The sequence below is a fragment of the Papaver somniferum genome, unplaced genomic scaffold (assembly GCF_003573695.1).
Source record: "Papaver somniferum cultivar HN1 unplaced genomic scaffold, ASM357369v1 unplaced-scaffold_16, whole genome shotgun sequence".
Lineage (NCBI taxonomy): Eukaryota > Viridiplantae > Streptophyta > Magnoliopsida > Ranunculales > Papaveraceae > Papaver > Papaver somniferum.
The window spans coordinates 748,949-821,037 of record NW_020625486.1 but is presented as its reverse complement, the minus strand read 5'-3'; the positions used below and the strand labels follow the sequence as shown (position 1 = coordinate 821,037).

Below are 72,089 nucleotides of genomic sequence, written 5' to 3'. Positions count from 1 at the left end.
ATATGAGACCCATTAATCTTACCTCAAATTGTTCTTGAATCAGAATTTTTTCACCCAAATCTGAAGTTTGCAATCTTCGATTAGAAAAAAAATTAATTGGGATCTCCTGAAATTTTTTTTTGATGATTCTTTGCAAAGTAATCATCGTGGAATTAATTCAATGAATTTACCCATTCTTCAATTAGAAAACAGAGGACGAACTTGGTGATGGTGGTTCGTTAAATTCACCCAACTTTGAATTTAGGGTTACATGTTAGAGAAGATTGAACATTCAATCAACCAAATCCAAACTCTGTACTCTAAGTCGAAATTGAGTGATGGAGATTTTAGGGTGTGAAATTGATGAAGATGAAACTAGATTTCGACGAAAATAAAGGATTCGAGAGATATTTCTGCTGCTGTTCGTTTGGGAGAAAGAATAGATTATGTCTCAGGCGTTGTTGACATAGTGTTGGTAGTTGCCCATGCTAGCTGCATTTCAAAATACGTCCCATATGTTAACTAATTAAAATTAAATAAATATACACAATTATTGTTTTTAAAATCGTGCGATTCATGATTCGAATCGCACATTACGATCCATTTTCTACAATTCCGTTGCAAATCGTATGTCCAAATCGTTTTTCAGTTTAAATCATTAATCAACTCTTTTTGACTACGATTCTTGAATTAATTCAAGCTTCCAAAATGTTTTTTCAAAAATGAGAGCGTGTAGTTTCGAACGCAGGACCTCTAGCGGCACACGCATAGCCTCCAACCAATGTTCCAGCTTGGTTGTTGATGATAAGACTCGGTATATTTTAAATTTATAAGAATTGAACATAAAAAATCAAACATTAGGATTTATTTTATATGGTTCAACGATATTTATAAACATACATTTACGATTTAAAAATCAACCATGAAATCTACGATTCACGATTTAACATACGATTCGATTCGCAAATTTCAAAAAACGATTCATGTTTCGGTTCACGATTTAAAAACCTACTACAGGGACCTATTATGTTTGACCATTTTTGATTTTAATTGTTGGTCAGGGACTTGAGATATGGCATGATACATGAGCAAAACCATGCTGCAGTTCAAGATATATCCCATCTGTTCTGATTAATCAAATCAACATATTGCAGTACACCAGCGTCACATAATGCCTGTCAACAGGTGCTAGATCTTCTGGAAATGCGTAAACCCTGGTAAACCGTGCATGATCAACAAGTGCTGGTGTCTATGAATTTTAAAATAAATAAATTATGTTTGTAGTAATAATGTAGTAGGAAAAATTACGTCTGAGATTCAATAAGGAAGGACTATTTTGTTAAGTAAGGAAGGAAAACTTTTAATTTTAACAAGTGTACTATCTCATTGACATGAATGCTTAACGTGTCAGGATATTTAGACATTTCTTTAGGGTTTCAGTAAGATTATAGGCGTCTAATTAGAACTGACAATCAGTAGTCTAATCCTAGAATCCTAATGCAATATTTTTTCTGCTGGGTCTGGAAAAATCCGCAAAATCGCACTTTCCATATATCACCTTGATTTTCGTTTGTTATATTCATGGTAAACATAACCCACCCACTATATTTAGATTTGCATACTAGATATTTATAGAAAAAAATAATATATTTAGCTAGATTTGGATCCTAGAAATAAGAAATTAGATACTAAAAAAATAATATATTTAGCTAGATTTGCATAAGTAAAAGAACGAAGGAATTGAGAAGACGAGCTGTAATGAGAAATGTGTTGTTCATGCTAATGGTTTTGTTAATAATGATCCTCCTCCTCCGAAGGGCTTTGCTTCATGGGATAACTTTGTGGAAAGCATTGATGATATACTAGAAGAGTATGTCGATGAAGAATGGGAATTAGTTCATATTAAAAAAATGATCCATGTTGAAGATGATCCTCCTCCTAAGGGTTTTGCTTCTTGGGATGCATTTGAGAAAAGCTATGGTGAACATTTGGATAGTGATTATAATGAATAAGACCATTGAGCACTCAGCATAGACTAAATTCAAGTTTTTTACATTATTTTTAGTATGCTAATTTTGTTAATTGTGTAACCAAAATTATGTAGCCGTCAAAGGCCTATTGTTCAATTGTGCTCTCAATTCTGATTTTTTTTTTTGGTTAAGTTTGTCAGATTTGGCATTGCAATTTATGAAAAATTTGTCTATATTTTTCAACTCTAATACAAGACTCAGTATATAGTCCCTTTCATATTCATGATCCTATCACTTTAACAGCAAAGCCACAACAAAATCATGGTTAACCCTAACTCTTCAGATCCAAATCTCTAAGCCAAGCCCCCTTAAACACATTATTAGTTCACTCTATTTTATCAGGAAATTGATACTCCAATAGATGAACAATGGAAATAAATTAAACAACATATGCACTTGGAATATAATAAAAATATTGCATCCGTAAATATTAAACATTCACATAAAGTAAACTTACAAGCATCTTTACAAACAGACTAATTAAACATAAGATACACTAATAACACACAAAAAAAAAAGAAAAAAAATAACTAAACAAAAGATGATGGATCAAGATGTGATTCAATACCATTCTTGCATAGCAGAACCATGAAAACAGAGGACTAGATCAGTTAGAATCCCCTTCTTCTTCACTGCTGCTGTCGACAATCGTAACCACATCTTTGTATGGACAATCATCATCATCATCATCATCAACATCATCGTCTTCATCTTCATCCTCAAGCGCTGGCCCAAACCAAAAGAAGTGTTCTGGATCATCTAAATCATCATCATCATCATCCTCAAATTCATACTCATCATCATCATCATCCTCACAATCATACTCATCATCCTCTTCATCGTCAACAACATCATAATCATCATCCTCTTCATCTCCAAAACAAAGAATAACCTTGCACCAAAATAACCAACAATCTCGTTGTCTTCATCATCAAGAAGAAGAAATCGGAAGAACGTTACTACTATAACAATCATTTCCTCTGGTTTGATACTACAACTTTCAGTTTTTGATACTGAAACCCTAGGTTCAGTTTAGAGAGAGACTTGGAAAAAGAAAAAGCTGAGTAGTAGTACTCTCCTAGTCTCTCTTGCTCGTGTTTTATACCGTGACACATGTTTTCACTTTACAATTCAACCTCTAGCTTAGCCACGTACAAGCATGATAACTTGGCTAGTAAACTTTGGAAAATAAATAAATACATTATAATATAAAATAAAAAAATTGAGTGGAAAATTAACATCAAGAATTTAACTTGGAAGAAATATAAATTGGTTTGCAAGCTCGTCCAAGAGTGACATTGGTAAAAATGGAAAATTAACATTAAGCAATTTGTCTCGATGGAAATAATCCCCGGAAACTTAGATTTGAACAAAAAATTCTTGCTAAGATCATGACATCAAAATAAATAAAAATTGGTTTAGAAGCTCGTCCAAGAGTGACATCGGTAAAAATTGAAAATTACCATAGATCATGACATCGAAATATAAATTGGTTTACAAGCTCGTCCATGAGTGACATCGGTAAAAATAGAAAATTAAATCAATTTATCTCGGTGATCACCGGAAATTTAGATTTGGATGAAATATAATTGCTAAGATATCTTGACATCGAAATTAAAATATGGGGTTTATAAGCTTGTCCAAGAGTGACATCAATAAAAATTGAAAATTATCATCAGTCAATTTATCTTGGTGGAGATATTCCCCGTAAACTTAGATTTGGACGATAAATTATACTTGCTAAGATTGTGACATCGAAATATAAATTGGTTTATAAGCTCATCCATGAGTGATACCGGTAAAAATAGAAAATTAAATCAATTTATCTCGGTGATCTCCGGAAACTTAGATTTTGGATGCAATATATTTGCTAAGATATCTTGACATCGAAATTAAAATCAGGGGTTTAGAAGCTCGTCCAAGAGTGAGATCAGTAAAAATGGAAAATTACCATCAATCAATTTATCTTGGTGGAGATATGCCAGAAACTTATAGATTTGGACAATAATCACTTGCTAAGATCGTGACATCGAAATAAAAAATGGTTTACAAGCTCGTTCAAGAGTGACATCGGAAAAAATGAAAAATTACCATCAGTCAATTTATCTTGGTGGAAATACTCTCGGAAACTTAATTTTGGATGAACTATACTCTCTATGATCGTGACATCAAAATAAAAATTGGTTTAGTTGAATAAGCCATGTCCAAGAGTGACATTGGTAAAAAACTTGGATATCGAGTCTTGTCGACGAAGCAAATCATAGTCGTTCGTGAATCATAATGCCGACCAATCAAATAAACTAGTTACTCCTGATAACCTAAGATCCCCAAACATCCTTGCCAATATTATCGCTGATCGGTTCGATACGACCTATAATGCGATATTATCGGATATTCATATTTATGTATCACTCATATTTCATGTTTCGTACAGAATAAAGGCATAAACATGATAAAATCCTATATTATCGGCCAGTATTTTAAAAAATAAATACTGATCGATTCTTTTAATATAAATTTAATTGTAAGAGCTAGATAGAATTGCTTCTAAGAATATGAATTAGGATTTTAATCAAAAAAAAAAATTGCACAAAAAAGCATTTATGATCTTCCAAGGCACTAGCTAGTACTATATTACTCTGTAATAATTTATTAGTTTGCTTTTAAGAATATGTGAACTGGGAGTAAAATAGTGCAATGTAGTTGACTAAAAGTAGTAAAAAAAGATACTACTATATATCCAAGGCACTGGTAACAAAGGAATTAGCTAGTACAATAATAAGTACTCAACTTTAGATGTTAAGCAGTAAACAACAACAACAACAAAAACAAAAATATAAAATATCTTGAAGGAAAATCAAATTTCAAAAACGTTAGTGAGGCACAGTGGTTCACTTTAGTTATTTTAAGTTTGAGGTCAGAGGTTCGAAACTATTTAGACCTTTTTTTTTTCTTTAAAATTTCGGAATTATGTGGCACAATGCTGATTTGATTTTGCTTGACCTATTTTGTTTTTGGTCAGGACTCAGGGACCAGGGTATTGAGATATGGCATGATTGCTGAACCAAACCATGCTGCAGTTCAAGATATGGCCCATTTGTTAACTAATTATCAAATAAAATAATTATGCCAAATATACACAAGTGTGCTGATTTTATTTGGTATTTGACCTTATGTTTGACCATTTTTTGTACACCTAACTATGTTTGACCATTTTATGTACACCTAACAAATCTCATCAATGTTAAACCATTTCAGGTGTGAACATTGCCATTATAGATGCAGTACACCAGCGACACATCATGTCTCTCAACAGGTGCTGGCGCTGCAGTATCTACCAAAAAATCAAATCTGATAATTAGTATTTGGTTGAACTGTCTATCAACCCCTTAATGGCATATTTATTAGATATTTACAATCGGAAGAGTCTGGAATTAGGTTAATGGGGGTGTACCAAATTAGTGTGTGTGTGTTGGGTGGGGGGTACCAGCCCCAAGGCAAAACCAGTTTTCTCTTATGATTTTGGAACCCACCACCCACTAATTTGGTACACTCCCATTAGCAATGTTGGTGTGCAGAAGTTATTATGATGGATTTAGGACTTGTTGCGCATGCCTTTGAATAGGCGTGAATTGCTAAGGGACTAGACGTTCCACCGAATGCCTTAAATAACTATTAATGCCATCTTCTCTATAAAAGGAAATTAAATAGAGAATTTCCAAAACACACAAAATCATCCTAAATTAGGCAAGGAAATTAAGAAAAGAAAACATAGATTAGAGATAATGGGTGATCTAGGAGGAAACAATGCTAACGGAGATAATCAGCCTTGTGCACCTTTTAAGTTCGCCAAGAAAGTTGTCAAGACTCTCTCTACTAGAGATTTGGAGAATTTGATGGATTTTCTGCAGCAAGAGATTGACGAGAGAAATCGTCTGATTGAGTTCGAAAGAGTTCGTCAGGAAAATTCTCCACTGTATGAACAATGGAAAAGGAAGAGAATTGTAAGAGATGTGAGGAAATCTATAGAAAAAGAGGAGAGAGATGATGGGAGAAGGAGAATATTTGTTTGGAGAAAGACCCGCAGTGCAACCTCAAGTGATTATAAATAAAAAGAGAATGATTTTGAGAGAAGTGATGATCATCATAGAAACAAAGGAGGAAGAGAGAAAACAAGATTGAGGATGCATGGTATAAAAGGTTCTTAACAGAAAAACCAATCCCTAGGCTTTTTGCAAGAACCATGAATGAGAGATTGAATGTTGATTCTGATGGAAAAAAAATGATGGCGTTGATAAGAATGGTGAACCAGTTGAGGTTGGAGATTTGGAGGAAGAGAATGAAGATGATGAAGGAGGTGAAGATACAGGTGATGAAGGTTATGGAAGTGCAACTGAAACTTGCAGTCAGTATAACAATGATTACATCGATCATGAGATGGGCATCGACAACGACGACGATAGAAGTCAGCAGAGCAATGAAAACAACGTGATGATTCTGAATAATCATCCCTGGAACATCAACAAGATTTTGATGGGAAATCTTCGATTTTGTGAAATCGGACTAAGAGCTTCTTCGTGAAAATTCAAAGAAATCTTGTAGGTGTTTGCTGATTTTTCTCATATTGCTGAATCTGCTGACAGATGTTTCCTTGTGGTTATGTTGCTATTCGGATGTTTTTCTTTTTTTGGAATAAGTGGGATTTTTTGATACTGTTGTGCAGATGGTAACTTCTAACAGTTTTAAGGTGTTAAAAGTTTTATGGTTTAATGGTTTTAAGGTGTTTGCAGGGGGTAACAGTTTTAGTTTGTTTGTAATTAGGGTGTGTGTTTGCAGGGGGGTAACAGTCTAGTTTTTCCTGGTATGAATAGTTAATCTATCAGATGTTTGAGGGAATTACAGATTAGGTTTTTGGGTCATGTTTTGATATGGATCTTGTGAATGGGTTCGATTGTAATGGAACTACTTAGGAATTAGGGTCTTTTTGTAAATATGGCGGGTTTGACTAGTATTTGAAATCTGGTTAATGGAATTGCAATTTCGGTTTCTTTTTGTGTTGATTTGAATATAATGGGTTACATTTGGTATGTTAGAGATGTCTTTGTGATTTCTAATGAAAGGAACAATGGTATGTTAAACTGTGGTATGTTGAAATGCATTATATGATCTATGAATTTACTAAAGCATTATCTGAATTCTATCCAGAACTAGAATCCTGGTACAAGGTAAGGTACGAATCCTAATTTTATCCGCTTTTCATCTAAAGTGAAGAAACTGCTTCTCAAAACATACTACAATATTGATTAACTAATAGTAACAATATCCTACACCGAAACACTATAACTGAGTCTAAGTTTATCAACAAAAGGTATAACAAGCAGTAGATCATCTGTCAAAGCCGTAATAACTTGACTCAAGATTGAGTCATGTGAAACCTACATGATTCCACTGACCCACAAAACTACTTGGTGCTAGTGGAGGCATATACACATATAATTCTAATCTACAGTGTATTCTGACCACTGAATTGTGTTGACTCAACGAGTTAATTACAAATGACTGACTAACAAACAAATCTCAAGCAAAGAATTTAAAGAACCAATATTTTTATAAAACTAAACCAAGAAAAATAATACCAACATCCTCAATATTAAAAAATAATAATAATCAAAATAAACAATTTAAAAAAACAAAAACCACATAATTATTCAAAAGTTTCTTTGATAATCTGTTCAACTAAAATCATCGCATCTGGATCTGGTACTCGTGTTTCAGCGTTAACAGGATGTGCTGGAACTTCAAGTACCTTTTTCTCTAGAGGTGTCTTCCTGGGTATTTCTGTTGTGGCAGACACAGTTTCACCAACAGGCTCATTCGAAGGAATGGGAGCATGGACACCATCCATTTCAACAGAAGCAGAAGCATGAAGAGTAAGATTTTCAACATGAGACTGAACTTCAGCTAACAGGCATACCAGGAACCTTACACACACCATCAATAGTTATGGAGATCCTTAGCTTTGTAGGTACAGCCACTACTATCCTTGGAGTTGTTTTAATCCTCTTATTGGAACTCATTTCTTCCTATAATATATCAATCTATCTTTTATGCTGGTGTGGTATATATATATATATATTAAAAAAACCCTAATTTTTTCTAGGTTAGGAGCATTATCTCCAATTACCTAATTTAGTTGTATAACGCATATCACTCAAATAAAAAAAATATAACAGTTTACATATCGATAAATATATGCTCATATACGCGTACAACACCACATTGATTTTAGTATATATATATATGATTTATCTAAATACGGAAAAATAGCACGAAAAAATTGCGTAAACACAACCATGTTGATTGAGTATATAGGGTATATGCTTTATATTACAATAGAGAATAATCATCTACTCTTCGCTAATTTGCATGCCTTGGATACACTCTTGCCAAATCTATAGGTATTTGAAGTATCTCTCTCCATAATTCGCCATGCCTAATCTTCTCTTAACAAATTTCTATTTTTGGTTTAATTCCCTCGGTAATTCACATCTACTCAAAGCCATACGCAACAATTCCGTCCATCCAAGCGCTATAACCATGCCAAAATTCTCTTCTGGATTTCGTATATTGGTCAACACCATAAATTACAACTATGATTGGCAATAGCAATATATATCGGGATCATTTTTTATTTCAAAAGATTTTTTTTTTCTTTTGAAGGAATTTTCAAAAGTCAAAATATCAAAATACTATGGTCATAACCCTAATTTTAAAATTTGCAATGGACACATAAATAGAATGTTGATAAACTGGAATAAATCTCACACAAACACGTGAAAATATTCGTTTCTTGTTTGGATCATGAATTTTTAAAGAAAGCATGCTGATTACGGATGCGACCATTGACCAAACGGTGTAATGGTTCGCACCCCTTTAACCTAATAAGATAACTGTTTATGTTAACCGAATAGAATTTGAAACACCAAAAGACGTGAAAATAGATAACTGTTTATGTTAACCGAATATAACTTGAAACACCAAAATACATGAAAATTCCAACAGGTGTGTCGTTTGATGACACATATTGCATCCATTGGATGCCTTTATAAGCTTTATTCCCAGTACCATTCAACAAAAACAAAATCCTAAATTCTTCTACATTTAAAAAAAAATAATCACCAATAATAGTAATGGAAATGTTGTCGGAATTAACCAGCGAGATACTACAACGCCTCAAAACTGCAGAAAGCGTTTTAGCAAGCAAATGTGTTTGTAAAGAGTGGAATTATGTCCTTGCAGACAAAAGAATTGGACTCCTTTTAAGTTTCACTCAAAAAGTGAGAGAAGAAAAAGTTACACAACTCTTCTATAGAGAACAAATTGAGGAGGAAGATTACTACATACACGATGATTAAAGATTTCTATCGGATGTTATTTGGAAACAATGGTGCCTGAAATATTATCCAACCCTATGATGAAAACATGTCACACCCAATCGTTGGATCTTGTAACGGCATGATATGTTTTTATGTTTCATACCACGGCATACAAGATCCTATCTATATTATGAATCCAACAACGGGTGAACACCTCCATCTTCCACAAATATGCGATCCAACACCAACGCCAAAAATTAGTTGGGATCCACGATACGTCGTATGGGGTTTCGGCTACTATGAACATACCGGTGAATACAAAGTAGTTCGAATTCAAGTGGGCGGTAAAGTGGACGTGCACACACTAAGAAACAATAGGGGATGGAGGAACATTGGGGAATTTCCTTTTACTTTTCATGAATCAGGTGTGTACGCACATGGTTGCATATTTTGGATAAATAATTACTCTTATGACAATGATCATATAGTATCTTTCAATATGGACGATGAGACATTCCAATCACATTCACCACTCCCACATAATATTTATGAGAATGGTTACAGTATTCCAAGACTTGGAACGGTCTTCTTTGGAGTTCGCCTTTTATTTTACAGCCTTCATGATTTTTATGATCTCCGGATTGATTTTTGGGCACCCATTTCCGATAATGATATTCATGCATGGGCACCCGATGCAGAATGGAATTGGGAACCTAAGAGGAGCATTGTCTTGGATTGGAATTCGTATATGTTTTTCCGACCTTATAAGCTGATATCCTTGGGAAAGAACAACGACAACCTAATGCAAAACAACAGATTTTTACTGAGTTATAATGAACTCACCAGAACTTTGATAGAAATTGCTGAGACAAGGTGGGCAAAGGTTAGAGTTATTCCTCACATGTGGAGCACCGTCTCGTTGAGGAATTTTGGTGGGAAATCGGAAACATGTACTGACGAAGTCCACGCCACAAACATATTCCGTGTATAATATTTTTGTTTTTGTTTTGATCATAGTAATGTAGTTTGGTGTTCCATATCTTTGATTTTTTTTCTTATCTTTTCTGGACTAAAAGTTGTTTTTTTTTTTTAAATTTGAAGAATCGAACTTGGTCTTATTTTGGGTAATAATGGTTGGTGTTTTTATTTAATGGATTTGATGCTTTTAAACATATTCCCGACGAGTTTAGAGGGGGGCTTTCTTTTTATGGTGGTCAATTTGGTATAAAGGGAGGAAATTCTCTATTTCAGTTGTATTTATGATTATAAATTTTGCGAATCTATAGGGAGACATAAAAGTAAATCCGAGAGAAGAAAAATGTAAAAAGCAGTGAGAGTTTGAGATGCAAAAGGTAGTATAACTGATTGATAGATAAATCAATGATGAAATTCTTGAAAATGCACACGAATGAAAAAGATTTTGTAACTGATGGGGATTTGATAAGTGGAAAAATAAAATGTTCATTACATGACGTGATTCTTTTGATAGAGAGAATTATAGATTTGAAACTGGTGTTTGACACCAAAACACCAAACCAGAACATAAATGGGCAAAACAAATTAGAGACATGTAACACATCATTTTAATTTTCGGAATTGTGTTATTACGTCTTTTTTATTAATAAATAAATAAGAAATATAAGAAATACTGATCAATAATAAACCTATTTTTGCAACAATGGTTCTATATGAACCGAGAATTCATCTAGTCTCTTTTTGGATCATGAACTTTAAATGCCACGTCCTAGTCGTTAATATCACGAAAAAATTGATCTTGAAGCCGATCAACTCGTTCTTGAAGTATATTCACCTATTTTTGGAGACCAAAAAAATCACGATCAAAGGGACAACAATATCTACTCTCCCCATGTACCAATTCCACACAATGCTCATCGAAAGCAAATGCATTAATCTCATGCAAACACCAATAATCCGCATGCTTCCTCATGCAAATTATAAACACGCCGAGTCTAGGCTAAAGAACTCGTACATCGTAGTCTGAGATCTTAAAATCGTCTTCTAGGGGTTTTTTTAATGAATTTTACTCAACAGTTTTAGGACCCATAGAAATAAATTGGTAGCAATATTTTGTGCAGTTCGTTCTGATCGAAAAGGAAGAGCGATTCGCAGGAGAAGAAAAATTCCTTGTGTTGAAAATTAGATATGGTGGCCGAATATTTATTTATTTATTAAGTTCTGTATGTTCAGAAACTACATCCGATTAAAAAGGAAATTAGATAAAGATCAAATATTCATTCCATATACATATCTCATTATCTATTTTCTACCATATCTATAGTGATATGGAAACTGAAATATTTGATGTACTTGTAAGGAGGTAAGGAATACCAAACACCTAATTTCCTTAACATAAAAATGTAGGGGCTAAAAGAGAGATACATAAATTAAGGTACCATTAGACCGTATTTGTAGTGGTAAATACACTTTCGTATTTTAGGGATAGTTCCTGTTTTCTATTATCAATCAATGTCGTTGTATTAAGATGTTGTTGTGATGTGTATTCAAATTCCAGGAGGTAAGTATTACTGAATTGGTGCATAAGTAGCTGTAATGAGAATCACAGCTAGTTTCTGCTATTATGCGTGATTTTTCAAAGTAGTCATTCGTATTCAAAACTTGTGCTTTATATGTATCCAGTTCTTTACTCATAGATTGAGTTTGAAAATGCAACCGACAACTCCAAAACCATTCAATCATACACAAGAAAACGGTCATTAAAAAAGAAAATTAATCCTAAATACGAAAGTCATTAAGCAAGTCCAACACCATTCAATCATTAACATCAAAACAGTCATTAACATTAAAAAAACATGAAAATTAATCCTAAATCCGAAACGTAGATTCCAAAAAACAAAGCAAGATTCAATTGTCCACAATATCTTGTTAGACCCTTCTTAATTCCAATTTTTATCTGTACTTTGACGATACCTATTTCTTCAAAATACTAAATTGTGTAACCATTTGTACTCTGTATGTATCATCATTTCCATTAACGCAGCTTAACCCAAATAATCCACCAGCTATAAGAAAATTGGAATTGATAGAGTCGACTCTTACCTGTTTCCGGCCATCACTCAAAGAAATTATAACACCCTACTAAAATGTCATGTCCTTTCAGACCTACTTCATGACGTAGTTATCCTTTAGATTTTGTTCCCTTTTAAATAAAAATCCAGTTATAGGTTTAAGCTATAACCGCTTATAAGTGCATCTCCAATGAGACTTTGCGAAATTACTATATTTAAGGCCACATAGGATTTTTAGTGTTTTAATACGAAAACCTTCTCCAACGGAAATCTCAAAGATGAATGTGAGGATGACGTGTGAGGTAGTTATTCAAACATACGCTAATCCATCCTCGGGTTTTAGAGGTTCAGTTGGAGGATTTAAACATCCTAATCATCAAAATCTAAGGTAGGTACATAAGGAGTTAATTCTTTAAAATTTAAATCAATGGTGTAAAATATTTTCAAAATGTTATGGTTGGAGACGAATTTGTTTTCACTTCCATAAATTAGAGAAACCATAGGTAGGTAAATAAGGAGAAGAAATTTCGATAAAAAGTGGTTAAATCCTATGTGGCCTTAAATTTAGGAAACTAAAACATCTCCGTTGGAGATTCTCTAAGGACGCGACCATACAAATAATTCTTGCTCATCATGGACGCGACCATTCACCAACAGGTGTATTGGATGTCTATATAAGCTTTACTCATACCTGCTTGAAGAATTCTACAATATTAAGAAAATCCTAAAAGCTTGTAATTTTTTTTTTGATAATCTTTCATCAGTATAGTAGTGATGGATATATTCCCGGAATTAACTACCAAGATACTACAGCACCTCCAAACTACAGAAAGCATTTTATCAAGCAAATGTGTTTCAAAAGAGTGGAATACTATCCTCGGGGAAAAAAAAATTGGACTCCATTTTGGTGTCATACCAAGAATAGGGAAAGAAGTTAATCAACTCTTTTATAGAGAGGAAGATTTCAGCCTGATCGTAACAACCAACAATCACGACGCCCAGAATGATGGAACTCATGAGATTTGAGTAAGTTGCACCCAATAGTTGGATCTTGCAATGGTCTGGTATGTTTTATGTTTCACACCACGGAATAAAAGATCATGTATACGTTATGAATCCAGAAACTGGTGAGCACCTACATGTTCCACAACTATGCATCCCAATTGCACGAGATCAAGTACTTTCGTGGTATCCACGATACAATGTAATTGGGGGTTTCGGCTACTGTCAACGTACCAATGAGTACAAGGTTGTTAAAATTCACATGGATGGTAAAGTTCAAATACACACTCTAGGAGACAAGAGGGGATGGAGGTACATACCATAGGAGATTCCTTATACTTTTCGGAGTTCAGGTGTGTACGCACATGGTTGTATTTTTTGGAAGGATTGTTGTCAGTGGGATGGTGGAATAGTTTCTTTCAGTTTGGACACTGAGACATTTCATCAACATTCGCAACCCCCGCGCATTTCTGATAGTGAATTCCCAGAATTTTGGATGGTTATGTTCGGAGTTCCCTTTTATTTTACTACATCCATGAGGCCTTTGATGAGGGGATTAATCAGCCCCGGGTAGATTTTTGGGCACCCATTTCCAAAAAAAATATTCATACATGGGCACCTGGTGGGGAATGGAATTGGAATCATGAGATAAGAATTTTCTTGGAAAAGGATGAGGATGAAGGGTGGCATACCTATTACCCGATAGATTTTGGGAAAAATAAGGACCTCATATTGTGGCAGAATGGGCGTTTATTGCGTTACAATGCACTCACCAGAACTTGGACGGAAATTTGGGGGAAACTATTGTGGGAAACAAGCAGGGTTGCAATTATTCTTCATATGAGGAGCACTGTCTCGTTGAATAATTTTGGTGGACAATCGGAAACATGTACTCATGCTATCCATGCCACTAACACATTCCTTGGATTATTTATGTAGCTTTTTTATTTCTTGTAGTTGTGTTTTTTTTTTTGGTATTTGGATTTTATTCTATGTACAATTTATTCCTTGGGTTATCTATGTAGCTTTTTTTTTCTCTTGTAGTTGTGTTTTTTTTTTTGGATTATTTCTATGTTGAAATGTACAATTTAATTAGTTTGGGTCATTGTTTAACTAGCCAACCTTTGGTTTTTTCCTTTTTCTTGCATTACACATATGGTCCATCCGTCCGGGCGCCCACCCCAACCGACCTAGGTAATTAGTAGAAAAGTAGAAAAATTATTTGGGTATTTCCTAAGAGATCATGATTTATTTTAGTTTGTTATGTTCGGAATGTATAATAGATTAAAAAGGAAATTAGATAAACATGAAAATATTCATTCCATATCTCATTATATTGCTACAATATCTCATTTTTTAGTAATATGGAAATTGAAATATTCTGTGAATATACCAAAGAATAGTGATTTAAGATGGAAAACCTAAAAAAATTAGCCGTATATATCTATATATATATATATAAGCTTTACTCGTATCTGCTTGTAGCATTCTACAATAACAAAATTCTAAAATCTTGTAAATTTTTTTTGATAATCTTTCATCAGTATAATAGTGATGGATATGTTGCCGGAATTAACTACCGAGATACTTCAGCGCATCCAAACTGCAGAAAGAGTTTTAGCAAGCAAATGTGTATGCAACGAATATAATACTATCCTTGGGGCAGAAGAATTGGATTACTTTTTGGTGTCACACCAATAGTGGGGAAAGATAAAGTTACCCAACTCTTTTATAGATAGGAAGATTTCAGCCGGATCGTAACAGCCAACAATCACGACTCCCGGAATGATGTTGACTGGACTATGTTGCACCCAATAGTTGGATCTTGCAATGGTCTGATATGTTTTTATGTTTCACACCACGTCACACAAGATCCTGCATATATTATGAATCCAGAAACTTGTGAGCACCTCCATCTCCCAAAACTATGCATCCCAATTGCACCGGATCCAATACTTTCGTGGTATCCACGATACAACATAATAGGGGGTTTCAGCTACTGTAAACGTACCAATGTGTACAAGGTAGTTCAAATTCACATGGATGGTAAAGTTCAAATACACACTCTAGGAGACAAGAGGGTATGAAGGAACATAGCAAAGGAGATTCCTTATACTTTTCGGAGTTCAGATGTGTACGCACATGGTTGTATTTTTTGGAAGGATTGCTGTCAGCAGGATATTGCCATAATATCTTTCAATTTGGATACTGAGATGTTCCATAAACATTCTCCACCCCCACATCATATTTCTGGGAGTGAATTTTGGATAAATACTTACCCATCACTTGGAATGGTCATGTTCGGAGTTCTCATTTTATTTTACTACATCCATGAGGGGATTGATCGGCCCCGGATAGATTTCTGGGCTCCAATTTTCGAAGAAAATATTCATACATGGGCACCTGACGGGAAATGGAATTGTAATTATAAGATAAGCATTTACTTTGAAGATGATAAATGGAAGATTTATAACCCGATAGCCTTTATAAATAACAAGGACCTCTTATTTTGGAACAATAGGCGTTTATTGCGTTACAATACACGCACCAGAACTTGGACGGAAATTTGGGGGGCACTACGGTGGGAAACAAGGGTTGAAATTATTCCTCACATGAGGAGCGCTGTCTCGTTGAAGAATTTTGGTGGACAATCGGAAACGTGTACTCATGATGTCCATGCCGATAAACATTCCTTGGCTTATCTATGTATATTTTTTTCTTGTAGTTGTGATTTTATTTATTTATTTATTTTGGTATTAGGATATTTTTATATGCTGAAATGTACAATTTATTATTTGGATTATCACTTTTTTTTTCTTGTATTAAACAAATGGCCACACGGGGAAACTTCATTAGAAAAATAATCAGTCGTCACACAGGAAAATGGTTGGTATCATAGCGACAAGCTGGGCACCAACACATTTTTGAATCGCTACACCAAGCCTATGAAAAATAAAAATGTTTATTCTAGTAGCAACATCATGACTAGAAAAACGGTTCCTTTTTTTTGGCGTTTGGATATTTTTGTATATATATATATATATATATAGTATTTCCGCTAAATGTTGGGTCATTGTTTAACTAGCCGACCTTTGTTTTTTTCCTTTTTTTTCTTTAAACCTATGGTCAAGCCGGCCGGCCCACCCCAACCGACCTAGGTAATTAGTTGAAAATTAGAAAAATTATTTGGGTATTTCCTAAGAAATCGCATATATTAAATTAAAAAGGAAATTAGATAAATATGAAAATATTCATTCCATATATCATGAGATCGCGTATATTATTTTTTATGTTCGTAATGTATATTAGATTAAAAAGGAAATTAGATAAACATGAAATTATTTGTTCCATACTAAAATATTTGGTGTAAATACCAAAGAATAGGTGTTTTAAGATAATGATGGAAAACCTAAAAAATTAGAGTTTTCCTTACAAATATATATAAATTCCACCAAGCATAGAAAAAAATTAACATAGAGTATTAAGAGGAAAATGAGTTCTGCTAAGAGGGATTGTAGAGATGAAACTAAAGAGAGGATCCAAAAATGTCCTCGACTGATGGTTGGTCCTCGTAAATTGAGGATTATCATTACTGTGGACGGAGTAACTACTGTTCCTGATGTTCCTCTCGACGCTGTAATTAGTTCTGTTGTTAGTAGTGTTGACACTGATGATGTTCCTATATCTGCTGATGTTATTCATAGTGTTCCTCTGGACGCAGTAACCAATAGTATTGAGAATGCCGATGTTCCTTATTATGATAATGTTCCTACTACGAATGATGATGCTCCTTCTTATATTATTGATGAAGATCCCAATGTTCCAGACATGGCAGAGGATCCAAAAGTTAACAAGAATGATCTTAACAAGCATGTGGAGCCTAGTGAAGCAGAAAATTCCAAATCTGAGGATGAAAAGCCTCCCAAGCCTGTTGGTTGGAGTGATGAAGTTCACCTCAGCATTGCGATAAGAACTGTTTGAAGATGGGGGATGGTTCATTTGATATTATTTTTTTTTGATGATAGGGTTTGATTTACGGATTTGTTTTTGTGGACGCTTTGAAAGTTGTTTTCATTTCTTGTTTCGTTTGCTAATTTTGTCATTTAGAAGAAGGTGATGTTTGAAAATTCTTTTATTATTTAGGTATTGGAATCATGAAATAAATCAGTAATTATTTACAAGTTCACAGACTTTACAGAATGCAATATACTCTTGCAAATTTATATATTTATGAGGTGTGCATTCTTTAGGAAAAATAGATATAATTAGCTGAAATAACAGAGGAAATGTAGAAACATACAGTTGTTCCCCCCTGTAAACAATAAGAATCAATTTATCACTTTACGTCCGATCTTATTATCTCCTTGCCAATACTTTTAACAAAAATACGAGTTTGAACAAGTAAAGTGCTATTAAAAGTAAAGTACTTGTATAAGACGATGTTCATGATAATGATATTTGCGTGGATTTGTATGAGAATGAGGAACCAGACTAATCTGACAAAGAACCTGACTCATCAAACAAGTTCTTTGCTTTTTAAACAGGGTTTTTGATGTGTAAAATTTTAGTTTACGTATTTTTAAAGTACTACACTAGATGCATGCTTCTTACGCTGATAGATAGGTTGACATTTATGTGATGAATGATTCATGCTGAATTTTTATGTTTTCTGGAAATGATGAACATGAAATGGATGGGTTTAGTATATTTATCTTTAGTAGATTAATGTATGATTAGAATAATACGTTTCCTACATAGGTGCCACTAATAATTCATACGTTTCCTCCCTAAACCAAGAATAATACATGAGACTACACAGCTTAAAATTTTTAAGGAAAATATTATTCGAAATAGGAAAGTAATTTTTTTCTATGGCGTCTTCTCGAGTTTGCTAGAGATAGGAAACTAAATTTCGAAAATTTTGGGAAATAATTTTATCATAACTGTCTATGATATATTCTCTCATAAAAAAGGAAACTAACCATATTGGTTACACATCAAAAATTTGGAAATAAAATGAGAAAAACACCAAAAATATTTTGTTTGACGGGTGATGAAAATGAATTTTACTGGGCGGGATGATTTCAAAAGGAAAATCAATTCCCGCCTGATGGTTTGGTTAAATACCAAAAAGAAAAAGAAAGATGAGTTCGATCTACTTTTTTCAGTTTTTATTACTCGATTCATTCTCTCTATGAAATCATAATTATGCTACCGTCTATAATCTTTACAAGGAACCTACCTCTTCAAACTCGATCTTTGTTGTTGGTCTTATTTCTACAACCCATTATCGAATGAATATTAAATTGATGTTATATTTTTTATTCGATCTCATGGAATTAGATGTTAGATCTTATAGGTTTACTAGTTAAAGCATGATTAGGGTTTTTATTCTATTACTTATTATAGGTTTACTAGTCAAAAAATGATTAGGGCTTTTATTCTATTTTTACTATCTCTAATATTTACACGGAACCTACCTCTTCAGACTCAATCTCTGTACTCGATCTTTGTTGTTGGTATTATTTCTACAACCCATTATCGAATGAGTCTCTGTTACTTGGCGAGCCTGTAACGTCTGATTTTTAAGTTGCCACTTTTAATGATACCATGTTGCTGGTTGGATAATTTGACTATCATCTTCAAGCTAAAAATGGAAAATCATTATGTGGTGCTTTAGTACTCTTGGATTTTGTAACAAAAAGTTATACAAGACCATTTAACCGGTACCTTTCGCTTCGTGTATAACACAGTATTCATGAGGATATTTTGTGTGTTGCATTGATGTTTTAGCCGCAAGTTACATGCATCAATGAGTTCATGTTTGTTATCTTTTCATATAATATAAAATAGGTGTAACACATGTTGCCTATCCTGTTAGGTTTATCTAATATTTTCCAAAATAATCTCAAATTCCTAACTGAGATGCAGTACCTACACAACTTTTGTCATGGGAGAAGATGATGATTACAACGTTCCACCAGAGGAGGACCAATGGGATGATGAGGTGGATTCTGATGAAGAAACGATGGACGAGAATCAATATGACATTGTACATTCAGATGGCGGTGATGATGAAGATATGTTCCGCACTGATGGATTTTAAGAATTAACATGTAATGTTGGAAATCTTGTACTTACTTGTTTCTACTTAAACATCACATGGTTTCATATTTTGCCTCGGTTATTTCCAGAGAAAGACGAATCTGAAAATGAAGATCTCAAAGTGTTAAAAGAAAAAGAATTAGAAAATGCTCCAGAAGAATAAAAGCATCCACAACAGGAAGACTCTACAGAAAAGATCATAAAAGAGAGGGGAATGACAAGAATGTTGAAGCTGCATAAAGAATTCTCTAAAAAACAAACCGAAAAAAGGGATATTGAATTTGACAAAATGTTCCGGCCTATTGGTGTCCATAAAATTGAATTCAGTAGTTACCTAGGCTATTTGGCCCGTTATATGGTTGGCATAAAACATTTATGTTGGAAGGAAGTCCCTACAACAACAAGAAAAAATATGTGGGAGAAAATTCTGGTATGCATATGCGGTTATCAATTCGTCGATTTTGTTGTCTAACTATGAGTCTGTGATGAACCTACATTAGTTGTTATTGCAGTTTCATTATGAGGTTCCTCAAGAACATAACCGAGCGGTCATGAAGCGTCTACATGCTCATCTGCGGGACTTCAGAAGGAAATTGTACAATAATCATGTAAAACCCTTCCTGGGAAGACCGGACAAACTAGAAACTTTCCCCAAAAAGTACGAAACGGTATTGGACCAAGAAGACTGGGACAAATACGTTAAGTATGTACTAGAATCGCCTATATTTAAGGTATGAAATACACATTTCTTTTTCTAATTTGTGTTTCGTTCTTACTGTCTATCCTAGCATACTAATGAAATTATTTTTTATTTCCTCTGCAAGAAAAATTCGGAGAAGGGAAAAGAGGCAATATTACAATCCAAGTTCCCACATCGGACGGGACGAGGAGGATACTCGGGATTAAAAATAAAATTAGTAATTCTGTTGTCTTATTTATTGTACACTGCACAGTAAAACCGGGCATATCAGATACTTCTATTTTGTATGTCTTGTTGCGTGTCTCATATATGCAGAAACTTATAACGGTATAGGGATGTGTCCTCTTACACCAATCTGTAGTTTTGTCACATTAGATGCTTTGGAATAGGTTTTTGTTTTACACAGTTAATATCTGTGCGGATGTGAATATTTACTTGTTTCTGGTAACTATTAGGTCAACGATGGAAAGGTTGCCGCAGAAGATCTTGAAGACCGGTGCTTCATGTGGGCAAAAGCACGCGAAAACAAACAAGGAATCATACCAGACAAATTTTTCAGGGAGAAGACAACTGAAGTTGTGAGAAAACATAAACTTTATAGTCCTCATGTTTTTAACCAAAGTAAGTGCGCAAGGTTTATATCAGAATTTAACACATTATTTGAACAGTTTGAGAAGCAGAAGACGATTCAAGAGGGAACTATAAAGGTTGGTGATAACGAGGATTCCCTAACAGTTTTGATCGGCTCGGATAAGGGTGGATGTGTCAAGGGGGATGTCTTTAGAGTGAAGCCAAAACTTTACTTTCCAAATGGAAGAAAACCAAGACACTCGAAAGATAATGATGAACTTCGTGAAAAGATGAAAGCTTAGGAGAAATAATTAGAGTCTATTAAAAATGCGTATCAGAGATTAACCGATAACTTGTTATCTCAAGGTCATGACATTACTAAAATTTTGGGCAACAATATCAGCAAGTCTGGAGGAGAGGTAAGTGAACTGAGTTTTGATTAGATTGTTTAATTTTTTTTCAAAAAACTGGCAGATAATATCTGATTTTTTCAAACAATGTGTTCAACTACAGTCACAGGATGCAGAACCTAGAAACGCCTCCAATCCATCTAAGAATAACATAGGTCCAGAATCAGTTAAGCAACTTCCAAAAAGACATGGGAAATATGGTCCGCAGAAGTCATCTGAAAGCATCAAATGGTCCGCGAAGCGTGACTCTCCTTGTACTAAAACGCCGACCGTTTCTAATGAATCCCCGGTGTCTTTAGTATCAAAAAGGAAATCCGTGTCTCCTCCATCCACTGGGGAATCTCAGAATGTGTCATCTGAAAAAGTTACTATTGATGTATGGTTTTCCAACGCATTTAAATTTTTAATCTTCCATTTACTATCTCTCATGCGACTTGTGTTTCTGCAGGGTATAAGATGCAAACTTTGGTCTGGAGTAAAGGAAAACATTGTTTCCATTGGTAGAGCTTACTCTTTAAAGAAGGTATCTTATAAAATGAAGTCAGGAATGACGGCTGAGGTTACATGCTATAGCGTCCGGGTTAATGAAGTACTAAATGAAACCATCAAATTACCCTTAGACACATCTTCTCGGATAAAAACTTTAAAAAATGTTGGTGATGCTGAAATTATTTGGCTAGCAAATCAAGCCATCTTGGATCAAAAGGTTGGTTGCTATGCTTGTTTGCTTTATTAACTCATTGGATATGTTTTTACACAAACCAATTATAAACATATATATATATAATATATATATATCTTGTTTGAGATAATAGACGAATATGTTATCAGCTATATGAATCGTGGACGTTAGTGTCTATTTTAGAGAACCTTATAGAACGAGATATGTGTTTAGCTACTTGATTGTGAGTCAGTTGTGCATTTTACTTAAATGGATTAACTGCAAAAAGAAGGTACAACTTTCATTTCAATTTTCTGATGCAGGTAAGTCAACCAAAACATTCCGAGGCTGTTAAACGACTCTACTCAACGGAAGCCCATCTCGTATTGCAATATCTGAAAAAGTTCCGACGGTATGTGTTTTAAACCAGTTACATGATCTTAAGACCATATGAGTCTGAAATATGCTATCAACTATATGAATCACAGATGCTAGGGTATATTTTGGAGAACCTTGTATATTTGTTACCTATTCAATTCATCAGTGTCTTCGCATTCACGGTGGAATTTGGTATATTTGTTACCCGAATATGGAATATTACTCTACTGCTGCAGGTAAATCAAAAAAATTCGGGGAAACATACTCTGGTTATGACACCAAAAGATACATATAATCGGAGCAAATCTGATATCACGACAACTGCATCAGTTCATCCGGTATCTGTTTTATTTTTACATGCATTTTAAATCTCAAATTTTCTTTGAAGTTTTCGCTTGAAGATGTTCATATGCCATATATTTCCGCAGGGTAGAAGGTGCTACCTTTTTGACGCGCTGTCTAAGGCGAACGTCCTTGCTAGAGGTAGAGCTTTTCTGTTACCAAGAAAACAACAATTACATGGAAGCGTAGGGGTGGAGGTTGATTGCCACAAAATCCTGATTGAGGAAGTAATAAAAGAGAATTACTCTCTACCCGTACGATTTGCTGGTATGGAAATATTAGGACAAACTCTTGGAAAAGCGATTTCTTGGCCAAAGTATGGTGTTAAGATTATCGAGCCTGCTAAGAAGGTTAGTTGCTTGGCTTGTTTGATTTGTAATTCGAATATACATAAACCAGTCTATCAGTTATATGAATCACCTATCCAAGTGTAAATTAGAGAACCTATAAAAATAGAAATATATGTAACTTTCAAAAGTAACTAATAACTCTTTTAATCTTATGCAAACCCTACCAGTAATTTACAACCAACTACTTCTCTGCATAAGTATCCTACACGTATCATCCTTTCTGATGGATCTAACAAGCAGTCTCCTAATTTTATGCAGAACTGGACTAGTAATTCCAAACCAAATCCTCCAATATCTCTAGAGAAGTCGTGCACATCTACGGCAGAACCTATGGCTAAGACATCTAATGGAGTATTTTTTTTTTTTTGGTTTTCTTTTCTTCGTAAATCTATATTGCTAATTCTAGCATGTTATTTTTATATGATGTTCATATGTTGAATCTCTGCAGAAAGCAAAATACGACTTTTGGAATGGATCTAGGGTAAACGTAGTTGCTAGTGGAAGTATTTTACATACGGTGCCTAACCAGAAAATACATGGACAAGAGCTTCCTGAACATTGTTATGCTGCCAATATTCTGGAGGTCATAGATCCATCATTCGTGTTAATGGAACCAAGTGGTGAGTTTAAGTTATTGGGGGAATCTAAAGATGGTTTTGTGGCATGGACGAAAGATAATTGTTCCATCTCTGATGACAAGGTTAGTTTCTTAGATCTTTTGCTTTGTTAATCAAGTATATAAATTGTTTTACGTAAATCAATCGTGTATTCCATTTGATTAAAGAATAAGTACGAGATAGAAATATATTAACACCTAAATGGAATATGAATGCCAGTGTAAATTAGAAAATAGATATTTGGTTACGGATTTTATTATGGGCGTCAGATGTGAAAAATGGCGCGGCCTTCAGTGAAGTTGGCTTTATCACATTGTTGGAAAAATGACTTTTGTCTGTCTCTTGTTGAGAATTCACATGACAAACGAATTCTCCTTGGATTTAGAATATATATATATATATATATATAATACATTTAATCTCTTGCTGCAGGAAACTCCTCAGCATGGAAAACCTCATAAGCAACCAGAACCAGTTTTAGATTTTGAGAAGAAATTGGACAGTGATAAACTGAATGAGGAGCACCTAGCAGTCAATCCACATTCGGGGAGTCATGCATGCAGCCTCTGAAAAGCTTTCTCAGAAGACTAAAAAGGCGCAAAGAAGGTTATATGCACCAACTGTGCAGAAGGCATACCAACTTTCAGATGGGAAACAGAGGAAGAAAAGGTTTGGCGCGTAGAGGATGTCACAACCTGATCCATTGTATGCAGAGACACCACCATCAAAAAAGTTGAAGAAAAATTGATGATTTTTGGATAAATTCTCTTTAATATTATTATTTTTGCAAACTATTAGACCAAAGATCAACATTTTTTACTGTGTTATTAATAATAGTATGAATTTTTGGCATATATGAATTTCAGATTTAACCAAAATTTATAGAGTATATAAGAGAATTTGGATAGTGCCAGGTGGATGGTTTAGATGCGCCATATCTGAACGGCTTAGAGGCGTCACACGCGTAATACACACGATTCGATATTAATTAGCATGGATCAACATAACATAAAGAAACATTAAGCAGATATAAATTGGTGTGGCTAAATATCATATAAAGCCACGTTATATGGCGTGTCTATAGGTTCTCCGATGGACGGCTCCCAACGTTACATGTGGACGGTCAATGTTACATCTGAACGGTCAATATTGCATCATCTTAAACGAGATCCAATAGTACCTAATGCATCCACGTGGATGAAGGTAATTGTAAATTGGCGTGGCAAAATATCACATATATCCACGCTATATGGCATGTCTATAAGTTCTTCAATGAACGGCTCACAATGTTACATGTGGACGACGTAGGATGCATATAATTTAACGGTCAATATTGCATCATATAAAATTAGATCCAACGATTCCTAATACGGCCACGTGGATCAAGGTAATTGTAAATTGGCGTGGCTAAATAGCACATATAGACACGCTATATGGGGCGTGTCTATAGGATATCCAATCAACGGCTCACAACATTACATGTGGACGGTGAAGGATGCATATAATTTAACGGTCAGTATTACATCATCTTAAATGAGATCCAACGATTCCTAATACGACCATGTGGATCAAGGTAATTCGAAATTGGCGTGGCTAAATATCACATATAGCTACGCTCTATGGGGCGTGTCTATAGGATATCCAATGAACGGTTCACAACGTTACATGCGGATGGTATTCAACGGTTCCTAATACATCCACGTGGGTGAAAGTAAGTCAAATTCGCGTGGCTAAAACATAACATATAACCACGTTAAAACTATATTGCGTGTCTATCGGGTAACCAATGGCTACGCCAAAAAGCAATTTGCGTGTCTATAGTGAATCAAATAGCCACACCAAAAGTAATTTACGTGTCTAAAGTGAACAAAATAGCCACGCCAAAAATAAACTTGCGTGTCTAAAGTGAACCAAATAGCCACGCCAAAAATCAATTTGTGTGTCTATAGTGAATAAAATAGCCACGTCAAAAGAAATTTGCATGTCTATAGTGAACCAAATAGCCACGCCAAAACAATAAATCATGTGTCTATAGAGTACCAGTAGTTAAGTTTTTGGGACCCTATATTGGAACGCCTATATGGCTCTGGCGTGTCTATTTCATGCAGAAATAGACATGCATGGCAGGCGTGGCTATAAGCTACCTAAAACCACACCATGTTACCTAAAACCACGCAAGCAGAAGTCACGCCAAGTCCAAACCAAGTTGCGTGTCAAAACCCCTATGGACACGCCAATTTGGCGTGGCAAAAAAGTCTCTGCGTACTAGTGAAAGTATTTATAGTTTACTGAGCTATCTGTTCAAGCCAATAAGATGCTGAACTTAAGAACTTTAAGTAAATAAAGAAACTGACTAAACAAAGTAAAAGTAATTAAGGAAAACTAGTTTGGTTAGGAGTTGGCCTCGCAACAAAAATCATCCATCGTTTTACTGGGTAACGACAACCTCTCTTCTTTAAGCCTCCATCCCCTTTCTTTTCTCAATTTCAGACATATAAATAAATGAGAAGAGATAATCTGATTTTTAGGTTATGTGTTGGAATTAGAGTGGATATAGCCACCCAGGGAGAGTAGACAAGGGGTACCCAGATGACTCTAGGCACTCTAAGAGTTGATACAAGCCACCAGTGAATGCCAACACCTTTTCCTCCATTGTGCTTCCAATAGCACCTGCACGTGAGTAGTGACGCTTTTGATCTTCTTCGAATTCTTCCACCAAAAGCAACCGTCTCTTTCTTCTCAGATCCACTTCTTCTCTTCGATTTCTCTACATCACTAAAGTTGTCATGCTTTTCAAACATAATTCGTATCACTAAAGCCGAGATGCTTTTCAGACGGAGATAAAGAAATAAAAGTAAATAATGAGAAGTACTTCGCCTCCAATAGCAGTTGCACATGAAATGATACTTTTTCCCTTTTAAGAGACGTTTCTACTTCTTTCGATCCAAATGACTCCAAAGTACCTAAAACTCAAAAGTAAACATAAGATACATGATTTACAAGAAAACTTAGCAAATAAAGCATAAACAATAGATAAATATATCAAGGTGTTTTAGACACCTATCAATAGGTCAAGCTAGCATTGACTTGGTGGTTGTTTGTCGTAAGAGAACAGAGGCGTGGTCGGGTCTTTAGAGAGGCTAAGGCATGATGTCGATTTATTATTTATACAAGCATACAATATATTATCCAATCATAGAAGCAAGGCGACCTCTTGTCCAATAGTAGGAGCAAGCAAAAAGGTTGAGGTTGATTATCAACCTAACATGATATTTCGTCGAGTGAAGAGGAGAGATAAGGTCGATAGTCTATGGATGGACGATGCGTCTGTTCGTTTATGGATGATCGAAAACTATATATCTGTCTTCGAATAAAGCAAAAACTCTAATTCCCTTTGAGGTTCCCCTAGCTAGTTAAGCTTGTGAGCTTTGAGGGATGAAGTATCCAAAAGTACGCTTGCAAAGTTTGAATAAATCTAAGATGTAATGAACTTATGGTGGGTTTGGATGTATAATTTTAAAGGTGGGATTTATGGATTCATCGGATTTGGTGAAATTATGTTTCCCTCGGTATGTTTGGCTGCCCAAATTCCTGGAATCACGTTTTCCAAGGGAATCAGTTTTCCATCAAATCCTCCATATGGAGTCCCCCTCCTAAGATTTGCTGGAAAACTTGTCAAGGGATATTAAACAAGATACTTCTACAAATCTTAGGAATTTTAACTGAGTTACCAAACACACAAAGGATTGATATGAATCTCAGAATTTATAATTCCACGGGGATTATAAATTCCTCGAAATCATAAATTGTGCAAACAAACACATCATCCATTAAGATTTTGGCTTTGGATGTACTTAATTCTGCATAGCCTTGAGTTTGGTTAACGAGGCTAGTTGTAGAAATGACCATAAAAGTACATCATCAGTTGACACAATCATTCAGAGAATGGGCCGGGGACGGGGCTCAGCATTGTAACAAGGCTCAGCATGGTGATCAGGCTCAGTTTTGACCAAGGAGATTTCACCCGTGACTTTCTAGGATTTTAATTTTTCCATGGTTTTAAACTTGATTCTTCAGTTATGCTTCCTCTCTCAACTCTTCTATGGATTTTCTTCCTCTAAGAGGAGATTTTAGTGGAGTTAACATTGATGATTCTGCCGATAAAGATGATTGAATGGGAGTTTCAGAAATCCCTAGAGCTGCAAAATGGAGATCTCTTTTTGGAGTTGACAAAGATAGCAATGTGGATCTATCAACCTGCAAGTTTTCCTTTCACAAACAACATTCAATTAAGGGTAAGTTGTCCCCCCCTCTGATTTAGTCGATGAACTTAGCGTTTGGGGTAAAATTTTAATTGGGTATTGCCGGGCAGAACTGATATTCATCTTTGAGTTTGATTCGGACTAAGATAGAGTTACTTCCATGGAATTAGGGTCAGTTATTATATCAAATAGATCATTTTTGATTCGTCCATGGAAAGTCTTCATTGAACAAGATATTCTAGAGATAATTTGTGCCTATATGTATGAACTTGAGGAATGTTCCAAAACACACTTACAGAATGCAAAAGTTTTAAGTATGATTGCTAGTGTGGTTAAAGTCTCATTACTTGTTAGATCATCATAATTTAACTAGAACCAGATTGAGGTATGCTAAAAATGAGATTGTGGAGATAGTAATGGCAAATTTTTTTTGATCAGTTTAGTCCACCATATACATCTGTTGTTTATGTCTTGTTAGCAGATTAAGAAGACGAAGAACAGAGAAAAAAAAGGGAGGGAGTCAGCGCTAGTTAGTCCATATTATACGTTGTACTAGAGTTGCTTGGTGTTTGTGGAAATGCTTCAATAAATTGTGTTTTGTATTTGCTAGTTCACCTCACCTGTAAACCAAATGTTGGCCTAATCCTCTCTATGCAGGAGATTAGAGGAATCATTGGTGATTTATCTTGCTCAAGACAGTAACATCACGTGGATTGTGCAAGCACATGGGAGGCGAGTGTACCATCGAGAAGGCCTGGTTAGCATGGAAACTACTCCATGACAGAGTCTCAACTGATGATGCGATGCGGGATTCAGGTATTACAGTGGTTTTAAGTTGTTCCTTATGTTGTGTCCCTCCCATTTCCCATTTTTTCTTTAACTGCAGATATGACACTGCTTTATGGAGATGGCTTAGTAGCATATTTGAGGTAAATTCAATTTGCAATACATTTCAGGAATTTTTGACAACTGTCAGGAATTCTAAATGGCTCGCCACTGCTTAAAAATATTCTTTGGGTTGGTGTAATTAGTTGCCTTTAGCAAGTCTGGTGGTGTCTCAACCAATATGATTCAATCGCTCTATAACATTACTACAGCAAGCCACTACTAGTATCAAAAATATTCATGGGGGAATTGGATGATCAGGTTAAAGGGTTTATGTGCAATGACTTTCGAGAACTTGCTTTATTTAAATTTTTCGGTTTTCTTACATTTATAGGGTAATGCTTACGCGGATATCTTAGCTAAGCATGGAGATGGAGCTATTAGTTCACCGGGGATCCCCAACCTCCAATGATACATCCTGCAATGAAGGAAGCCATAGATGTTCTCCCCACTGGTCACTTCTGTTAGCATTTCTTGGTCGACGACGACACTTGCTTGCATATTGCTTCCATGGCACCAGAGTTAGTTTGAGCTATTTGAACATATTGCTAGCATATTGCTTGAGCCGGGATCAAACTATGCTTTTGACTTTGATTCTACTCCAGTAGAACCTGGTTCACCGGGAATATGGGAAGAAGCAAATAGACTCCTGCAAAGAAGAAATAAGTTTATTTTCTTCTTTTTTTTTCTGGTTTTGTTGTGGTCTAGATGTTGTTAACTCAAACTATAAACTCTTTGTTAGTTCTAGTTTTGGCAGGCTTAGCTTTAGTCCGCGCTCTTCTTTTTGGTGCAGTTGCTTTGTGCTTCTTCCTTCCTGTACATTTTAAAAAAAAAAAAAAATAAATAAAAGTAAAAATAAAAATTGGGGTGAACTGAAGTTGTAACTATAGAACAAGCTTCAATATTGCGTACAAAAATGATCAAAGATCAATGAAAGACTTGCATCTTCCCCCAAAACAAGTAGGAATTAACACTTAGTTCCAAAGTTGCTGGGTTTTACACTGTCTAATCTTTCTCTCCAAAGCCCGGTATTCTTTATACCCTTTTTCCAAGTACTCGCTTGAGGGTGTCTCGGTGTTCTTACATTCTTGATCATCATCAAGCTCTAGGATTCATCCGATTGTCATCCTTGAGCCTCTTGTCCAACTTTTCTGATCATGATACGCATCATGAAGCTCACTCTAGTGAAAACTGGCTACTCACTCATCTTTAGTTATCTTCCAATTCATGATAGTTGAAAGGGAGAGGTACAGTGGTAAACGCGCGAAACTTGCCAACGTTGGTTAGGTGTTCATTCTCTATCCTGAAAATCAACAAAAACCATGAGAACTTGAAAGCAGAAAATAAGTTCAGATAGTTAATTATTTAACTAAAAATTGTAGAAGACAAAAAATACATATATACCTGAAGAAATTCCATACACCGCGACGAAAGATCTCTAAGCATGCGACAACAACAACCATAGCTTCTTTATATAAGAAAGAAACTTGAATGTTCAGCACAGTCTGTAGCCACACAAATCTGAGCAACACATCCATTATCATTATTCCGAAATAAACACTTTTATGTGGAACAAGAAGCTTGTCTCTCAACCATGGGTTCTTCGAATTCTTTTGTAGGAGTCCCCAGTCAAAAACAATATCCCAATATATAGAAACGATAGCTGCACTGATCGCACTGATCCAAGCCATTACGTACAATCCCATAGTGTGTCTTTTACTATAAGCAGTTACCATGCTCACAGACAAAACAATACTCAAGTATTTGAAACCATTAATTCCCTGCATTCCATTTTTTTCTTCAAAATATCGTCGAAAACACTACAAACAAGGAAAAAACAATATTGGTGTTAAGTTAATTTTGATTCTCATCTATAGATATTTATAAACCCAAACTCATTGAGGATGGCTCGATAGGTCTAGTTAAAGTAGATGTTATACATGATATATACTACTTCTTTAATTTAGCCTTAAGAGGAATCAAAGAGAGAAACCTGTAAGGCACGTAACCAAAATGGAAATGCAGTCAAGGCGATGTAGAATGAATTGTAAACAACGTCTGCTTTGCAGTTAGTCTCTCTCCTTTTGTAGTCATTCGAAGTGTAGTAACAAATGTAAAACGCAACACTTCTAAGAGCTTGGCCCTGATAGATTTAGCAGAAATCATGGTCAGTCCTGGTAAGTTAATTTGTTGCTTCATGAATCATATCATAGACAGGCGCACCAAAATAAACTAGTTGGCCAGCATGAGATTATTAACGAACCTGGCTACTTAGCTGATCTGCTAACATGAAATCTGATAAAGTGACCTACTCGGCAGATAAAATAAATAAAGGAGAGTAAGATTTAAAAGATTAGCACTGAGCTTGATATAGAATGCATTGAATTTTCTTACTGATATTTTACAAGAGAAAAATATATTTTATTATACCTTGTACAAAGGTGCACTTATAGCTCGAAATGTAGTTCGCAGTAGGAACATACGACTAGAGCGATATACAATGTTGAATGGACAAATTATTATGAGAAGGATTGCCTGCAAATAAAATTGAGAAATTAATACTGTTAGCTAGTTAAGAAAATGAAATCCTAAAATAAGTACGACGATTTTGTTATATAATCACTTACGGAAACTAATGCTAGTGGAAGTAATTCTGTGATCGCTTTGTACTTTTTCGTTGATATATCCAACTCCATGTCTAGGTTAGCAAGTACGCATGCAAGTGCAGCTGTTGCAAGAATTGTACTTAATAAAAATACTTCTTTGTCTCCCAGTTCAGTTCCTTGCTTGAAACCAAATATGAATGGGTAATTGATTTGATACCGCTTCCAGAAGTATATGGCTGCTGAATACAAGAGCATGTGGAAGACTAGAAATCCGAACAAACTGGAACAAGAAAGATCAAACAATACTAATTTCAAACTTTATTCCTTTAAGCTAAGTAGACCATTTGATGAGAAAGCAATAGGTAAATTATTACCTATATAGTGGAAACATAGTTTCCATGTACTGCGTAAAGCCATCTTTCTTGATGACAATTCTAAGATTTATGACCAAAATCACGCATATTAGAAGAGATATCGCGCAGCCGGAATATAAACCTGCCGAAAAGCAAAAAGCGAGGTTGAGAATAAAAATACTTAACCGAATCGTTGATGAAACTAAGAGTTGTTTTTACCTGAGAAAAATGTTGTTACATGTCTTTCTTTCTTTTTTTTCGATCTCAAAATGTCCATGCCTTCACTACGGTTCGACTTCGAAAAGTGCTTGATGAATGAAGCCTCCACTCTATCCATCAGCCTAGTAACATCATCAGAGCTACCGATATAAGAGTTATCCACCATGTGCAAGTATATTTTGGATGCGTGTCTTGATGTTATCTGCAATATATGACTAAATCAGTCACAAAATGTTTCTAAGAATTTAGATGCATATCTTGATGTTATCTGGCATCGTCAGAACTATCAATAATGTACCTTGTCATATTTCTTCATGGTCTTGGAAAATGCTAAGAGATTAAGATAACTGAAACTTTTCAGAAGTTGAAGTTTGTGATAGAAATGAACAAATGCAGATTGTAATTGTTCTTCAGCTTTCTTTAAGTTTTTCTTGTTGAAATTCAAATTATTCTTTCGTTTCTTCTTGAGGATGCCTTTTATCGTCGAACGGGCAGTACCAGATGGGCTGTTGATCTTCACGGTACTCAAAATCTCCAAATGAGCTGGTATTATGATCTCTAAAGGCTTCTCCTCACCTTCGTCATCTTCTTTATTATCTTTTTCTTTCAGGTCATTATCATTGCTCGGTTCAATTTCTCCGACAGAACTTCTCCGGGTTCTTGTTTCGTGACTTTCTTGTACCACCTCCAAATGCATTACTGTACATTATTGTCCGAGTGAGATCAATTGAACAAAAAGTTATTGGCAATTCGCCTAACTAAACAATCTCAAAGCCACTGCATTTGTGTAAAGATCCACCATTTCGCTTAGCTAAGATCCACCATTTCGCTTAGCTAGACGAAAAATATAAGATAATATAAGCCGACCAATATATTACCAGTAGGACTTTTACTCTGGTTTAGAAAACAAAACCAATTGGTTTTAATTTTTTACTGGGGACAACACATTTATCTACTGACCATATATGTGTTACACCTTGCTTACACCTGTGAGCTCAAATGCATGTGATCAATAATGATTCCCCAAGACAAAATCATCACGGTACTTCCCGTTGTTCTAAACTGTAATTAACGTGTAAAATACAAATTTCATAATTTTTAATTTGATTCCATTCTTACAAAAATGCCATTTGCAAATTTTGGTTATTATTAGGGACACTGTATTTTAGATCGATAAAAGGTACAAAACAACGAGAATATACCGACAAATTTTTTGTAGTTTCAAGAACAATTTTCTGTTTTTATTACATTTATAAAAAAATCCTCCCACTAAATTTTGTTTAAATTATCATTTTTAAAGCCTATTCCCGATAAAAATTGAATACGGTCGAAGGAGATGGTATTTCAGTCCTACTACCGGAATTTTGTTTAATATATATATGTAGCTGAGGAATTAATTAAAGTACGAAATATTGTAGTGGCAGCGAAGCTACTTACCGGAACTTTCAGTACTACTGGAGGCTCCCCTAGGCGAAGAGACAGAAAATGCCGAAACCGATCGGGCGATTTCTTTACAGAGCTGTTCAAACTTTCCCTGATCAGGATGCTCAAATTTAACTCTAAAAGCAACTAAAGCATCCATTTGTTTAGTCAAAACAGCAGCTTCATTCATAACTTCATCCACTTTGTCTCTGTAAAACTTGTTAACCGCGTTGAATTCCTCATCAAGTGTCTTGAAGAACGCCACTTCATATTCTCCTCCATCTTCATTTGACATCAAGAACTTCGCCTCATATTTTTCATGTTTTTGATTCGTACGAGGTACTCCCTTTTCTAAGTCATGGTGATGATGACCTCGCATTGACTGCACTGATATGACCGGTTCCTCGTCGTGGTGAAATAAGCCATGATGATTATTGTGATGATGATGATGTCCGTTGTTGGTACTAGTGGTAGTACCGTTGATGCTTTTAGAGGTGGTGATGCTAGGGGTGCTACGAGCAACCACTAGTCCACTAAAGCTTCTGTAAAGAGTAGCAATACCAGCAACACCACCTTGATGATGATGATGGTGCTGATGTTGATGAGTAGCGTGAGAATGATGTTGTGGGGGAATATTGAATTTGAAAAGTTTAAGATCCTCGAGTATGAGCCTGAGGGATGTGTAATCCATGTAAGCTCCTTGCCATTCCGGCACCATTTGTGACCTCATCACTTTCTCAAACTTCATCTTTCTAGCTCTATCAAGATTGTGTATGACTTATAGCTCTTGAGAGAACAGGTTATCGGTTGCTTTGATTAGTACGGTCAGAGCTACTGATATCTTTCTATAGAGAATCTGAGATGCACCTTTGAAATATTTATATAATGATAATGGAAGAAGAAAACTTCTGTTGGATAACCAATTAGCCCAGTTGCTAGGGTTGGGCTCCCAACCTATAAGTTGCTGGTTAAATTCTCGGAACTGATCAGGATTTCCCCGAAGCATTAGAGTATTAGGAACTTTGTTTTAGGACATATCTAAAAATTTCGGGATATATTTTTTTAGGACATATCTAAAAATTCGAGGATATATCAAGTAATAACAAAATAAGGTCATTAGATAGTAAAAATCTAAAAGGCCCTTATCCAAATATTTATAATGGCGAATTTGGTCTTTTGTTATTAGTATTAACGGTAATGATTAATTATTAATAATTTTGATTAGTGATTAATGTTAATGACTAGTGATTAGGATGATTAAGTTACAAAACTTGAATTTGGGGAAGAGAAACAAAAGTTTAATTTTTCTTTTTTTTTTTTTTCCTCGAGAAGGAAAATGGAAAGTAAGGACAAAATTTGTATCTTGATCCAAGTAATCTCAATGGATGAGGAGGGACAATCTTCATCTAAAAAAGGTCGGAAAATATACATCAATTACAACAATGATCCTAAAATGACTGATTTCTTAGATTATGACAACAATTTTACCCAAACTCAAAGTCAAACTCATAATGATGATTCTTATGAGCCAAATCCATAAGATGAATACATCGATAAGAAACCCAATGATAACATTACACAAGTATACTTCTATATTATGTTTAATTTCATTTTTGTAGGTTGAAATCATCAAAGAATTGATTTTTTTCGGCCAAATTCGGCGAACCAGGGATAGGTTCGGCTTAAAATTATCATCGGAAACTAACTGGTATGCTACAGAAGATGCACAATCAGGCTTACTCGAAATTCAATAGTTATTGGGCGAACTTATATTTTTTTAACTTCTGACCTACTTACGACTTAAATGTTCGGCTTATAAGAAATTTTCTTTATTAGCCGAACCTATCTTTAGAGTTTTGAAAAAAACTTAAAGTAAAGGTTCGGTTTTTACTTAAACATATCCTATAAGACGAACCATATATTTTTCAAGTTCGGCTCATATTCAAAAAATCGTATTAGCCGAACATGTTACTAACTTTCCAAAAAACACTTAAGTTCATAAATATTTAGGGGTTAGGCTTTTTAAACAGATTTTTTTTCTATATTCCTACCTTTCTTATGATGAGTCAACCAAAATAAGTGGAAATGACTAAAAGTGTTAAGAAATTGAAGTCTATTGATGGAGAATACCAAGGTCCATATTCAACTCATTAAAATCAAGAAGATCTTATATTCATCTTCAAAGGAATGAAAAGACGAAGACAACGTAAAAAGAATGATGTCATTCCAATATCGGACGAAGAAGTTATGAGCAAAACAAGATCGAAAGACTTGAGTCTACAGAGAGAAGTTTGGAGTCATCCGAACCTGTAGCCTGCAAATCAATATTTTTTGAAGTGTTTACAGAGAAATATTCGTCTTAAAAGTGATCTAATCGAGTCAGCCGAACCTGACTACCACCTGGAATAAATTTCACTTCTCATGTTCGGCCGATAATGGTTGGCAAGGTATTAGCCGAACTTGACACTGTTTTAACCACCTGTGTAGTTCGGCTATCGTTTAGAAATGAATTACCATCCGAACTCTTCATAAGCGCTTTCGGAACGAAGAACAAAGAAATAAGTTTTTTCCTTCTTTTTTTTCCGGTATGGTTGTGGTCTAGATGTTGTTGAGTCAAACTATAAACTCTTTGTTTGTTCTACTTTTGACAGGCTTAGCTTTAGTCGCCCTCTTCTTTTTGGTGCAGTTGCTTTGTGCTTCTTCCCTCCTGTACTTCCTTTTCTCATTTTTCTAATAAATTATAACCTTTTTTTCCAAAAAAAAAAAAAAAAAAAAAGAAAAAATTGGGGTGAACTGAAGTTGTAACTATAGAACAAGCTTCAATATTGCGTACAAAAATGATCAAAGATCAAGTAGGAATTAACACTTAGTTCCAAAGTTGCTGGGTTTTACACTCTCTAATCTTTCTCTCCAAAGCCCGGTATTCTTTATACCCTTTTTCCAAGTACTCGCTTGAGGGTGTCTCGGTGTTCTTACATTCTTGATCATCATCAAGCTCTAGGATTCATCCGATTGTCATCCTTGAGCCTCTTGTCTAACTTTTCTGATCATGATACGCATCATGAAGCTCACTCTAGTGAAAACTGGCTACTGACTCATCTTTATCTTCCAATTCTTGATAGTTGAAAGGGAGAGGCAAGGTTGTAAAGGCACGAAACTTGCCAACGTTGTTTAGGTGTTCATTCTCTATCCTTAAAATCAAACAAAACGATAATACCATGAGAACTTGAAAGCAATAAATAAGTTCCGATAGTTCACTAAAAATTGTAGAAGAAAAAAAAAATATATATACCGGAAGAAATTCCATACACCACGGCGAAAGATCTCTAGGCATGCAACAACAACAACCATAGCTTCTTTATGTAAGAAAGAAACTTGAATGTTCAGCACAGTCTGTAGCCATGCAAATCTCAGGAACACGTCCATTACCATTATTCCGAAATAAACACTTTTATGTGGAACAAGAAGCTTGTCTCTCAACCAGGGGTTCTTTGAATTCTTCTGTAGGAGTCCCCAGTCAAAAACAATATCCCAATATATAGCAACGATAGCTGCACTGATTGCGCATATCCAAGCCATTACGTACAGTCCCATTATAGGTCTTTTACTGTAAGCCGTTACCATGCTCACAGACAGAACAATACATAAGTATTTGAAACCATTAATTCCCTGCATTCCATCTTTTTCTTCAAAATATCGTCGAAAACACTGCACACAAAGGAAAAAACAATATTCATATTAAGTTAATTTCCATAGTTAAAGTAGATGCTTTACATGATATTACCTCCCGTTCATGAAAAGTGATACTTTCACTTTTTTTCATTGTTTTTACTAAAAACAGACCAAATTGAAAAGGTGAAAATATAACTTTTCCTAAAACGGAGGGAGTATATACGTTCATTTAGCTTGAAGTGAATCAAAGGTAGAAACCTGTAAGGCGCGTAACCAAAAAGGGAATGCAGCTAAGGCGATGTAGAATGAGTTGTAAACAACGTCTGCTTTGCAACTGGTTTCTCTCCTTTTGTAGTCACCCGAACTATAGTAACAGATATAAAATGCAACACTTCTAAGAGCTTGACCCTGATATCAACAAAAAAACATGGTCAGTCTTAGTTAACGTGTTGCTTCAAATAATGCAACTTACATAGACAGGCGCACGAAAGTAAACCAGTTGGCCTGCATGAGATTATTAACGAACCTGACTGCTTAGCTGATCTGCCAACATAAAATCCGATAGAGTGACCTACTCGGCAGAAAGAAAAAAAATTTAGAAGAAAATTAGATTTAAAAGATCAGACTGCACTTGGTAAAGAATGCATTGCATTTTCTGGATGATTTTTTGCAGGAGAAATCTGTTTTTACTAACCCTGTACAAAGGTGCACTGATAGCTCGGATTGTAGTCCGCAGCAGGAAGATACGACTAGAGCGATATACAAGGTTGAATGGACAAACTATTATGAGAACTATTGCCTTCAAATAAGATTGACAAATTAACAATGTCAGCTAGTTGAAAAATCAGTATCCTAAACAAGTGTTGCGGTTTTGTTATCTAATCACTTACAGAAACTAATGCTAGAGGAAGTAGTTCCGTGATCGCTTTGTACTTTTTCGTTGATATATCCAATTCCATGTCTAGGTTAGCAAGTACACATGCAAGTGCAGCTGTTGCAAGAATTGTACTTAATAAAAAGACTTCTCGGTATCCCAGTTCAGTTCCTTGCTTGAAACCAAATATGAATGGGTAATTGATTCGATAGCGCTTCCAAAAGTATATAGCTGCTGCATACAAGAGCATGTGGAAGACTAGAAATCCGAATAAACTGTACCAGGAAAGTTCAAAGAATATGTGTTGCTAATCAGAACGTCCGATGAGCAGATTAATTTCAAATAAAAAATTAAGTTAAGTACCTGTATAGTGGAAACATAGTCTCCATGTACTGCGTAAATCCATCTTTCTTGATGACATTTCTTAGATTTATGACCAAAATTAGGCATATAAGAAGCGATATTGCGCAGCCAGAACATAAACCTGCAGTAAAGCAGCAGACAATAAGGTTGAGAATAAAATTATTAAACCAAAGAATTCGCATTTGATGATATTAAGAGTTGTTTCTACCTGAGCAAAATGTAGTTACATGTCTTTCTTTCCTTTTTTTCGATTTCAAAATGTTCATGCCTTCGCTACGGTTAGATTTCGAAAAGTGTTTGATGAATGAAGCCTCCACTCTGTCCATCAGCCTGGTAACGTCGTCAGAGCTACCGATGTAAGAGTTATCCACCATGTGCAAGTATATTTTTGATGCATGTCTTGACGTTATCTGCAATAGTATGATTGGTCAGTTACAAAATGACCCGAAAATGCTAAGAAATTCGGATGCATTCCTTGATGTTATCTGGCATCGTCAGAAACATAAGTAAAGTACCTTGTCATATTTCTTCATGGTCTTGGAAAATGCTAAGAGATTAAGATAACTGAAACTTTTCAGAAGTTGAAGTTTGTGATAGAAATGAACAAATGCAGACTGTAATTGTTCTTCAGCTTTCTTTAAGTTTTTCTTATTGAAACTCAAATTATTCTTTCGTTTCTTCTTGAGGATGCCTTTTATCGTTGCACGTGCAGTACCAGATGGGCTGTTGATCTTCACAGTACTCAGAATCTCCAAATGAGCTGGTATTATGATCTCTAAAGGCTTCTCCTCACCTTCGCCATCTTCTTTATTATCTTTTTCTTCTTTGAAGTCATCATCGTTGCTCTGTTCAATTTCTCCGACAGAACTTCCACGAGTACTTGTTTCGTTACTTTCTTGTATCACTTCCATATGCCCCGTTACTGCACATTTTTGTTAGAGTGAGATTAGTTCAACAATTATTTTTTTAGCAATTCTCCCAACTAAACAAACCAAAAGCTACTGCATTTGTGTAAGATCCGCCATTTCGTTTAGATAAGAAAAATCAACTTAGCAAGACGAATAATGCAAGCCAAATATTAACCGACTTGTTTACTTATTACCAATAGGATTTTTACTTTGGTTAAAATAAAACCATAATTGGTTTTTTACCGGGGACAACAGATTTGAGATAGTATATATACTTTTACACCTCTGAGCTCAAATGCATATGATCAGAAATGATCCCCCAAGACAAATCATCACTGTATATCCCGTTGTTCTAAACTGTAATGGACGTGTAAAATACAAATTTTATAATTTATAGTTTGATTTCATTATAAAAAAAATGTCCATTTGCAAATTTGATTATTATTAGACGCACAGTATATTAGATCAAGAAAAAGTACAAAACAATGAGAATATATTACAGAATATGTTTTTGTAGGTTCAAGAACAACCAAAATAGAGAAGAATAGAAAATTACAGGAACCAGACTTTTTTCTTTTTTTATTACCCTTTTCGAAAAATCCTCCCGGTAATTTTTTTTTAAATAATCATTTTTACAGCCTATCCCAGTTGAAAATTGAAAATGATACAGTCTAGCGGAGATGAGGACAATTGATAACTGGGCAGGAAGGGGGATCGGCTTTCCCATCGATACCGGCACCCGGCGGCCCGCCCCTTGGAAGAAGGGCGTCTTTAGAGCCTGGAGGTTCCTTAGGTAGTTTCGGATTATAAGAGGCCAAACTGGACCAGATTCAAAGATTGTGTGCGTGGTGTTTCAATCTCATTCGAAAGATGTGAAAGAAATTACGTATAGTATATATATGTACCTGAGGAATTAATTAAAGGACCAAATATTGTAGTGGCAGCGAAGCTACTTACCGGAACTTTCAGTACTACTGGAGGCGCCCCTAGGCGAAGAGACAGAAAATTGCGAAGCAGATCGGGCGATTTCTTTACAGAGCTGTTCAAACTTTCCTTGATCAGGATGCTCAACTTTAACTCTAAACGCAACTAAAGCATCCATTTGTTTCGTCAAAACAGCAGCTTCATTCATAACTTCATCGACTTTGTCTCTGTAAAACTTATTAACTGCGTTGAATTCCTCATCAAGTGTCTTGAAGAACGCTACTTCATATTCTCCTCCATCTTCATTTGACATCAAGAACTTCGTCTCATATTTTTCATGATTTTGATTCGTATGAGGTACTCCCTGTTCTAAGTCATGATGATAATGACCTCGCATTGATTGCACTAATATCACCGGTTCTTCGTCATGGTGAAATATGCCATGATGGTGATTATTGTTATGATGATCATGATGATGGCCGTTGTTAGTACTTGTGGTAGTGCCGTTGATACTTTTGGAGGTGGTGATGCTAGGGGTACTGCGAGCAACCAGTAGACCACTAAAGCTTCTGTAAAGAGTAGAAATTCCAGCACCAACAGGGTTATGATGATGGTGGTGCTGGTGTTGATGAGTAGTGGCGTGAGAATGATGTTGTGGGGGAGTGTTGAATTTGAAAATTTTAACATCCTCGAGTATGAGCCTGAGGGATGTGTAATCCATGTAAGCTCCTTGCCATTCCGGCACCATTTGTGACCTCATCTCTTTCTCAAACTTCATCTTTCTAGCTCTATCAAGGTTATGTATGCCTGTTATCGGTGGCTTTGATTAGTACGGTCAGACCTAATGATATCTTAGTAAGCTCTATAGAGAATCAGAGATGCCTACTTGAAATATTTATAATGATAACGGAAGAAGATAGCTTCTAATGGTGGACTGATCTTTATTTCGCGGAAGCAACAGAGAAATTATTGGTTGAATTTCGATTGGACTTACGTGTATGGTCCCTACGCGACTAAGTTATGTTGCGGGCTGCTTTTCCCTAATGTTATTTTTATTCTTGAATTTCATTTTGGTGATGTAATTTTTGATGTAAAAACCCTTCGAAATTGCTAATAATTTATTCCGTTTAAAACAAAACATCTCTCACCTTTGAAACGATACACCCCCAATCAAACTGGTGTTCTTGGTCGCAATCATGAAAGAGTGTTAGGATCATGATTCACTTTGGCGCGATATCAATCCAAAAGAATTTTTTTTCAAAAATGGGATACTTCACGAAATTATCTATAGGTAACCTACATTCGATTTAGACTTTAGGACCGTTCTTTTTGATGTGGGTCACTTTTTTGGTCCTGTTATGTGTCTCTGTTCATTGATTCGCGTAGTTTAGTCCCATCTGAGAAAGAAAAAAAAAGTTCCCAATTTGGATATATAAAATGGTTCATTCCAAATTTGACATGAACCAAGTCCAATTTGTGCATTGAATATGACGCAACCGAAATCGTTATGAAGTAGTCATCAGTCAAATTCTAGGCATTTGAGCAATTCCTATGGGCTGAGTTTGTTCATTTTGATCCCACCGTGGGATGAACAAATCAAGAAAATTGATGTTCAAATGAACTGATCTGTTTATTTGAACATCGAGTCGCACCATCAGACGCGCGTCTATTGCAAAGACGCGCGGTATCACTAGTAACTCAGGCGATAGGCTTGCTGACGCCCGCGTTTCCAGTGAAAACGTGCGTTTTTAACAAAATCGCTAGCGTTATTAGAAGAAACTCCAGCGTCTGGATCAATGGCGCAACCACTCCATCTGAACGGCTGAAAAATCTGGTGATCTAACGGCTACATTTTTTGAATTATATAAATACTCCTCATTTCAACTCTAAATTCACACATTTTACACATTTTTCTCTCTCAAATCATCTACAAAAATTCCTCCAAGAGTTCGTGCTGTTAGATTCACTCAACAAGAGGATTTAGCTATTTGTAGAGCCTTTGTTTTTCACACACAAGATGCTGTCATGCGTAATGTAGCCGATTCGCCGTTGACTTTCTGGGAGAAAGTTTTCAGAATGTTCACCGCTGAAACTGGGAACATCCATGGGCGTGCTTCTCATGGATTGCAGCATCGTTTTAGTGTAATTAGTATGAATGTATTGGAGTTCGTCGCCCAACTAATGGAGAATCACCAAAATAAGCTCAACGGTGAAGCCGAACATGAAGTGTTTCCCAGAACTCTAGCGATGTGGCCAGCATCTCACCGCGGTCTTCCTTTCGACTTCCATGCTTGTTTCAACATCCTTAGGGTACTCAACAAATACGATCCCTACATCGCCCTAGGAATTCCACCACCCGAAGAGAATTGACACATATGTAGTTGTTGTTTTAATTTAATGTTCTTTTATTTTCATGTATGATGTGGTTGTTCAATGCAATATGTTTTTATTTATGTAATTGATGGTGCAATGTTTAATCGAAGAAAAACATAAATTACTTGATATTGATGGTTTTAGATAATCGTAATAACACAGAATAAACAACAAATTAAATAACATAATACCATAGTTAATCGATTTTTCCTACAACTTCAATCATCCCACTTCACCAAATAATATCTGGGGAATTCCCAGAAATTCCTTCCATATGTGTCTTCTGCAGAAGAAGTCCGCAAATGCATAAAATTCATGCAACCAGGCTTTGAGCATGAACTGATTCTCTGTGGACAATATTTGTATTCGTGATCTCCATATCCACAATGCTTGCAGTGTGATAACTCCTTCTTCAATTTTGCTTTAAGTTTGAAGTTTTTGCAGAGCGTTGCGATCTTTTCTTCTTCTTGTTTTTTAATCTTCATAGCATCATCTAGCATATGTGGTTCCTCTGGATAATTGGGATCTTGACATTGCAAATACCTGAGCTTTTCCGGTTGTGATTAAATCACCATTATGATTCGTGAACAACCTTCCTGCGGACACTTTGAATACATCCAAGGACATTGCATAAGATTGTGGTTATCCATGAAACATAATGGGAAAACCTCTTTTGCTGCGACACATAATATTTGCTTCGCTTTTCCTTTAGAAAACATGGTGGATGATGAGAGAGAAATCAGTTGGTTTGGTTTAGAATAAAATCTAGTGATGTATTTATAATAGAAAATAGGCATTGGTAATTCAAACGGGCGCTCAAAGGAAATTCTTGGGCGACTTTACTAATGTCGCCCGAGACTTTACTACAAACGCCAACGACTAAATTTCCATTTCCAACGACAAAGTTTTCGTTCCCATCCTATAAATTTCATTCATTGTATCTCCAAAATCACATCTTCTTCTTCTTCGTCTTCTTTCTTATATCTCTCCTCCTCCTTTGCAGAAATGTCTCTTAGAAATCGTGGTCCCAAGTTTACCGAAGAAGAGGATATAACTCTATGAAAAGCATATTTCTTTCATAGGGTAATCACTGGTGTTCTTATTTCTCATGACAGTTCTTTTTGGAAGAACCTTTTTTCAATGTTCGTCTCATTGACGGGAAACCCAGGAAACCAAGATGCTCGTCGATTGCATGCTCGTTTTCAGCGTATTAGGCTTGAAGTCCAGCCATTTCTTGCTTTGGTAGTAGAAATTGATCGAGAAAATTTCAGCGGTGTAACTGAAGATGAAGTGATCCAAACATCTCTTGATAATTGGGAGGAAGATCACGGTAAGCCTTTTCGTTACGAAGTGTGTTTCAGAATTCTAAAAGATGGTCCATCTCAAGCACATCGTTACTGCACTCGGATGCCGCTTCCGGAATTTACAATGGAAGAAGATGTTGCTCTAGTTCGATGTTGGTTACATCGTATGGCGAGACCAATGAACCATGACAATTTCTGGGAAAGAGTATTGGGACATTTTGTAGTATCGCGGAACTAAGCAATAAGAAACAGTAAGAGCCTAGAACTAAGAATTGCATTCGTCAGCAATGAAGTCAAACATTATAAGGAAATATTGTGGATGGTTCATCGTAGCAATTCTGGATTATCCAACGAAGAACTGAAAACCATCACTCAGACCAAGTTTACCGAAGAAAGCGGGAGAGAGTTTAGTTATTTTGAATGTTGTGAACTTTACAGAGACAATGTCGCTGGATTTGATGTAGTTTGATGTTTTTGTTGTAGTTTAATGTTATTTGCAAGTTTAATAAATTATAATAAATTTCACTTTTAATCTGAAGTGGAAATCTATTTTAAAATATAAACATTTTCATTCATTGATATTACTGCCAATTCTTTTTACAAGATATAAACTTAGACAATAATAAAAACTTTCATAAAAATCAAGTACAAGTTTTGGCCTCCTGTTTATCTTTATTTGACGTATTTTCCATTCGACGCGCTCTTTGACAGTTTCACCTTTGTTTTTGAATTTTTTGTTGTTAACTTTCAAAACCGGAGCTCTTCTTTGACTTTTAGCGAAACATTTTCTTGGAGCAACTTCTAAAACTTGCACTTCCCTTTTACAATTTTCAATCTTTTTAAAACTCCCATGTATCTTAAAAACATCATCTTCAAGTTTTGCATCGCAAAAAAGTGTGATCGCCTTTTCAGCCATTTTTAGAAGAGAAAATTCAAGTGAACTTTGGTGTGAGTGAATTGTTCGAAGATGATGGTAATTTATAGAGAAAAAAAGTAAAATTCAAAAATTTAAAAACTATATGTTAGCGTCAGCATCAAACACTCTGGCGATATAGCAAGTGACGTCGCGTCACTTTGCCTGTCGCCAGCGTTTTTGTGCTAGACGCTAACGATCTTCCTTCGAGCGCCATCATTTTCATCTAGGTCGCGCGCCTATTTTTCTAACGCTCCGTGCTTTCCCATAGTGGAAAATCGAGTTTGGCCATCCACCTGGCTGAACAAATATTTGTATTTGACCATTGCCATAGGAATTGTTCTTAGTTCACCAAACAATCGGACATGGCCCTTCTTTAACGAAAGACTCTACTAATTAGTAATTCAGGTATTACTAATTAATAAGATTTCAACTTTTGATCAAATATACTACTCCCTCCGTTTCACAAAGACAGTCCGCTTTGACTTTCTCAAAATATTAAGGAGATCATACTAATTTACTTGACTACCCATAGTTAGTGTGGAATTATAAATACGAAATATAAAAAGGAAATTTAAAAGATATTGAATTTAAGAAGTATAAACTTTATAAGGAATCTAATTTTTAGAGTTAAATGTATATTTCCTTAAAAGGATGTTTCCTCAATTATACTAATTTCTTTAATATTTTAGATTGGGTCAAGTTAAAAATGGATTTATGAATATAAAGAATTCAAGGGTATATTAGAGAGTTCATTGAAAATGTATGACTATAAACAGAAGCTGGACACAATTTTGAAACTGACGAAAAAAGAATAGAGGACGGTCTTTCAGAAACAGAGGGAGTAGTAAATAAAAATAGCAATTCAACTTTTTCACTAGATTATTGTTGAATGCAAATTCACAATATTCAGTGGTACAACGTTAAGCAAGTTTCTGTCAATAATTTAATAGATATTTTCGTTAAATTAAGAAATTGTGGGATCTAAATCTTTATGAATTATTCTGCTTTTTTGTGTTATTGGAAAATGAGTCATTTGTCCAAATATTTTCAAAACATGGTTCAATTGACGAAAATAATAACAAAGATGAAACTGGATTCATCTTGACTTAAACTTAGAAAAAATAGCAACGATGAAACTGGATGCATCCTGATGTAAATTAAAAATAAGAAAAAATATTTGAAAATAGGTAAGAGGAAACTGTTTACATCCTGGCTATTTTTACATTTCTGTCCATTTAAACAGTATCAAAATCTAACTGTCCTTTTCACCCAAAAATTATTGGTTTTGGTCTTTTTAATCAATTTTGTGTTATTCAATCCTTCTCCTGATATATTAAATTTTCTACCGTACTTGGCAACCTTATTGGCCCAATCAGTGAATCTCTATTAAAAACATCAAAAATTCTTAATAAACCGTGAATATGAATTCCTTCATACCGTGTAATGGAACCTCCTGTTTCTTCCCCTTGGGCGAGACCCACCCATTTTATATGGGTAGCGGTTTTTACGATGTTCATATTCACGGTTCGTATAGAATCATCCTAAACACATTGTTTCAACGAAATTAAAATTGTTTAAAAAGAAAGACAACCCTAGTATTAAGTGATTGAAGTATTGAACTAGCTAATCTGTCCAGTCTTTTTTATCAAGAAAGGAAATCACGTTGTTAGCATCACTTCTGAAATTGGCCTTGTTGTAACCTTCTAGCATTCCGATGATTATTCAATATAAATGGGAGCTATGCTGCATCTTTACTAAGAAGACATTAATAAAATAAAATTATCAAGACAAAGAGAAGGCTACATTTAATTCGCGGTGTCCAAAATCACTAGCTTGTCATTCACAACAGCATGCTTGATAACATCACTTTGAGAATACCCAAAGATAATAAAAGATTTTATGTTTAAAATACATTCTTTAAAAGATTCACCTTTGTTAGGAAACATTCTATTGTTCCTCTCACTCTAAAAGCAGTGAGCCAGTTCAAAATGGTAATGAATACCCCCATTCAACGTTTTATGTTGAATAAGAAAAAACATACATGCCGCGTATGCCCCGCGTTGGAACAAACAGGTGCAGAGGAACAAGAGGAAAAGTTCCAAGACAAGATATGATTTTTGAGCTCAATCTAATAGTATATATGCACGTCTACTTCGATAACATTCCACATGGTGACATGGGGTGTGGCCTTTCATTAAAATACAGATGTGGCGTCTTAACCGTCCGCTCATTCAATATGTTCCTCCAAAAGTCAAGCGGGATATGGTTTTTCAAATGATCTTAACTTAGTTAGTGCTGTACATGCTCTTCCAACAGGGACGGTACTGGGGTGGCTTACCCAGGCTACACACAAAAAAAAAGAATATGGAAAAGTTAATTTAGGCTACCCTAATTGAGGAAAAAGAAAATTAGTCTAGGTCAAAATCGGATTTATCCCAGAAGGTTACATACGTGACTAGTATTACCGAGCAGAAACTGAAACTCTCCGTTGATTCTTATCGCAGCAGCATCGAAGTTTTTCTCGCAACCACAAGCCAATAAGGAAATACCATTATCGTCATTTTAAGTTCATGTAGTCTTTGAATCTTTGCTAAAACGTAAGTACTTTTGAGTTTACTTTATTTTGGGGTAACCGGTAAAGTTTGATTTTTTGCTCTAAGACTATTATGGAACGGAGGATTTAGATAGGTTTTACGGAAAATGGATCATTTGTCCAAATATTTTTAAAACACAGTTCAAATGGACGAGTAAAAAATAGTTTGGATGAAATGGATAAAAAAAATTTAACAAGGATGAAACTGGATTCATCCTGGCTTAAACTTAAAAAATAGCAAGGATGAAACTGGATGCATCCTGTGTAAATTAAAAACAAGAAAAAATATTTGAAAATTGGCAGGATAAAACTGGTTACATCCTGGCTATTTTTAAATTTTTGGCCATTCAAATAGTATCAAAAACTAAATGTCCTTTTCATCCAGAAATTATTGATTTTGGTCTTTTTAATCAATTTTGTGTAGGCTTTATTGCTACAAGAACGGGGTACTCTTTCTCAATTAAGTTTTAGTTCTTATTTGGTCAAGGAGTTATCGGGAAAAGGGATTCTAATGGGCGTATATCTTTGACTTTTCAAGTTATAGTGAACCACGTTTAGCGCCGACACCGGGAAGAATAGATCCATTTTACTTACCATCGAAATGTTCATCAAATGTTGACAATTCTGTACCAATTGAAGTTGTGCCTAATTCTCCTAGGGGCTGACAGTGAATTTATAAGTCGCAGTCGTACTCGTACCTAGTTCTCTCTTGATGACTTTCTTTTGAAATCTTATGTGTTTTCAGCCAGTGTCACATAGTTGTGTTGATGTGTCGTGACTCGTGATGCATGAGTCAGACAGTCATAGAGACAGTTTTGGGCGGAGGAGGCTTAATTGACAGGTGGGGCGAGCGTACGTATACCAAGGACAACCAGGGGTTATTGTATTCCAAGTCTTTATGGTTGTACAGGATGTCATAGATTTGGACAACAAGTGGTCCTCTCGTCTTTTCGGATTTGTTAGATTGTTTTCAAATTTTTTTTCTCCCAAATTGTGATCGACTCTTCAGCTTGCATTTGGGTATGGGTTCGAAAATGGAAAATGCCTCTTAAGGTTTGGCACTCAGAATTTCCACTGGTAATCTATATGCAGCCTTTGTGTGCGACTCGTCATATCCATTTTTCTTTTCAGTGGTTCTGCATAGGCCGTGTGTATACACACATAATCAATGGGTCTCACCGTTAAGGGTCCCAATTTTATGGGTTGTGTGTTTAAGCGGTTTTGGTGTGGGTTGATCACACGATTAACCAAGATTTTTTGTTTTCTTTTCTATTATTCTTTGATTTAAGATTTAGATATATGACACCTAATAAAAGCAAATTTTGGAGACATAGGTATATAAGAGTTTTCGTATGATTTTAAGTGCAGTGCTAATAAGAATGGTAAGTCTAGTGGTCAACAAAGGCCACAAGAACATCATTCTAAATGAAAATTTTCTTTTGGAGAGCCAACGACTTATCAACTAGGGGTAGGTCTCCAATCCCGAAGTATTTTGAAATTTTCAATTACGAGCTATCGACGAAGTTTGCTAGAAGATTGCAATTGAATGAGTTTATTTTCATGAGTATGGATACTAGTCATTACATCTCGAAAGGTTGGGGTTTCCAGATTTTGAAAAACCAAACACCATGTGAATGACAAATACTTGATCTTCAACTTCTCCTTAAAATGATTAGAGAAGAAATCGTCTGACATTGTGAAATACAACTTCAACTTCTCCTTAAAATGATTCCATATTTTTGAAGCAAACTCACAATGTAAGAACAAATGATTGACATTCTCAACTTTATCAAAGAAAAGACATTTTTACGAACATCCATACCTCTCCTATATAACATATCTCTTGTTGCAAGATTATTATGAGCTAGTCCACAATAAAATTTTAACTTTTGGCGACAATTTCTGCTTCCAAATATAAGTAAAGATATGAACTCGATTATCATCTTCCGGCATGATGTTTAGTGAGTCATAGATAGACTTAATAGATAACTAAACTTTAGGACCAATAGACCATTGGATCACATCCTCCACTTCTTTGTTGATAGTGATGGAAGTGAGATTTATTTGCAAATCTGTAAATTCTCTCCTTGCGGCCACATTCAATCTTCTAGGAACATTGAATTCCAAGATGCATTATCTTCCTCATAAATTTCTGCCACACTTTTATTTTTAGCTCTAGAGACGGCATACAAGTTTGGCTATTTAGTGTAAAGAGGAACATCAAAGAGCCAATTGTCCATCCAAAAACTAGCAATACTAGCAGAATCGACTTTGAATTTAACATGAATGTTGAAAAAATTGCAGCAATGCATAATACCTTTCTAGACTGGAGTGCCATAAGTAGTCTTGGAAAGTTTTGAGAGCCCTTTATTTTCAGTGTCATACTTTTCTGCAACTATCTTCCTCCATAGAACATCTTTTTTTGTTGCAAATCTCCACTGTCACTTTGCTAGAAGAACTGAATTTATCTTATTTAGATTCTTGATTCCCAACCTTCAAATTTCCTTTTCCTGCAAAGAGTAGGCCATTTCACCAGATGAACATTTTTGTTTCCTTTATTATCATTCAATAAGAAATCCCTCATGAGCTTTTCTAGTTTTTTGGCCACAAAAACTGGCATCACAAAAAGAGGCACATAGTATACTAGCAAACTTTCAAGAACATTATTAATCCGATTGATTTTCCATGCTCTATTTAGCAACTTTTTCTTTCATCCTACAAGTTCGAGAATGAACTTTCCAATAATTTTATCCCATTTTGCAACACCATCATATTTGTCTCGATGAGGTAGTCCCAAATAATTTGTTGCTAACTGACCAGGATAGCATCCCAATATAGAAAAAAAAACTGAGCTAAATCACCATCAAAACTGGCATAAAAAATCTGACTCTTTGCAAAGTTGATTTTGAGTCCTATGAGCTGCTCAAAAGAAAGAAGTAAAAGCTTAAAATACTTCACCTGCTCGATGTATGTATCTGAAAAGATTAGAGTGACATCTGCAAATTGCAGATGACTGAGGAGCTTGCCTCCTTCAATTGCTTGAAAACCAGAAAGTAAGCCTTGTTCCTGAGCTTTAGTAATCATGAAAGAAAGAGATTCTCCCACAAGCAGAAAAACAAAAGGGGAAATGGGATCTCCCTGCCTAATTCCTTTGTTGGATTTGAAATATCATGTTGAATAACCATTCACCAAAACTGAGAATCTTTCAAGCTCAAGACATCATCTTATCCGTTTTCTCCAACAGTCACCAAAATTCATTTTTGCTAGAATCTCATCAATGAAATCCCAGTTAACATGATCAATTCAAAATCTACTTTGATTAAAATACCTGGTTTGTTGCTCCTTGTTCTTGAATCAATGAGTATATTAGCCACCAAACCTCCATCTAGAATATTTCTTTTTTTGATAAAAGTTGTTTGATGTGCAGAAATGATTTCAGGTAAAGTTTCTTCAAATCTGTCAGTTAACACCTTTGCAATTACCTTGTAAACACCATGAACCAAGCTAATTGGTCTCAAATCCTTGATCTCTTCAACTGATTCTTTCTTTGGAAATAATACTATGAAAATATTTTTAAGTCTCCAATCCAAAAAATTCTTATGTTGTAATTCATTAAAGACCTGCAGAAAATCTTGTTTAAAAATATCCCAACAAAGAACGTAAAAACTAATTGGAAACTCATCTGGACCAGGTGCTTTTTCTTGACCCGACTTCTTCATTGCAGCTAAACATTCTTCTTATGAAGCATATCTTTCTAAGCACAACTTATTTTCTTCAGAAATACCGCTGAAGTGCATAAAGTCCATAGTAACAGTTCTTGTTGCTTGATTTTGAAAGAAATCCACTCTCCCATCTTTTATCTCTTAAACATCAGTAATCATTTCTCCACTCACTTTGATTGCACCAATTGGTAGATATTCTACTGTGATGGTAAATTCGTCGGATAACGATTCTGACAATTTGGTCGGCTTGGAACACGTCAGCACTGGGCGGAAAAAAGCTTTAATATAACTTTTGGGATTTAAGCCTTTTAATCAACAAAAACAAAAAGCAAAAAAAAAAAAAACACAAAAAATGTTGGAATATTTTCAACACCGCTTCGATCCTTTTTTGAACTGACGGTTTTATTTGGCCGATAAAAGCCTGTTCGAAAATTTCGAATCCAAAAGACACCATTGATGTCTGTTGATGAAGGAACCCGACGTTTCGTGAATAGAAACCTGTTGGCGAATAAAAACCTATTCCCAACAGGTGCAAAACCCTTTATAAATAGCTTCTCCCAGTTTCGTTTAAACATATAAGAAAAATCAATCTGTTTTCTCTGTTTCAAAAAGCATCATCAGAAATCAGAAATCTCTTTGTGTGTTCTTGATTGAATCAAGGGGTACAAACCTTGAATTCAGTTTTCGTTGCAGGGCTTTCATTGTATCCTGAAGGCAATATTTCGCATACCTGTTGTAATCGCCAATTGTTATTGGGAGGGTAGAAATATTTGTCTAAAAGAAATTTATACAAGCCTTGAAAGTTTTGGAGTGCAACACTTTCTTCTCTGATTCATTCATCCTTTGTGAAACCCAATTTTTTCCAACAAAAAAACAAAACGGAACTAAGCAAAAACGAAATTTAAATTTTTCTAATCGGCAAAAATAAAAATAGACTAACAAAGCTTACCTAAAATAAACAAAAGGTAGCTCAAAATGCATATATATAATCCCTCAGAGACAGTCCAAACACCGACAACACCCGAAAAATTCCCATTAAGAACAATAAATCTTAACAACAGCCGCCGTGTCATTGTAATAAAATGGTAAATCATCAGAAAGAAATAACAATAGTCTGCGTTCAATATCTATTCACAAAATCGGTTTAAAAGACCAATAATTTATTAATTTATCGATAAATTAATACTTCACCAAATTGATAGAATTTAGCTGTCCCAAAACATTAATTTATCGAAGTTTTACCGTATATTAAGTAAGCATACGACAGAAGACTAAAAGACTAAATTAAAGGTTCGAGCTCTTCGGATATGCACTGAAATATTACACTGTGCAATCGTACTATTGTGAAGTGGCAATCCAATCTGGCCATGGAAAATAGATTGATAAATAAGAGTGCATATCTTCATGTTACTTCCTTATCATGCACACCTCATCCTCATCCTCATCCATAAAAACATGGAATCCAGACAGCTCCGTTCCTCTTAAGGATATGCATGTGATGGTACTGGTAGGTGCGTTTGGTATATTACAACGTATTGTTTTACGACAAAGAAGTTATAGTAACATAAAACAAAAGTTCCGCACTAGAGTTAACGTCAGTGGCGGTGGCTGCGTGCCGAAAATCTTTTTTTATTGTCAATGGGTGGTAATTGGATACGCCACTGGCGAGTGGCGACAGAGAAAAACATAACATAGCTGATTGCCTCAATGACCTATTAGCTAGACTAGAAATGTGAATTGTATATTGTCAAAACACCACTTGGCACACCGAAATCCCAACCAGCTCTGAAAATTAACCATGTAAATTTCGATAAGAAAACTGGCAATCAAGAATAGAACAGTGCTAAGCAGTGGTGGAATTACAATCGTCTCTTATCCAGGGTTTAGATCCGTGAGTTAAGCGTAAATTTGGACAAACTTGACATAAGGTAATCAGCCTAAGTCAATTTAGGTAACCAAAAAATGGGCTTTTAACTTTTGGGGGTGGCTTCAACCATGAAAACTTGGAAAAGACTGGATGGAGTTCCACCCCAGTGCTAAGTTTAGCTACAAACTATACACTTTCCTCTTACCCATTGTGGAAAATCAATAAGGTCATTCGTTGTTGTGTGGGGCGGACTTTTGTAGCCATCCATAGAAACTGCAAGTTTGCAATGTGTATATTTTGGATCTTATTATTTACAAACTCGGATAGTTGTTGGTTAGCATATACTGTACATTGTTCTTGTGTTTTCGTTAGTGTGTTCATAGAAGTTGGTTTTGTGTGGAAGATTCTCAATCGAGTTTTGTGATGAAGACAATAAAGAAGATTATTAAAGCGATAAACTAACGAAGTCGCTAATGTTTATTTGAAACTGTTAAAAGAATAAACATTGATGTGGTCGCTCCATGTTATGCACCCTGTAATTTGAAGTGACACTCAAATATAAATTTTACAAGTGGTTGCGTTTTTTGTCATGAATAATTTTGAAATTTTAAATAAGACGGAGATATGTGGCACTCTTATTCTCTCAACTTTTCTATATAACTCAAACAATAATAAATTCGAAATTATGTCACAAAATTTCTAAATCATGTTAAAATGAGACGGTGAGAATGTCTACCTATTAAGTCACACTATTTACATATTCATCAAAGAGGTTATGGTCGACCAAGAATTTTAGGGAAAATGATAATGTCACCTACATGGATTAAGATTTTTTTTTGTCGCACATTTCATTAAATAAGCTCCCATTGACCTTAAAAAAATCATTTGGATTCTTTATTTATCTTATTAAAATGACTTCAGGTTGAGTAAAAATGCAAAATATATATAATGGGATTTGAGAAAATCTTTGAGTTTCTTGCTCAATCTCTGAAACAAGCATGAAGCATTTACCCAAAAATCATCACCTAACATTCATGTGCGAAAATATCAAATAACATGCCGCGTTAGAGCAAAACAAGTGCAGAGGATAAATTTTTATTTTAAGAGTAGGACAAGATAATTTCCAATACAAACATGTCTGCTTCAAATTCAATAAGACCTCACATGGGGTTTCGCGTTAAAATACAGGTTTGACATCTACCCGTCCACAGCGCAGCACCATTATTAAAGATTTACCCCAACAACAACATCGTTAGGCACTATGACTCCTATACAGGTTCACACTCTAGCAACAACAAGATTTCTAAAGACACAGACACTAGTTTTTACGACAACACCAAAGACACCAAGGTCCCTGAAATATGTCAAGCCAAAGAACATGAAGGAGCGCATGGATTACGGGGTATAGGGAACGAATTAAAGGGGTCATGACGAGGTGTCGAACTCACAAATAATAAATTCCTTACTTCTTTTTTAAACTAACTGATTGAATACGGATAAGCAGGTAAGATGGTGGTTGTTCAGCGAGCTTTTGCTCGCTGAACCTAGGGTTGTTAGTAGCTGATGATGGGGTGTGAGATCTCCTCTGTAACTTTCTTTTCCTCCTTTTTATAATTTCTGATCCCTGCAAAATCGAATCGGGCAAACACCCCACTTTCCTAATACACACAAACTCTCTACAGATTTCCAAATCTCAGCCAGCATCTAGGCCATTATTCACCTACAATCAGCAGCAACAATTGCATTCCTGAACTGTACGGCCAAACCTTACCAACTGAAACAATTAATTGGTACCCATTCTGTCGTGTTGCTCTCAACTTCTAAAACTCCTCTTAACCCTTGGCAAGAACCCATCAGAGCCATGTCTACAGCAGCATAAGACCAAGGAAAAACTGCTGGGTCTTCATTGTTTTCTCGTTGACAGGCTCTGCTCAAACATTCCCAGCTTAAACTCCACTTTGTATATATGCAAGAACCCAAAATCTCTTCTCAAATAGCCCAAAGCAACTCCCAGACTGGAGCCATTTCTTCTACTCCATGTTGGCTTCTAAATCCTCTTGGTTTGAAACTGCCATACGAGCCATAATGAGCAGCAACAATAATGCTTCAGCAACTCAGTTTCACTCCCTTCTTTCTCGGTATAAAACTCATTCAAAAATCCTTACAAACTCGAACCAAGTCTTCTACCTGAATTCGCACCACTTCCTGGTTCATTTCAACCGCGAAATCATCTCCCAGATCTTTGTAAACAACCACAAAACTCACGGCAGAACTGCAGAGAGACGATGGCAAAACTGATCGGTGAGGCCATTTTGCAAACACCTTGTATGCGACTTGTAAACTGATGAAGGTTATGAACTGGCCGTATCATGACAGCTTCACAAATCAACTCCTTCCTTGCACAATTCAATTCCATACACAAATTCTGAGACATTCATCACAAAACCAAATTGTCCAGCTGATTTCACTGAATGAACCTGTACAATACCAACTCCTGATTCTTTTTTCAACTGAATTTTCGATCGAATTCAGCTAAACCCATTCATCATAAACCTGCACAGACTCTAATTTCTTTTATTTCCCTTCCATTAACTCTCATTTTGAATGACAGCAATGTCTTCAATTTCTTGCCTAACTTCTTGCTGCCAAAACAGACTCAAAGCTATCAAACTCTTATCACAACTCGTACCCACTTCTCCTTTTCCTCGTTGGCTTCAAACCGGACCCTGGACCCTTGGTAAACAACCATACGAACCATGGTTAGTGGTCGGCGTGAACTCTTGGCAGCAGTGTCTCCTTGGTTTGGATTTATCAGCTGAAGGAGGTGGCCATGATCAGATACGCGGGTGCTCTTTTATTTCCCCAGCAGTAGGTTTGGTGACTGCCCCGAGCAGCAGAAAGTTGGTGCTTCAGTAATTCTCTCTTTGACACAGAAACGTTATTACAAAAATTCTATCTTTGGCACAATAGAGTGTCGCGGCCGCTTTACACGACTCGAATCGGTCAATTCCAAGTTCGCAAACCAACGTCATAATCCTCTATTTTTCTTCTTTCATGTAACATGACTTTAAAATACCTACAAACCGCAAACCAAAGCATAATAATACAAAAATACAAGAGAAATAACTAAGAATAGTATACGAAATTGATACTCAAATGATGTATTTTAGGTTCCTATCAGGTCATAATAGAGGGAACGGCGATTAAGGTAAATAAAGAGGTTTTGGAGACATATAGCATGATGTCATTAAAATGTGAAGTTTTGGGAATATATATAAATAAGGAAAAAAAATACAATCGAAAAGGAGACTCTTTCTATATTTCTCTCTCTTTTAGGGGAATTGGGTGTTGTGGTTAGGACTAGTCTCTCAAGACTATTTTTATTTTCACCCACAAACACCCGTCAAAATTATTTTCCTAGTCCACGGTTATATGGTTTTGACAATAATGGCAAGATGGACCAATTCCATTAATATTTAATTAGTTTGGTATTGTTGTGCTTTTTATAAAAGCGCCTTTCTTCTGTTTGTCGTTGTGTTGTATTGTGTAAACAATAATTTAATAATTAATGGCCTAAATTTAATAATTAAAAATTTAACATGGTTCGAAAAAATTAAACAAAATTCATCTGGAGAAAGCTACGAAATACAAAATTGATTGCATTTAAATTTTAGGGTAATTTTTCTCATTTAAAAAATAAAATAGGGATATGAAAGGTAAATCAAGCATTAAAACTAGATGGGACTAAAATTTATGCTTTGACAGCTTTTAAAAGGTCCTCCTCCCCAGCTTTTATAAGTTGGGAATTTTTAGAAATCCTTTGGATAAAAAGCACTACCATAACAAATTTATATTTCGACCCTAGCTACTGAGATAAATCAGGTTACCATCATGACTCTAGCATTAAGTATAGATACGAAGGTGCCATAGTCAAGAAAAAAAGAATACTCCCTCCGTTCGTAAATAGATGACCTATATTTTAAAAAAAATTCTTACTAATAGATGGCCTATGTCGTTAAACAAAAGGATATTCCTAAAACTACCTTTTTAATTGATTATTGTTAGTGTAAGAAATATGTATAATTTGATAGCCATGTTTATATTCATCAATCTTTTACTTCAAAAAAAAAAATGTTTATATTCATTACGTAGGTATTTTAAATGCTTTTCATTAGTGTAAAGTTTACATAAATTCGTGGTATATTTATCTGTTATTAGGATCATATCTTGCAGCGGTCATCTTCAAATTACCAGTATAGTATACCCATATTCTGCAACATACTTGTATCGCGTAGATTCAGATATCCTTAAAGAAATAAACTTTCTTCCTATAATCTGGAACATGTCTAACCTATAAAAGTGTTGTGGTAATACCATCCGAAAAACCTGTACCATACAAACTCTAACTTTTTTGTAGGGATTAGAATTTTCTATCATCACAGTACCACTGTTCATCTATCGGTAAGTGGTGAAACATCCCCTAGAGGGACACATATGACATAAAGAACTAGAATCAAGCACCCAACCATGAGATAACTCTTTCATGTAATGATTAACACCACTGGTGAAAACCACACATTGGATCCTCTAAAACTTCATTTTCTTCCGCAATTGAAGCAACAAGATTATTTGAATCTGATCTATGGTAATGCGTTAATTTTAGGAAAATAAACCCTTATATAACAAGGTTTATGACCATAATAACACTCTTTCAGGGGATTTTATTTGTCACCTAACTGTTATTTTATGAAATTTTCACTTGTAAAGCTGAAACCACTTCATCGAAAACCAATTTTTTATTACCTTAGGAATTATTACCTCCTTTTGTTTTCATACTCAACAAGTAGTCCATAAAAGTATTACACGACGGAGGTAAAGAACATAATAATATAACAGATTTAATCGGACCCGCGGTAATAACATTGATATTTAATAAATTGGAAAAAATATGATTAAACTCATTAATATGATCGACCAAACACTTACCCGAAGACATTCTCATGCATGAATTCTACACTCTAATTAAAGTTCTGAAGTTGAGGTAACACTGCTGGCTATCGCTTAATTCTTTGATTTATCTCATACTAACAAGAATGTATTTTACATTAGATTGGCTTGATAAAATTATTTTTCCCACTAAACTTAATAATATCAATTCCATGCACCTCCGAAAAACTTGCACTTGATGTAAAAACAGACGTCATCACTTATAAAAATGATGTTCTTCACGCTCACGACACCGCTCGTTGAAATTATATAGAAAAAATAAATCTAGAAGACACTTGTTGTTTGGATCAATGTAGAACTAGGAATAAGTATATGTGATACAATTAAAAGAAATAGTAAAGTAAGAACACTCAACATAACTCATAAACTCATCCTAATAAGAAAAATATTATACAACTTCTTATAATATCAGGAACGTGTTGATCATAATTACTCAAAATAACTCGATAAGAAAAAGAATGTTACATCACTCCAAAAAAAGCCATAAACTCATCCAATAATAAAAATATTCTTAGTATGGAATTTTTCAAGAACTTTCAAAAACTTATATTGACCCACTATAAACACCGAAAATATTGACACTTTCTTGGATTTTGCATCGGATATAGTGAAATAACCAGCGACGGATCCACGATTCGTAGGACAACCTGCCCAATCAGAATTAGTGTTATCAAAAATCAAGAACTATGAGCAGACAAAACAATACAATGTTCGACAATTTATTTCAGATGAGATATAGAACAATTCTATGATTCGCATCCATATCAGTACTACCCTAAAATTGAGGAGGAGCCAAAAGATACTTTCCCAAGTACATTTCCTTTCCTTTTATAGCTGTCTCTCTTACTTCACATGGGAACATGATCATAGTTTTGTATATTACCAAATTTTCACATTCCTCTTTCTGAAGTTACCCTGGACTAAGAGGGTCCATCTTAACCAAAGGTCTAGTCCACCCTCATTTGGGATTTAGACTAAGGGAAGCCAACTTCCTATAAAGAGATTGGGCTTAGTCCTCAAGTCCCAATTTCTTGTTGATAAATAATTTCTTACATATCTTGTAATAAACTTAACATTCTACATTGCACTAGCTCCAAGTGCCATAAATTTAATTGTAAGATTTGTTTTTATCCCGGGAAGAGGAAAATTATCAATAACTTATTCATAATCTTTTTGAATTTTGTTGTACGATTTTAGTTTATACCTTTTTTTTAGATACAAGGGGGTGGTTGTGTTCTTCTACAACATGCGACATAATCCATGTATATTTTTCTTTTCTAATAATCATACGTTCTTTGTGGTGTGCTATCGTAACATTTTTCTTCCTTATTAGCTCTTCAAACGGCTTAACTCAGGGATCACGTTTTCCTTGACATGCGCATCAAAAGGTACGTCAAATTACAATCTTATTCTCCTTGGTACTACTTCGCGATAGAGAAGTAGTATGTTTTAGGATACTAAACCTAACTTTTCCTGCATAAAAATTGTAAAAATCATACGCCTCATCTTGCAATTGAAATTTTCTTTCAACATATGTCTTATATTTGTTTAATACATCATTAGTGATGCATGGACCACTTCCATTTGTTATTGTTATTTGAATACTAATTTTATTCTTCCTATATTGTAATTCGTTCCTCCTTGTTATCCTTCACATAGTCATTTTCTGCTCAAAGTTAAAAATATGTAATAAATAATAAATTAATTAACTTGTGTTATACTATTTAAAGTGCATGTGATAAATCATTTATGGAGGTCCATGCTAACAAGAATGTATTTTACATTAGATTGACTTGATAAAATTATTCATCCCACTAAACTTAATAATATCAATTCCATTCACCTCCCAAAAACTTCCACTTGATGTAAATCATCACTTATAAAAATGATGTTCTTCACGCTCACGACACCGCTCGTTGAAATTATATAGAGAAAATAAATCTAGAAGACACTTGTTGTTTGGATCAATGTAGAACTAGGAATAAGTAGAGGTGATGCAATTAAAAGAAATAATAAAGTAAGAACACTCAAAATAACTCATAAACTCATCCTAATAAGAAAAATATTATACAACTTCTTATAATACCAGGAACGTATTGATCATAATTACTCAAAATAACTTGATAAGAAAAAGAATGTTACATCACTCCAAAAAAAAACCAAAAACTCATCCCAATAATAAAAATATTCTTAGTATGGAATTTTTCAAGAACTTTCTAAAACTTATTTTGACCCACTATAAACACCGAAAATATTGACACTTTCTTGGATTTTGCATCGGATATAGTAAAATAACCAGCGACGGATTCACGATTCATAGGACAACCTGCCCAATCAGAATTAGTGTTATCAAAAATCAAGAGCTATGAGCAGACAAAACAATACAATGTTCGACAATTTATTTGAGATGTGATATAGAACAATTCTATGAGTCACATCCATATAAGTATTACCCTAAAATTGAGGAGGATCCAAAAGATCCTTTCCCAATTACATTTCCTTTCCTTTTATAGCCGTCTCTCTTACTTCACATGGGAACATGATCATAATTTGGTATATTACCAAATTTTCACTTTCCTCTTTCTGAAGTTACCCTGGACTAAGAGGGTCCATCTTAACCAAAGGTCTAGTCCACCCTCATTTGGGATTTAGACTAAGGGAAGCCAACTTCCTATAAAGGGATTGGGCTTAGTCCTCAAGTCCCAATTTCTTGTTGATAAATAATTTCTTACATATCTTGTAATAAACTTAACATTCTACACTGCACCAGCTCCAAGTGCCATAAATTTAATTGTAAGATTTGTTTTTATCCCGGGAAGAGGAAAATTATCAATAACTTGTTCATAATCTTTTCGAATTTTGTTGTACGATTTTAGTTTATACCTTATTTTTAGATAGAAGGAGGTGGTTGTGTTCTTCTACAACATGCAATATAATCCATGTATATTTTTTTTTCTAATAATTATACGTGATTTCTGGTGTGCTATCGTAACATTTTTCTTCCTTATTAGCTCTTCAAACGGCTTAGCTCAGGGATCACGTTTTCCTTGACATGCACATCAAAAGGTACGTCAAATTACAATCTTATTCTCCTTGGTACTACTTCGCGATAAAGAAGTAGTATGTTTTCGGATACTAAACCTAACTTTTCCTGCATAAAAATTGTAAAAATCATATGCCTCATCTTGCAATTGAAATTTTCTTTCAAAATATGTCGTATATTTGTTTAATACATCATTAGTGATGCATGGACCACTGCCATTTGTTATTGTTATTTGAATACTCATTTTATTCTTCCTATATTGTAATTTGTTCCTCCTTGTTGTCCTTCACATAGTCATTTTCTGCTCAAAGTTAAAAATATGTAATAAATAATAAATTAATTAACTTGTGTTATACTATTTAAAGTGCATGTGATAAATCATTTATGGAGGTCCATGCTAACAAGAATGTATTTTACATTAGATTGACTTGATAAAATTATTCATCCCACTAAACTTAATAATATCAATTCCATTCACCTCCCAAAAACTTCCACTTGATGTAAATCATCACTTATAAAAATGATGTTCTTCACGCTCACGACACCGCTCGTTGAAATTATATAGAGAAAATAAATCTAGAAGACACTTGTTGTTTGGATCAATGTAGAACTAGGAATAAGTAGAGGTGATGCAATTAAAAGAAATAATAAAGTAAGAACACTCAAAATAACTCATAAACTCATCCTAATAAGAAAAATATTATACAACTTCTTATAATACCAGGAACGTATTGATCATAATTACTCAAAATAACTTGATAAGAAAAAGAATGTTACATCACTCCAAAAAAAAACCAAAAACTCATCCCAATAATAAAAATATTCTTAGTATGGAATTTTTCAAGAACTTTCTAAAACTTATTTTGACCCACTATAAACACCGAAAATATTGACACTTTCTTGGATTTTGCATCGGATATAGTAAAATAACCAGCGACGGATTCACGATTCATAGGACAACCTGCCCAATCAGAATTAGTGTTATCAAAAATCAAGAGCTATGAGCAGACAAAACAATACAATGTTCGACAATTTATTTGAGATGTGATATAGAACAATTCTATGAGTCACATCCATATAAGTATTACCCTAAAATTGAGGAGGATCCAAAAGATCCTTTCCCAATTACATTTCCTTTCCTTTTATAGCCGTCTCTCTTACTTCACATGGGAACATGATCATAATTTGGTATATTACCAAATTTTCACTTTCCTCTTTCTGAAGTTACCCTGGACTAAGAGGGTCCATCTTAACCAAAGGTCTAGTCCACCCTCATTTGGGATTTAGACTAAGGGAAGCCAACTTCCTATAAAGGGATTGGGCTTAGTCCTCAAGTCCCAATTTCTTGTTGATAAATAATTTCTTACATATCTTGTAATAAACTTAACATTCTACACTGCACCAGCTCCAAGTGCCATAAATTTAATTGTAAGATTTGTTTTTATCCAGGGAAGAGGAAAATTATCAATAACTTGTTCATAATCTTTTCGAATTTTGTTGTACGATTTTAGTTTATACCTTATTTTTAGATAGAAGGAGGTGGTTGTGTTCTTCTACAACATGCAATATAATCCATGTATATTTTTTTTTCTAATAATTATACGTGATTTCTGGTGTGCTATCGTAACATTTTTCTTCCTTATTAGCTCTTCAAACGGCTTAGCTCAGGGATCACGTTTTCCTTGACATGCACATCAAAAGGTACGTCAAATTACAATCTTATTCTCCTTGGTACTACTTCGCGATAAAGAAGTAGTATGTTTTCGGATACTAAACCTAACTTTTCCTGCATAAAAATTGTAAAAATCATATGCCTCATCTTGCAATTGAAATTTTCTTTCAAAATATGTCGTATATTTGTTTAATACATCATTAGTGATGCATGGACCACTGCCATTTGTTATTGTTATTTGAATACTCATTTTATTCTTCCTATATTGTAATTTGTTCCTCCTTGTTGTCCTTCACATAGTCATTTTCTGCTCAAAGTTAAAAATATGTAATAAATAATAAATTAATTAACTTGTGTTATACTATTTAAAGTGCATGTGATAAATCATTTATGGATGTCATATCTTCGGTAGAAATAACATTACAAACTAAACTTACAAATTCCTTTATTTAATCAAGATACAAAGATTGTTACAAACATACACATAGTTATGTAAAATTGTATTTCTGTATAATTTCGTCTTTTATACCGTAGTCATCACATTGATAATCGTGTTAAGAAAGTGAAACAAAATCTGATTCTATTTGTTTTTTTTATGTTTGATTGAGCACAAAATTCTAGGATTTATTAAAGTTTATATATTGTTATAAAGTTTGTAACTTCTAGGAGACAGAAGAATGCATAGGATTTCTAATTACTTAACAGTACGGAGTGGGGGTGGGGTTATATTGAAATACACTAAGAGTTTATGAATGTATAATAAAATAACATATTTAAGAATCTATTAAATAGTTGTCAATTTAGATTTTATGTATGAGATGAACATCCAACGGCTATTAGCCAAGAGTTCATAATAACAGTCTTGCGGATATGCTCATGACAGCAGAACTCTTTACTTATATCCTTTTCAATACTATGGATCCTTATTCATGTTCTGGATAATATTTTTCTTTCTGGAATAAGTTAACTTCGTCTCAATATAAAGATTTTCCAATGATTTTAAACGATGGGTGTGGAACTTTGAACACCAAATCAACAATTATGATCATGCCCAATGCGCATCACATGTTACATCTTAGTTATTTGATAGCTTTTAGTTCACGAATCTTGTGGAATTTATGTCAGATATCTTTTTGAATATATTAATATTTTCAAATTAAATAAAGATATAATCTACATAAAAAAAGATGCTACATAAATGAATAAGATTTTATACAAATCAGACACATCTTACATATATATAATCGTTTCATCATTCTTTTCCATTAACCATATCGTATTCTTTTGATATTTTGATCATTCTTTTCCATTATATAATTATAATGTAGACATTTGTCAACTTAGTACGTTGGCTTCTCATATTAATGAGTCTCACTCATGAAGAATTAGTTGAAGGAAAAATGAATTGGAATGTAGTGAATAAATTAATAATCAAAACCATTAAGGTAAAATGTATTATTTTTAGTTATACTGAAGTGTATATATCAAATTAATCTGATGCTTCTAAAAGTATACTTTAACTTATGCGTACATACTCATCTCCTTGATTTTTATCTTGCAGGTAGAAACTAACGAGATCATCGACTGTTATGATATTTATAGACAACCGAGTCTTAATCCTTTGCTTTGTAATCAAAAAATACAGGTTTGATACTTGCTTTTATTTTACATATTTTTCCACATAACATATGTTTTCAAGATCGCAAGAAATTCTTTACGGAAAAAGAAACTTTCTAAAAATTTACCTTATTTTATTGTTATGAAACAAGGGAACCAAGTTTGTATCCGAAAGGTATGAAATCGGATAATTTCGGGACATTTCAACTCACACAAACTTGGCATAAGTAGGAGTATGTCCAGAAGGAACCATCCATATTCTAAGGAAAGGAAAAAACTACGATCCCACACTTTTGCGTAAACATAGACCTCTAAAATTATCACCTTATAAGACTAATGTTACATCACCAAACGACATTAATGGAGGCCATGATCGTGAGGTATATATAGCTACATATCATTGTTATTATTTATTTTCTGTATGTGCATATATAGTAGTAGTAATTGATAGACACATTTTTGTGTCTAATTTGTCCTCAATGCCTGTATTGTTGGAACTCTATTTTTGTACTAATATTGTGTTTTTATGTATTTTTAGGAAATAAACATTTTTGAAAAATTCGGCTCGAAAAGTTGATTTTGTCACCCGGAGGACAAGTGTTATTCGGACTCTCGCTTTTGGATAAGGGGTAACCTAATTACTAAGGGGCACCCCCAGGTCACCCCAAGGCAGATGCTATTCACACCCCAGTTCTGGTTAGGGGGAGTACATCTTCTTCCCAAATTCAAAAACCAAAAATTGGCGGGAAAAAAATATATCAACTGGCAGATGTTTGTTGGATTTTTGAACGTGTTCTAAGGCGATTCAATGGCTGATTTTTGGTAGGAAGTTGTGTTATGTCCTTCAAAAACGTTTTGGGCTTTTGGTTCGATCAAATTTGGCCAGAATTAGCTGGACAATTCACGGAAGCAAAACAGGGAAACACGGGTTGGACACGGGATTTGAGAAGATTTGAGCGTGTTATGCTCATGCATGCTCTAGCAACGTTGTGGGTCGTGTGTAAACACTTCTAGAGTGAACAGGATGGAAATCTATGCGTACCAGAGCAAGAATGGAAAGAAAATATTCCCAAGAATATTTTTCTTTACTGCCGAGTTAAAGAGAATTATATGGAGTGAATGAGCGAGATTCGATGGGTCTGTTGGCTATAAATATGTTGCTATGGTTGCCTATAAGGGTTGTCGAGAGTTTGGAGGAGTTTAGAGAACCAGAGGAGACAAAATCACGAGTTTAAGGAAAGTTGTTCTGCTGGTTCTGCTGAAGAACACGAAGAACATCAACCTACGGTCAACAGTCGCAGAATACTGTCGTTGTTCTACAGCACATCGGTTCTATCGTTAATACATCAGTCTTATTTTTTTTGTTTCTCTTGTAACAGTCAGGCTGCAACACATATAAACGTTGTGATTGAACTGTTTTACCCCCTTTGAGTCTATTCATCATTTGTAACACATTTGTGAGCAATGAATACCAATTTTGAGAGGTTTTCCAACATGATGAGCTAAACCCTATCACTGGGACAACGGAGGAAGCAACTTTTCATGATTGTGGTAAATGAATTAATTCTTTATATGATTTATTTTGCATAGATTTAATTTTTTTATGATTTCTATTAATTATGTGTTATTTTGTCTGATGTCGCATGCTTAGTTTAGATTACTTTTGATGCGTCATGCTTACGACTTACAGAAAATGTTTTATGAAATCTATTTTTGGCAAAGAGTTAGAGTCACAATTTCTTTTGTTTAAGCTATATTGTCTAGAGTTAATGATTGCACCACAATAATATGAAAAGTAGCCAAATCCTTAGTCCCAATACTCTCACCCATTGTTAATATTATTTGTATATATTTTTTTTTTCTTAAATCTAAAAAAATATGCTTTCACAAGTCTTAGAGTTCGAACCTTTTTACTACAACCCCTATAAAAAACCCTTTTATTAAATGGCGCCCCCGACGCGGATTTGTGCTTAGGTAGAATTTTTAGGTTTTTATTTTTTTATTATTATTCCATTTGTTCATTTTACGTCTCTTTGTGTGTTTCTTTGTATTGCAGGTTTGAAGTTGGATACTAAGGACTTGGAACAAAGCTTAAAGCTAAAAGAGAAGAAAAAAGACAAAGCAAAAAAAAAAAAAAAAAGAGAGAAAAAGAAAAAAAGAAGAAAAAAAAAGAGAGAATTATTTTTTTATTTCTTATTTTTTTTAGAGACTTTCCAAATTTTGTAATTATTATTATTCTTTTTTCTTTTCTTTGGACAATCGGACTTTTATTTTAATTTTTACCCCTACGGAAGGGTTATTAATATAAAAAAAAATTACAAACTGTGTGCAGGGAAGGACGACGATTACGATATCGTCTCGGCCCCTCGGGTTCGCACACTGACAAAGGAGTCAGTGGCCCGAGTCTACTTCAGCGGTTCATCCCCCGTATGGTACAGGAGGTAAGTCTTTCGGAACACCCGCGAATCTCCTGCAAGCGGGTTTACTGTATTCCTTAAGGTGAATATATGTTGAGGACTGAACCGGTTGTTTTTATTTCCTAGTAAAGGGCAAGAACTGGCCATATAAGATAAGGGTTCGGATTTCATTACCGTTCCCTTCTTGCCCGCCTTAGGAAAACGAAACCAAACGCGAAACTAAGCCTAAAATTTTGACTAGAAAGAGACCTATAGGGTAACGAGCTTAATAGGAAAGTCATTCGAAAAATATTGGTTACTCTTTTAATCACACTTCAAAGTTCTTGATGGTTTCTGTGAGTTGAATGCGTGACTGCGCCGCCTTGTATCGGTGAGGTTTTGGGTATCAAAGCTCCTCTGAGCTTCCCTCGCCTCGATTCAACTTGCTTTAACTCGGATTGACTTCAGAGGGGTTTGCTTAAATTGTAACGAATTCCCTTTCGAAGGATTAGAAGCTGGTCTAGAAACAATCTAAGTGGAGATCATGCTTTTTGTTTGCTAGATTTTGTAGGTTTGATTTGGTCGAGTCATCCTTGTTTGTGATTGGTAGAATTCCTCTGTAGTTTGTATTTTTAGGGTGATGAGCCTTTTCAGGAGTCGCCACCTGAGATGACGTTACGAGAATATAAGCTTAGAAATTCTCATTATCAGGAGACGTCATCTAAAATAACTCTTCGTGAATATATGGATGGGAAACGACATTGGGATGTTCCAACGGTAAGCGAGGAATCACCTCTAACGATCTACGAGAAGTATTATAAAAACAGACCGCCTAGTTTGGAACAAAGATTGAGAATTCTTGAATTTCAAAAATTGTATTATGATGAGGATAGTGATGATGAAGAATCTGAAATATGTAGGAGTGTAGTCAGAATTTGTTTCTCCAATTGAGCCTTAAATGATAATGTTATGTTATTTCTATTCAAATCCAAATAATTTTAATAATTATTCACCTATGCAAAAGGACGAGGATTTGACTAGAGATACCACAGTTTTAGACGAGGATTACGAAGCTGATAATGGTCTAGAGGAACGAGTTTATTCTGAGAATATTGTTTTAGAGTCTAGCGATTTAGAAACATTAGTCTTAGACGAAGAACATGAACTCGTAGAGATTTTAAATATGAGTAAAGATGCACCACCTGATAATACTTAGAAGAATCAATTGACCATTTTCAAGAATCTAATGATCCAGAAATTAGGGAGATTGCGACTAGTCTAGCTAGAGACACTGAAAACTCTAAGTTTGGGGGTGATTATCACCTTCCTAGTGCCTTACCTTTAACTCTTAGAAAGGTCCCTCACTTGGGACTTGACATATGTGCCTCAACCATTTTACAAGATTACCTTCATACTCGTTTTCCCGAACCTAATGATGTCCAGGAAGAAGTTCAGTCGTTAGAAACCCATCCTCTGGTTGATGTGGTTTGCCCAGGCTATGATCCCCAGATTGACTTTGTTTTCCCACCAAATAGTGTTCTTCCAACTGTGGGAACGTATATATTCCAAATGTGTCGAATATTAAATTGTGAGACTAAACCTAAATGCTTTAGGAAATTAGAATCGACACATTTGCTTAAGAATGACCACTACTCTCATTTTGGTCAATTTTGTAAGTCAAATATTTTTGACTTAGAGGATCCTTAGTTATTTAGGTTATTGTTGTGCGCTTCTAAGATCATATTTGAGTTTTTCCAGAATCTAGGACCTAATGATTCGGATCCCACCTTTGAAGAAACGCAGCCAATGAAGATATTTTATTTAAACCCTTTCATAGAACCTGAACCTGAACCACAGTTAGATATAAATTTCTTAATTAGGAAACTAGGTAAGGGCTTGCTAGTCTTCTTCACTTTCTTGGTTCATTGCAGTTTCTTTTGGTCAGCTCTTTTTGGTTTTGAAGACCCGCAGTTATTTCGACTGTTACTTTATGGTTCGAGTTGACTAATCCTTTCCTAAGTCTGGATGAATACTTTAAACTTAGCACTTCTTGGGAGGTAACCCATTCACACGCAACACGGTAATATCTTTCCTTAACCCTTTTTGCTTCAAGTGGTAACAATTTTTCCTTGTTCATGCTTTTAATATTATCTTTAGAACATTGAGGACAATGTTAGATTTAAGTTTGGCGGTATGGGAGAAACTTTTTAGTTGCAATAAATAAAAATTCCAGAGCCTAGAGATTTATGCCTATTAAGGTTGGCACTAACCAATCTAAGTGGATGGGAACATCTTGGTTATAGGAGTTGAGGAACCAATCTGATTAGATGGAAACATCTAGAAGAGTCTATTCATAAAAGCACAGAGCTCAGGTGTTAGAATTAACATGGTAGTTTCGCCATATCTTGTGATGGAAACATCGAAAGAATCCTGATCACTTCTTTTTATCTTTTTACCATTACTAGGGTGAAATAGAGTGACTGAGATACCCCAAAAAAAAAATTGAGACTAGACCATTAGACCAACCGGAATAAATTCAATAAAGTCAACCTCTGGAACCCTTGTATATGCTAGTTGGTTGACCTAGAGCTAGGATTATCGACCACTGGTTCCCTTGTATATGCCAGTGTGTTGATATTAGTCCAGACCAGTATCTCAGTCCATTAGGATAGGTTCACCTTAGTTAACTTCATCTACGTTTTTCTCTTCATAATCTATGTGATTGGTTGACTCCGATTTATGATGTCCAGAAACTATCTGAGTAGAGCTCTGTCACTTTATATGAATCTTAGTATGCTTGAGTGTAAACTCGTGTACAACAATTGGAATTTCGCATCAGGGTACTTCCTCCCATAATCAATGATTGTATGCCAACCAAGGATATTTTTTTAGTGCCTTCCAAGGTTCGGCGTAGATATCTAGGGTTTGGAGTATGAAGGTTTTGTGGGTACACCTCTGGTAAACCCTCCGGAGACAACACTCCGCCACTAGGGCCACCTAGTAGTTTAACGGCTTACTGCACGTGCTAAGTGTAGTCATTTTATTTTTTAGATTAGATTTGCTCGAGGACTAGCAAATAATAGGTTTGGGGGTATTTGATAGACACATTTTTGTGTCTAATTTGTCCTCAATGTCTGTATTGTTGGAACTCTATTTTTGTACTAATATTGTGTTTTTATGTATTTTTAGGAAATAAACATTTTTGGAAAATTCGGCTCGAAAAGTTGATTTTGTCACCCGGAGCACAAGTGTTATTCGGACTCTCGCTTTTGGATAAGGGGTAACCTAATTACTAAGGGGCACCCCCAGGTCACCCCAAGGCAGCTGCTATTCACACCCCAGTTCTGGTTAGCGGGAGGACATCTTCTTCCCAAATTCAAAAACCAAAAATTGGCGGGAAAAAAATATATCAACTGGCAGATGTTTGTTGGAATTTTTGAACGTGTTCTAGGGCGATTCAGTGGCTGATTTTTGGTAGGAAGTTGTGTTATGTCCTATCAAACATATTTTGGGCTGTTGGTTCGATCAAATTTGGCCAGAATTAGCTGGACAATATACGGAAGCAAAACAGGGAAACACGGGTTGGACACGGGATTGGAGAAGATTTGAGCGTGTTATGCTCATGCATGAGGGCTCTAGCAACGTTGTGGGTCGAGTACGAAAAGAAAATATTCCCAAGAATATTTTTCTTTACTGCCGAGTTAAAGAGAATTATATGGAGTGAATGAGCGAGATTGGATGGGTCTGTTGGAGTGACCAGGATGACCAGGATGGAAATCTATGCGTACCAGAGCAAGAATGGAAAGAAAATATTCCCAAGAATATTTTTCTTTACTGCCGAGTTAAAGAGAATTATATGGAGTGAATGAGCGAGATTCGATGGGTCTGTTGGCTATAAATATGTTGCTATGGTTGCCTATAAGGGTTGTCGAGAGTTTGGAGGAGTTTAGAGAACCAGAGGAGACAAAATCATGAGTTGCAGGAAAGTTGTTCTGCTGGTGCTGCTGAAGAACACGAAGAACATCAACCCACGGTCAACATTCGCAGAATACTGTCGTTGTTCTACAGCACATCGGTTCTATCGTTAATACATCAGTCTTATTTTTTCTGTTTCTCTTGTAACAGCCATTCTACAACACATATAAACGTTGCGATTGAACTGTTTTACCCCCTTTGAGTCTATTCATCATTTGTAACACATTTGTGAGCAATGAATACCAATTTAGAGAGGTTTTCCAACATGATGAGCTAAACCCTATCACTGGGACAATGGAGGAAGCAACTTTTCATGATTGTGGTAAATGAATTAATTCTTTATATGATTTATTTTGCATAGATTTAATTGTTTTATGATTTCTATTAATTATGTGTTATTTTGTCTGACGTCGCATGCTTAGTTTAAATTACTTTTGATGTGTCATGCTTACGACTTACAGATAATGTTTTATGAAATCTATTTTTGGCAAAGAGTTAGAGTCACAATTTCTTTTGTTTAAGCTATATTTTATATAGTTAATGATTGAACCACAATAATATGAAAAGTAGCCAAATCCTTAGTCCCAATACTCTCACCCATTTTTAATATTATTTGTATATATTTTTTTTTCTTAAATCTAAAAAAATCTGCTTTCACAAGTCTTAGAGTTCGAACCTTTTTACTACAACCCCTATAAAAAACCCTTTTATTAGTAATCCATGTATGTGTCTTTAAAGTACGCAATCATTGAGGTGGAAGGCAGTTTTCTAGGATCACAAGCAAAAATCAATCTTTGGCAACCTGTTACTGAAATAGACAATGAAATGAGTATATCCCAAATTTGGGTTTCAGCCGGCCCTAACGACAATGTCAACACTATTGAAGCTGGATGGCAAGGAAGACCCCGTCCAAAATAATATATAAATAAATTTATATCCTCATTTTGGCACCAATAAACTTCGACCTTCACTTTTAATTAGGTGTCCCTGAAACTACACGGTGACGACTATACCAGGCTTTTCATATTCTGGATGGTAAGTTAATATCACCTCTTATTTTATACAGAATTTCCTAGTGATGAAGATTTCTTGGAAGGCCAGTGATTATTATTTATAATTTTTTCTCAAGAATATCCAGTCGTTAATTTTTTTGTTGTTGTTTTGTTTTAGAATGACGGATACAAGACGGGTTGTTACGACCTCGTTTGTGATGGTTTCGTGCACATATCACCAACTATCGCCCTTGGATGAAATTTCACTGAGGTGTCCACCTTCAATGGTAGCCAAAAAGATGCCACCTTTAGTATCTACAAGGTAAACAAAATATAAGTGATCAAATTTACGTCCCCTATCATCAACTTCTAAAAGTAAACATTGATGATTTGGCAGGACCAAAGTAGTGGACACTGGTGGGTATAATTACAAGGTATTTCGATTGGTTATTATCCAAGTCTTCTCTTCAAAAAATTATCAAAAAGGGCAACAAAAGTAAATTGGGGTGGAGAATCACTAATTGGAAAAGTAAAGGACAACATACATCGACTCAAAT

The 72,089-nt window shown here is 35.0% G+C and overlaps 2 protein-coding genes and 1 long non-coding RNA gene across 3 annotated transcripts; 1 reads left to right on the top strand and 2 right to left on the bottom strand.

Moving 5' to 3' along the window:
- Positions 1–27,677: 27,677 nt before the first annotated feature.
- Positions 27,678–29,163, top strand: LOC113337327. Its single transcript, XR_003354181.1, has 3 exons — positions 27,678–27,862; positions 28,487–28,645; positions 29,049–29,163. It is a non-coding gene; the product is annotated as an uncharacterized LOC113337327 (long non-coding RNA).
- A 760-nt stretch (positions 29,164–29,923) lies between these two features.
- Positions 29,924–34,062, bottom strand: LOC113337382 (phosphate transporter PHO1 homolog 3-like). Its single transcript, XM_026583072.1, has 10 exons — positions 33,336–34,062; positions 32,191–32,591; positions 31,893–32,094; positions 31,695–31,815; positions 31,342–31,600; positions 31,145–31,249; positions 30,978–31,022; positions 30,708–30,857; positions 30,119–30,534; positions 29,924–30,017 (listed from the first exon to the last, which is right to left on the bottom strand). Exons 1-10 carry the CDS (start codon positions 34,060–34,062, stop codon positions 29,924–29,926), a joined length of 2,520 nt encoding a protein of 839 aa, XP_026438857.1.
- Positions 34,063–36,107: 2,045 nt separating this feature from the next.
- LOC113337326 (phosphate transporter PHO1 homolog 5-like) lies at positions 36,108–41,008 on the bottom strand. Its single transcript, XM_026583029.1, has 10 exons — positions 40,089–41,008; positions 38,739–39,145; positions 38,432–38,633; positions 38,224–38,344; positions 37,877–38,135; positions 37,681–37,785; positions 37,513–37,557; positions 37,245–37,394; positions 36,607–37,022; positions 36,108–36,505 (listed from the first exon to the last, which is right to left on the bottom strand). The coding sequence occupies exons 1-10, from the start codon at positions 40,831–40,833 to the stop codon at positions 36,388–36,390; spliced, it is 2,568 nt and encodes an 855-aa protein (XP_026438814.1). The 5' UTR covers positions 40,834–41,008; the 3' UTR covers positions 36,108–36,387.
- Between the last annotated feature and the right edge of the window lie 31,081 nt (positions 41,009–72,089).

Bases quoted from the DNA above. Each gene is read 5' to 3' on its own strand.
- LOC113337382 (XM_026583072.1), bottom strand. From the start codon at position 34,062: ATGAAGTTTGAGAAAGTGATGAGGTCACAAATGGTGCCGGAATGGCAA. The intron at 32,095-32,190 runs GTACATTATTGA...CATATATTGCAG, and splicing joins CCATGAAGAAATATGACAAG to ATAACATCAAGACACGCATC. The intron at 30,018-30,118 runs GTATATATGTAT...GTTGATTTTCAG, and splicing joins GGTGTATGGAATTTCTTCAG to GATAGAGAATGAACACCTAA.
- LOC113337326 (XM_026583029.1), bottom strand. From the start codon at position 40,833: ATGAAGTTTGAGAAAGAGATGAGGTCACAAATGGTGCCGGAATGGCAA. The intron at 38,345-38,431 runs GTAGAAACAACT...GCTTTACTGCAG, and splicing joins TGTAACTACATTTTGCTCAG to GTTTATGTTCTGGCTGCGCA. The intron at 37,786-37,876 runs GTAAGTGATTAG...TCTTATTTGAAG, and splicing joins TTCCTCTAGCATTAGTTTCT to GCAATAGTTCTCATAATAGT.